Raw genomic sequence first — 72,089 nt, 5'->3', positions numbered from 1 at the left:
AACAAAACACTGTTGTATCATCTGCAAATAATACTAACTTTAAGTGCTGTGGTGACCTATGCTGTGATAAAGGCTTAGTTTTATTACAACAGTATTTCTACACATTATTTTCTCTTTCTGTCAAAAAAAGGTCATTTTTAACACAGGAAGTAAACAAACTTGAATGGAAAAAAGTAAGCATATGAGTTACTGTAAGTGTGGACATGTAAAGGACAGAATGTTGTAGATTAATAATTACATTGCTGACACATGAAGGTTTAGGATTAAGTAGGCATAGCTATTTCCTCCTCTTTCTGGGGGGCATAATGAATTATGTGGCCGGGATGTTCCTCTTTGGAACTTGTCAAGCATGTCCAAAACAAATGTTCTTGACCAGATACAGTTTCTGGCCTACTTTCTATTATTGGTTTAGTTGCAATAATCATAATTTGGGACGAGTTCTGGACAACTCCAATCACTGGGTTTTGGCGCCTTGAACAAAAATCAAACCCATACAGTCTGTACTTTGGATACAAAATTAGACTATGCCACTATAACGGCTCATTATCTCTATCCAACATGATAACTCATTTTACACACCAATTCAGTACAACCCAAATTATTAGAGATCATTATTATTATCATTGATTTGACTCATTCTAGTATGGGAAATAAGTCTACCATTACTGTAGAAAAAGGAACAAATTAAAGAGGGTGAAGTCATCAGTTTTCTTACCGTAGTTCAAATGTCACACGTCTCCTGCTGATAGACCAACAATCACTTGTTTGTCTGCAGTGAGCCCATCTCATAATAAGAAGCTCCAAGTTAGTGAGGGGGTAAAGCTGCTAAACCTGTATACTAAACAATGGGAAACATGCTGATGAAATACGGTCTGGGTCACACACACGCATGCAACATTTTCCCTTTTGTTTCCTTGTGTTTGTGTGTGTGTGTGTGTGTGTGTGTGTGTGTGTGTGTGTGTGTGTGTGTGTGTGTGTGTGTGTGTGTGTGTGTGTGTGTGTGTTGTGTGTGTGTGTGTGTGTGTGTGTGTGTGTGTGTGTGTGTGTGTGTGTGTGTGTGTGTGTGTGTGTGTGTGTGTGTGTGTGTGTGTGTGTGTGTGTGTGTGTGTGTGTGCGTGTTCTGGCAATGCTTACTTAATAGGGACATCGCTCTATTTACACAGTCACCTTTAGGGGACCTCTGATGTTATGGGGACAAAAAAACAGGTTCACTAAAGGGAAACCTTTTTAAATGATAGTCAGATCCATTCTGAAGATGCCTAAGTGATTTTTAAGCGTTGGCCCATAAAACATGTTTACTGAAAAGTAAACATGTTTAACATCTAATTTGAACTTTTTTTTTTTTTTTTTTAAATGGTCCTCAGTAGTCACGTACAAATTTGTGTGAATTATGCAAAATTATTTGAATTTGGTCCCCATGAACTATATTAACTCTTTTTCCCCAAGGTCCCCAGTAAGAATGATCAGCACATTACTTTATCAATCCAGAGATTTAAAGACGTGTATGAGCTAACTGGGCAGTGGCCATTTTACCTCTTTTTTTTATGCCTCCACAACCTGTAGAAAGGGTGGTCCCCACTAGTGATGATCAAAAACTTGGCCCCCATTCCATATGATAACCAGTATATGTGTGTGTGTGTGTGTGTGCGTGTGTGTGTGTGTGTGTGTGTGTGTGTGTGTGTGTGTGTGTGTGTGTGTGTGTGTGTGTGTGTGTGTGTGTGTGTGTGTGTGTGTGTGTGTGTGTGTGTGTGTGTGTGTGTGTGTGTGTGTGTTCTTGTATTTCTATCCTTCTTTAGACATCAACAAGGAAAAGTACCTTCCATATGAGGACCGATGAACAAGTTAGGCCATAAATCATGGTCCCAATACGGAAAACCATTGCATCTAATGAAGTTTGTCTCATTTGCACCCCTGGTGGTGAAATCTTTCCAAATTAGGGTGGTCCCAAAAAGGAGAGATTTTTCAAATTGACTGTGTGTCGGTTTTAAAAGTGCTCCCCATCAGGTCAACATATGAAATAACAAGTGTGTGTCAGAAATTGAGATGCGTCCCCTTTGGCTAAAATTAATTTAAATAAATAAATAAATGTGTATATAGAGACATACTGTAATAACTTGAAGTAAATACTGAAGATTAAAAACAAATACAAACAAAAAATTTAAAAAAAAAAGTAGTTTGTATATATTATTAATGTTGTAAATACAAACCTTTATATATCTAGAAAGGGTGGTCCTAAAGAGGTAGGCATTTTTCATAGGCTTCAAGAAGGTAACAAATACAATAATGTGTGTGTGTGTGTGTGTGTGTGTGTGTGTGTGTGTGTGTGTGTGTGTGTGTGTGTGTGTGTGTGTGTGTGTGTGTGTGTGTGTGTGTGTGTGTGTGTGTGTGTGTGTGTGTGTGTGTGTGTGTGTGTGTGTGTGCGTGTGTTTTTGTGTTTGTGTGTGTAAGATTGCCCTTGCCTTATCTTCATTATTAATTTTTATATTGACATTATTAAAGCTGGTAAAAGGCAAAGATCAAACAACATGAGTTGTAGCATTGTAAATGTTAGTGCTCAAGATTTAGCAAAAAAAAATGTGTAGTGTTGTTCGGGCTGTCTTTGATTTTCAAATTAATTTGATTCGATAGATTTTGTCTATTATCGACAATCAGTCAACTTGATTGCATATTTTTAAGAGATATGTCGTAGTGTATATTGGCTGGTCACTAGGCGTCAGTAGCGTCACTTGCCCTAATTGTTACTTATAAAAGGAATACAGTCTTTCAAGGATTTTATTTGCGACTTTTTCCAACTTAAATAAAAAGGCTCAACGACAGTTTGTGAGGTCTGCCCTGGCGCAGGCACCAAGAAGATATCAAACTTTCAGCTGAAAGATCCTTACAAAGTGGAGAGTTAATCTGTGTTTTGGCGCCACCTCGTGATCACAAGAGTCCATTAAGTTCTGCTCGTGACGCAGAGAACGATCCAGAGACGTTTGTCACTGGATACTTTCTAATGTACAGTACAGGCCAAAAGTTTGGACACACCTTCTCATTCAATGCGTTTTCTTTATTTTCATGACTATTTACATTGTAGATTGTCACTGAAGGCATCAAAACTATGAATGAACACGTGGAGTTATGTACTTAACAAAAAAAGGTGAAATAACTGAGAACACGTTTTACATTCTAGTTTCTTCAAAATAGCCACCCTTTGCTCTGATTACTGCTTTGCACACTCTTGGCATTCTCTCGATGAGCTTCAAGAGGTAATCACCTGAAATGGTTTTCACTTCGCAGGTGTGCTTGAAGCTCAACTACATGACTCCACTTGTGTTCATTCATAGTTTTGATGCCTTCAGTGACAATCTACAATGTAAATAGTCATGAAAATAAAGAAAATGCATTGAATGAGAAGGTGTGTCCAAACTTTTGACCTGTACTGTATGTAAGTAAAATGCAACTATAATGATTATTTATTACTATTACGCATAGTGTATGTAACGGAGGCCGGCCATCCATGACAACCATAAGATCAGAGCTGGTCACCAGGATGACAGCTTGGGCTTTTAGCTCAACCTCTCAGTTTCAAGTCCTGGGTCCAGTTGGGTTACACTAGCTTGTAGGGCTGCAAGTTTTGACAAATGTCGACAACAAAATGTGTCGCCTGTGTGATGCCTTCACAATGTGGGATGTATATGTTTTTTGTCGATCACTTTTTATTGACCAAGGTTATAGCCGTTTTCCATCCATGTTAGTGTAAAGACAGAAATGAAGAGCGGAACTAATGTGTAGTGAAGTAGTTACCCGTAGGTCCCTTTTTAGGTGTGGGTATTTCCTCCCTTCCCCTCAGAGGAAACTTGGGAAGCTTCAAGGATTGTGCGTGTCTTCACTCTTCTTAAACATTGCCTGTGTTTTCCAGGTTAGTAATGTTGTGAAATATCTCAAATGTAAACGTTTGATAATTAAACACCCTTCAATTCAAATGTAATATGGTTCAGCAACAGAGATTGATGTTTTAGTGCCGTTAGACTTTAATACTACAGTGTGTTAGCATCTAGCTAGTAGGGATGGGCGGTACCACACTTTTAGGATTCGATACGATACCGATATTTTTTCTTGCATTTTCATCGATACAGATACCGATACCATTAATTTCTTATTGGCAATTTTTGTCAGTCAAAAATATTATTACTATTGTTATTATTTAAGACAAATCACAAGACAAATACAGACCATTTATACCACATTTATTATGGTCAATATATAATAAAAGTAAAATTAAAATAAATAACATAAATATGAAAAATAAATTAAATATTATATATAATAATAATTATATATTATATATAATAACAATTAGATATCAGGGCTTTCCAATTAACTGTCAAATCCGAATCGCAAGTAGCTGCAGTTATTTTTTAAAGTTTGTGATATAATTAGCAATTAATGAAATATGAAATTTTCTAATGTTTTCGAAATGTAAGAAATCATGTTACAGATTAAAACCAAAATCACATTCAATCATATATTTCAAGATTTTCTTGGAAAAAAATAAAACTGTAATGCAAAGATGAAGAATCTCCAAATGTTATCTCTTTCTTATCTTGTTTTAAATACTCGAGCAATTTTCAACTAACAGTAAATTCCCCTGTGTGGAAATTATTTGAATTTAGGATAATCATTTAAAAAAAATAATTCAGTAAACATTACTAAAAAAACAAAAAAAACAATGCCTGTTTTAAGTCAACAATTGGACAACACTGGATATAATTTCCCCCTTCACCTGAAGTGTCTGTTATTAGTAGATTGTGATCAGAATATTTATAGACTTTATCACTACACTGTCAAAGGTCGGACGCTAACTGTCTGTAGGCTACCTGGATACACTTGGCTTTTTTGCGGACTTTCGTGCAGGGTCTTCTGCCGGGCTGCGGGTGGCGGTGCAGGTTCTTTCACAGCAGCGTGAGCCTGTCTTTTTACCAGCTCACTGTGGCTCTCGGGATGTGTGGTCTTCATATGTTTAAATAAATTGCTGGTGTTGCTGCTGTGTGGCACTTGTTTGTCACACAGTTCGCACCGTGCCGTGGCTTTGTCTACTGGTGAAAAATAACACCACACCACGCTTCGTTTTTTGTCTGCCATTATCGCGTCTCTGGCTTTTCCATTCCTCCGGATCCCGCATCCGTGGCCGTGCTGACCTCCTGGCCTGGCTGCATCGCTGTCGGCTGGCTGTGTGTGTGTTGCACGTTGACGACGCTCATTCGCTGTCTCCTGTGACGTGACTGGGCCAGCTCTATACTCTGCCAGGTACAGGGGTGTCCAAGCACATAGTAAGTTAAGTAAGTAATCAAAAACATCTGAAAGTGATGCTTGCACCCCCCACACGCCGTTTTTTGGTTTATATCATACTTTTTTCAGAAAAGTGATGCCAAATGAGTAGCGTGTGAGTATCGATATATCGATACCACAGGATCGATACGCACATCCCTACAACACACACACAGCCAGCCGACAGCGATGCAGCCAGGCCAGGAGGTCAGCACGGCCACGGATGCGGGAGCCGGAGGAATGGAAAAGCCAGAGACGCGATAATGGCAGACAAAAAACGAAGCGTGGTGTGGTGTTATTTTTCACCAGTAGACAAAGCCACGGCACGGTGCGAACTGTGTGACAAACAAGTGCCACACAGCAGCAACACCAGCAATTTATTTAAACATATGAAGACCACACATCCCGAGAGCCACAGTGAGCTGGTAAAAAGACAGGCTCACGCTGCTGTGAAAGAACCTGCACCGCCACCCGCAGCCCGGCAGAAGACCCTGCACGAAAGTCTGCAAAAAAGCCAAGTGTATCCAGGTAGCCTACAGACAGTTAGCGTCCAACCTTTGACAGTGTAGTGATAAAGTCTATCAATATTCCGATCACAATCTACTAATAACAGACACTTCAGGTGAAGGGGGAAATTATATCCAGTGTTGTCCAATTGTTGACTTAAAACAGGCATTGTTTTTTTTGTTTTTTTAGTAATGTTTACTGAATTATTTCTTTTAAATGATTATCCTAAATTCAAATAATTTCCACACAGGGGAATTAACTGTTAGTTGAAAATTGCTTGAGTATTTAAAACAAGATAAGAAAGAGATAACATTTGGAGATTCTTCATCTTTGCATTACAGTTTTATTTTTTTCCAAGAAAATCTTGAAATATATGATTGAATGTGATTTTGGTTTTAATCTGTAACATGATTTCTTACATTTCGAAAACATTAGCCTGTTTCATATTTCATTAATTGCTAATTATATCACAAACTTTAAAAAATAACTGCAGCTTCTTGTGATTTGGATTTGACAGTTAATTGGAAAGCCCTGATATCTAATTGTTATTATAAATAATATATAATTATTATTATATATAATATTTAATTTATTTTTCATATTTATGTTATTTATTTTAATTTTACTTTTATTATATAATCACCATAATAAATGTGGTATAAATGGTCTGTATTTGTCTTGTGATTTGTCTTAAATAATAACAATAGTAATAATATTTTTGACTGACAAAAATTGCCAATAAGAAATTAATGGTATCGGTATCGGTATCGATGAAATTGCAAGGAAAAAGTATCGGTATCATATCGAATCCTAAAAGTGTGGTACCGCCCATCCCTAGTGTGTTGCACGTTGACGACGCTCATTCGCTGTCTCCTGTGACGTGATTGGGCCAGCTCTATACTCTGCCAGGTACAGGGGTGTCCCAGCACATAGTAAGTAATCAAAAACATCTGAAAGTGATGCTTGCACCCCCCACAAGCCGTTTTTTGGTTTATATCGATACTTTTTTCAGAAAAGTGATGCCAAATGAGTAGTGTGTGAGTATCGATATATCGATACCACAGGCTCGATACGCACATCCCTACTAGCTAGCTCTATAGAAGAGCTAGCATAGACGCATAGGCGTGGGTCAGTTGAGAGCAGTTGCCAACCAAAGAGCACTGCAGTGTGTATATATAGTTTTGTGTTTTAGAGAAATACTCTTCTATCTCTATCTCACACAAGGTCATATTATTCTCTGTGTAAATATATTATTGTTGTTTCTTATATTTGTAAATAGATAATGAACTGAGTGTTGTGGATACATTTTGTTTGACTCCAAGTATACTTCCCAAGGACATTTCATGTCTAAATGATACTTCCCCATGTGTAAAAGAGTCTATTACTCAAGATGTTTCTGTAACAACACCATATAGAAATGTGAATATACAGTAGTATATACCATTATAATAGCTATTGTGCTATGTAGAAGATGTGTTTTGAGAATGTAATATTGAATTTAGAGAATAATAATTATATTGTTATTGTGGATTATAGGAAATATATATAATGTGTAATAAAGAGAGGAAACTTGGGAAGCTTCAAAGATTGTTCGTGTCTTCACTCTCCTTAAACATTGCCTCTGTTTTCCAGGGGTTAGACTATAAACACAACATTTTCTTTACTGAACTCACACGCCTGTGAGACCTGTTACACCGACAATTATATTGGTCAACAATTTTTCCATCCTGAAAGTGGGTGTTGTGTATTGAGCTGTATGTTTTGTCTGCATGGTTACACCCAGTGACCACCAGGGGGAGTGCCAGGTGGATTCATATATGTTGGGTTGAACTTCCGTTCGGTGTGTGGCAATAAAGCTGTCTAACGTCTACACCAGCTCCCGACTCGGCTCTCGTGATTACATAGATAAGGTGAAATATGAGTATGACTGTTAGTGTTACATACTAACAGTCAGTATACAACAATTGGCGACGAGCACGGATGCGCCTGCCGACGGATTAAGAGGCGGGTGGCGGCGAATCCGCGGAGTTTATCGACGGCTAGCGTTAGCTTAGCTTTGTTAGCATTAGCTCCGCATAGCAGCGGGGGTACGACTCACGTCGGGACGACCTGCGAGCATGGCGGGCATCCTGGGACAGATGGACGCCTTTGATGAGTCGACGGAGCAGTGGTCGACATACGTGGAGAGGTTTGAGCACTTCGTGGCAGCTAATGGACTGAATGAGGGGAGGAAGCTGCCGGTGTTTTTCAGCGTGATGGGACCGGCGACGTACGGTCTACTGCGCAGCCTCATCGCCCCAGAGAAGCCGGGCACGAAAACGTATAATGAGGTTGTGACATTGTTGCAAGCACATTTCTCCCCAAAGCCCATAGTGATAGCGGAGAGATATAGATTTCATAAGAGAGATCAGGGGGAGGGGGAAACTATTACACAGTATGTAACAGATCTAAAAAAATTATCAGAGCACTGTGAATTTGGAGCTTACCTGCAGGATGCACTAAGAGACAGGTTAGTGTGTGGGTTGAACAGTGAGTCGATTAAAAAGAGGCTGTTAACAGAGAAGGATTTAACATACCAAAGAGCAGTTGAGCTAGCAGTTTCAATAGAAACAGTGGCACGTGAATCTCAACAGCTTAGTAGCTCACAGAAGGTGAATGCACTCGTTGTGGTAGAGTAAATCACAAAATTGAGGAATGTTTTTACAAGGACCAGTCCTGCCACAATTGTGGAAAAAGGGGGCACATAGCTCGTATGTGCAGGGAGGATAAAGGGGGACCGAAGACAACAATTTTTTTTGTGGTTAAAAAGGGACAGAAAACGAAAGGAAAATTCAAAAAGAGGGCCGATCAGGTAGAGGCGGAGACTAAGCCCAGCGACCCAGAGACAACAGATTCAGATGGGGTGGGAGGCTTACATGTAGTGGAGGTAGAAAAAAGCGTTAAACATGATAGCGCTGCGTCAGCGATTATCTGGGTTAGACCCAAAGTGGAGGGACAAACTATAGAAATGGAGTTAGACACAGGTGCGGCAGTGTCGATCATTTCAGAAAAACTATACAATGCTAAATTTAGCCAGTTACGCCTCCGTACCACCAACCTACTGTTGAGATCATATACAGGGCAGGTTATGACACCCTTGGGGGTAATAAAAGTAGACGTGCGTCTCAACAAACAACGGGCACGTCTCCCCCTGTATGTGGTTAAGGGTGACGCTCTCTCTCCTTTTGGACGAGAATGGTTGCGAAAAGTAAAGTTAGATTGGACAATGATTAAAACTATTCGAGCTACACATCCCATACAGGAAGACCGCACAATGGCGACAGTACTAGACAGCCATGCCAGGGTGTTCCAAGAAGGTCTAGGTACACTAAAGGGCTTTGAGGTGGCGTTAACCCTCAAGCCGGTGCATCAACCGAAGTTCTTCCAAGCACGGGCGGTGCCGTATGCACTTCGGCCGAAGGTGGAGGAGGAATTAGAGCGTTTGGAACAGGGGGGGGTACTGTCTCCAGTACAGTTTAGTGAATGGGCTACTCCAATTGTACCCATTGTAAAAAAAAATGGGAAAGTACGTATATGCGGAGATTTTAAAGTGACCTTGAATCCCGCGCTTTGTGTTGAACACTACCCCATTCCGAGGATAGAAGATCTTTTCGCATCGCTAGCAGGGGGGCAGCGTTTCAGCAAATTAGATCTGGCGAACGCATATTTACAGGTGCCGGTTCAGGAAAGCTCCCGTAAATATCTGACCATTACCACGCAGAAGGGAATGTTTTGCTATAACCGTCTTCCCTTCGGGATCACCTCTGCGTCGTCAATCTTTCAGCGAGTCATGGACCAAGTGTTGCAGGGCCTCCCCAACGTCCATTGTTTCCTGGACGACATTTTGGTGACTGGGGAGAACGATGCAGATCACCTAAAAAACTTAGATGCAGTGTTGGGCCGATTGGGAAAATTCGGTTTGCGAGTACAGAAGGAGAAATGTGAATTCTTCAAGAGTTCATTAGAATATTTGGGGCATGTCATTGATAAAAAAGGGCTACATAAGTCCCCAGAGAAGCTTAAGGCCATAGCGGAGGCCCCAGCCCCCATTAATGTGAGTCAGCTCCGTTCTTTTTTGGGCCTGATAAACTATTATGGGCGTTTTGTTAAAAACATGGCAACCATGCTCAGCCCGTTACATGAGCTGTTGCACACCGGAGTGGCATGGAAGTGGTCACCAGAGTGTGAGAAAGCCTTTAAGGCAGCAAAAGACCATTTGCAATCACAACAGGTGCTAACGCATTATGACCCCAGGTTGCCCCTGCGGATAGCGTTTGACGCGTCGCCGTATGGGGTGGGCGCGGTACTTTCGCACGTGATGCCCGGTGGTGAGGAGAGACCCATAGCCTTTGCCTCTAGGACACTGAGCAAGGCAGAGCAAAATTATGCTAAGATTGAAAGGGAGGCGCTGGGAATTATTTTTGGGGTACGTAAATTCCACGCCTATTTGTACGGGTGCCATTTTACACTACTCACAGATCACAGACCGCTGACAAGTATATTGAGTCCCAGTAAGGCGACGCCACCTATGGCGGCCGCACGACTGCAGCGGTGGGCGTTAGTGTTAGCGGCACACAACTACACAATCCAATACAGGAAAGCAGCAGATCATGGGAATGCAGATGGTCTCTCACGGTTGCCACTGCAGGTAGCGCATGGGGAAAAGCCAGACGCAGTAGATAGGGTGACAGTACATCACCTTGAGACACTCCCAGTGGACAGTGAAGATATTAGGAAGGGAACTAAATATGACCCAGTGCTCTCTAGGGTAGTAGGTATGGTAGTGTCAGGCCAGTTTGTTGGAACAGTTGGGCAGAATGACGCGTTGGCACCCTTCTACATGCGACGAGACGAACTGACGGTGATCCAGGGGTGTTTGCTATGGGGCAGTAGAGTGGTGGTGCCTCCAGCGTTGAGACCGCAGCTTCTGAAGGAACTACATGCACCCAGGCATGGTCAAGATGAAGGCCATTGCACGGAGCCATGTCTGGTGGCCGGGGTTAGACGCCCAGATTGAACAGCAGGCCAGGACATGCTCTACGTGTCAACGGAACCAAAAGAACCCGGCGCTCTCCCCACTGCACACCTGGCCGTGGCCGGGATCTCCATGGCAATGGATCCATGTGGACTTTGCGGGGCCGTTCGAAGGACACATGTTCTTGGTGGTGGTAGATGCGTACTCTAAGTGGCCGGAAGTACAGGTGATGAAAACGACGACGACGGAGAAGACTGTACAGGCCCTGAGGAATATGTTTGCCCGCAACGGAGTACCAGAGACACTGGTTAGTGACAATGGGCCACAATTCACAGCGGCAGAGTTCGGGGCATTTCTCCGGGCAAACGGAGTGAAGCACAAAAGGTCAGCGCCGTTTCACCCCGCCACGAACGGTCAAGCAGAGCGTTTTGTGCAGACGTTGAAGCGTTCATTGAAAGCGTCTAGGGGAACATTCACGCTGCAACATCGAGTGGAGGCATTTTTACTCAGCTACAGGAATGCGCCTCACATGACGACGAGTGAGTCTCCGGCTATGCTCTTCCTGCGCCGTCGGCTCCGCTCTCGTGATTACATAGATAAGGTGAAATATGATAATCAGTATACAACAGTGGGTAACTCGCAAAAGCATCGCCATGTGTAGATCATTTGGTAAAATTACTGTTTTGTTGTTGTAGTTTTCGAACACACCACTAGGGTGTGCCCAATAGGAAATCAGTTATTACCACTCTCTCATGTACTGTATGTACAATTGCTGTCCTCCAAAGTCTTAATTAAAGCCAAGTTTTTCATGCAGCTCGGCATGGTTCTTCCTACGGGTAACCACAAACAACAACAACATGTAAAGTGTGAGGATATGTTCTCTTATTCTTGTTAATAACATGAATACCTTGCTCATTTTGAAAAGCGGACTTAGTTTTTATGGCAGTACATCTGTGGTACTCCAGCATTTGAAGCGGAGACATGATGTCGGACATTTGGAGGGACACAGCCTCGGTAAGCGTACTGTTAGCTTCTACCTTGCTAACTAGCTAACAAGAGTGAGGTGAAGTTGTGTGAAAAAAACTTTAACTTTCACTTTAGCCAAAATCAGCCAGCTAAACTTTGTCTACATAAATTCAAGTACTTTTTAAAGCAGCGTCAATTTGCAGTGCTGTCAAAAAAGACACTTTAACAAACGCGAATCGTGCACGCACACAGAGAGACAGACAGGCACCAATGCGGAGGTATCTTTAGATTAAACATACCATCTATTAAATAGTCAACATTTTAATAATTAATCAAAGATATAATTATACACATTGAGTCCATTAGAGTGCTAAAACAGCCAAGAGTTAATCAATAGTCACTATATCAATGTGCAGCCTTTTAAACATCACAAAAATGCTTTTCTTTGTGAGGAAGTCAGTTTGTGTTTTATTGTTTGTTTTCATTGCTGCTATTGTAACTGTTTGTTGAATACGTAAACAAGGTTAATTGTTGTTTTAGCATTTTGCCTTTCCTTTATTTTAAATGGACAACATTTTAATAGTCATTTACATTTTTGTAACAGCTGAATGAGCAGTACAGTTAGAGTAGGCTGACCATACGTCCTCTTTTCCCCGGACATGTCCTCTTTTGCGGGGGTGTCCGGGCGGGGTTTCTTAAATGCCTCAAATGTCCGGCATTTTGAATTAGGGTTGCCTGTATTTTCAATGTACGTTCAGGGTTAAGTTAAGAAGGGGTTAAAAAAACAAAACTGAAGGTGCGTGCACGTAGCAACATTCGTGAGGGAGGGGCAGAGACACAGAGCGAGAGAGATAGTGAGTGGAGAGAGACATGAAAACAAGAAATGCCCAACATAAAGGCAACTTCACGGATGATTTGCGGGAAAAGTATTCGTGTTTTCGTCCTGGCCGTGACACATGGGAAGCAGAATGCACTGTGTGCAAAGCAGGAACGTATGTATCTGTGGCAAATAAAGATCTACAAGCCCATATCGACATTACAAAGCACAAAACAGCTGTGCAGGGCGAGAGCTCGTCTGCTGTTTTTTGTTTAAATTTAATTAACTTGTTTTGAGGCATTATTTATGTTCACATTATATACAAGAGGTTATTTTGAATATTTCTACCTCTGCACTTTTTTTTCCAAAACTGTGAATGTTACAGAATATAAGTGTGACTTATTTTGTTATACTGTCAAGCAGTGTTGGCGTTAACGCACTTTTTGTGTCTTTTTAACGCATTGAAATCAGGACGCAAATTATTAATTTAAAACATTTTTTTTTTACCATTTGTGGCCCACAGCTGTTTTAAAGGCCCACGGCACATTCTAAAAATACTATTAAAATTAACAAAAACATAACAAAAGTGAAATAAAAAAGCTTAAAGGTGAAATGTAATTTAGAAAAAGTTGCAATGTTGACTAATAAAACAAAGCTGTTTTTTTTCTTTCAAACGGTCATTGCTCAAAACATAATATTGAATCAAAATCAGTGTTATTATGAATTATTGACTTATCAAAGGTTCCGATTACTTCACATCAAATACTCCACTTTGAAAAATATTTTTGGTGGAAGATTTTGCATATTTTGTGTGTTTGCCATAAAAAAAACATAGTTTTGTTTGACAAAGAAGGGCGGAAAACAAACAAACAAAAACAACAACATAAAAAAAACTAAAACATTTTGAAATGAGGAATAGATCCGAAGTTGATGTAGACTCCAGAGATTTAAGTGTTAAATATAAAATGTATGTATGCCGTGGCACACCATTATCATCATTTCATGACCCAAGCAAAACACTTTTTACACTTTTATACTGAAATAAATACACCTACAACTTATTAAATAAAAACATAGAAAAAACTAGCAGCAGTGGTAAAGTTTAGATCCATGACGGAAAAAAGAAAGTGAATGAATGTTTATAACTGAATACATTTACATATGTATACACATTTGTTTTCTTTTGTATTATCTTTTTTAATGAATTAAGTAACGTTTATGACAACCTTATTCCAAAACACAATATAGAATGTGAGATACAACAGGATAATGCATACATGTGTCATTTGTTTTCAAAACGCTTACAAAAAAGTGGGACCCAAAAAATTTACTGTGGGACCCCATTTGTATGAATTGATGGGGTCCCTGGGACCCCATTTTGAAAATTCCTAGCGCCAACTCTGCTGTCAACAGAGGAGAAAAAATGCATTATTTAAAAAAATATATTATTTATAAAGCAAGTTGGAGTATCATTGGTAAATTTTCACTTAGCCCAGCCTTGGCGTGCTGCCCGCCTTGGCACGCATGTATGTGTCCTCTTTTTGGGATTTCAGAATATGGTCAGCCTAAGTTAGAGTATGAATAAATAATTATAAAATGAATGAGTCATTTTGTTGTTCGTAATCACATGCCTAAAATAACTTAAGCTGCATTTAGAAGTTGATGGAAAAAATGTTATCCATTAAATATGCCTACACTTTATTATCCAACTAGTCGACTAATTGTTGACTAGTCGACTATCAAAATAATCGTTAGTTGCAGCCTGTGGTGTACAGTAGCTGCTAGCCTAGCATGTTTACCTCTAGTAAAATAGAATAAAAGAAAAGACCGACCCTGTGCGCTTATTGGACGACATTTATATGTTACCTGGCTTTGCACAAGTCAACACGATTGTATCTGAGATTTTAGATGCGAGACATTCACAAAGGACTCGACTCTTTTCAAGTGAACGATGAAAACCGACGATTGCAAGTTGTGAGCCATTCGTTTGTGAGCCGTGTTTTTATGCGCATGGCAAATTTAGTGTCTGCAGTTGCCCACTCTGCTCATGCGTTCCACCCAACAAGCAACTGGACTAGAAAATGAGTCAGAGTTCAAGGAAAATTAGCATTTGCATTAACTTTTTAATATAAAAATATATGTATATTGAAAAAAAATACTGAAATATATACTTTTAAATCATTTGTAATTGTATATATTTTTAATTGGATTTTTTTTTTTTCCCGTTTATTCTAAAGGGAAGTGTAAGCGTACACACACCAGGTATACTGTATGGTAGCATACGTTTTTATTGTGTCCTCGTTTTTGTATCTATACTTTTTATACCCATTAATGCATTTTGTCTTGCTTACTATTTGTGTATCTTTTTATATTGTGTTAAAATGCTACACACTTTTTTAGGTGAAGGAAAATTCAAACGAATGATATCACTGCCAAAGCATAGAAATATGGCACCACCTTATGAAATGTTTAAAATTAAAACAAAACAAAATAATTATATATTTTTGCCAATATTTCAGAATGATTCCAACCAGTAGTGTAATATTTGTTTAAATTAAATTATTCTGATATCCATCTTATCGTAGAACTTCTACTAGTGATTGTTTCTTTAATTTAAAAAAATGTTTAAACAATTAACAGCATTTACATTTGTTTAATTGAAAACTATATTTTTTACATTTGAAAAAGTATTGAGATCTATGTATATTTTTGTATTACACTTTTTTTCTTATTTTATAAACATTTTTCTAATTGGATTCCCTTTTTTTGGGTTTATTATAATAATAATATAATATTATAATCATTTTGTACTCACATCTTTATTATGTCATAAATTTTATTGTAGATTATTTATACTTTTTTGTATTCATTAACGAAGTGGCTGGGGAGAGGAATGTCTGGGCTTCCTTGCTCAGGCTGCTGCCCCCGCGACCCGACCTCGGATAAGCGGAAGAAGATGGACGGATGGGTGGATGGATGGATGGATGGATGGATGGTATTCATTAATGCATTTTATTCTTGCTTATTATTTGTGTATTTTCTATTTTGTTAAAATGCTACACGTTTTATTTAGGTGAGGGAAAGTTCAAACTGGTGATATCACTGCCAAAGCATAGAAATGTTCACGATTAAAACACAGCAAAAAATGTAATTAGAGCCAATATTTCATAATTATTCCCTCCATTAGTGTAATATTTGTCAACATTATTTGTTTCTGTTATACATCTTATTGTAGGGGATTGTTTCTTTGAGTAAGAAAAATAAAAATAAAAAAACTACCCTATTTTCCGCACTGTTGAGCGCACCGAAATAAAGCTGCACCCACTAAACTTTAATAGAAAATATTTTTCCATATATTAGCCGCACCGGACTATAAGCAGCAGATACAAACATTCATAAATGTTTATTTACATACCTGAATTGTTTCCAAACAATTTTTGTAACACGGCAGTAAAAGGGCTGATCAAACAAAACAGAAGTCATGGTCATGGACCCACTAACTGAGAAAGCTAGCTCTCCAATCAGCTAAACAGACTCAATAAATCCACAGTGACGTTTTGGTGAGTTTACTGAGAAATTTGTGAAACTGAGACAATACAAAAAGAATGCCGTTGTAAATTAATACTAAAACAGACCCTTGTAAACGTGTTAGCATATTAGCTAATGCTAAGTGTTGATTACATTACGATAGCATGCAAAAATATGCATGAAAACACTACTATCAAACGTGACCGTTTGTATGTATGAATTGTTTTAGTTCTATTGTAAAATTTACAAACATTGCTTGGACTTACGAATGAATAAACCATAAGAGTAGAAACGCTATTGATGACTAGTTGACAGAACGGCACAGAACACTTCTGGTTCAAGGCACAAAATGTTTAGTTTGTTGAATACAAAACATTATGGCCGTTAGATTAGCCGCACCTTTGTATAAGCCGCGGAGTTCAAAGCTTGGGAGAAAAGTAACATCTTACAACCCGGAAGATACAGTAACTATAATAACAAACCAGTCTTTTGAACGGCTCTTTAAAAGGAAAGGCTCCCCAAGATCCAGCTCCTTTCAAAAGAGCCATAAATCCCATGTCTTGTAACTAGTTCTGTTGTGTATCAGAGAAGGGAAGGAGGCGACAACCAGGGCAGGACTGCGGTTTACAAGGTTTATTTGAAACCTTTGATGAATACGTGGCATGTGTATGCTACTCAAAGTGAGTGAGTGTTGACTATGTGTAAAATTAATGATGTAAATGTTACCAAGGGTTGTTGTCTGTAAATGTTGGTTGTATCTTTCGTCGTTATCTAAGGGGGCAAGGCGAAGAGGCAGTTCGTGGACAGGCAAGTGGTCGTGGGCAAGAGCAGGGCAGCGTGGTCTGGGTCCGAGCAGGGAGGTCGTGGATCGAGGAGGGCAGTCAGCAAACCGGATGGGTTTCGAGTGACAAGGCACGATCACGGAGGACAGGGGAGTCACTGTGGAAAGACAAACGGGCATGAACCAGGGGGAAACACGGAGAGAGAGCAAAACAAGGACAAGGAAATCACTAGGAAAAGAATGCCAGACGTGATGCTTACTGGAAGGTTAGCGACGTTCTGGCAAAGGTTCCTCGGGTCCGCTGGTCTTTATGCCGCTCCCCCTCGTCCAGGTGCGCTGATCAGTGATTGCTTGCAGGCTTGTTGCGGTGTGGGCGTGTTGTGCTCAGCGCGAGCAGAGGCGTGTCTGAGTGTGCTGCCAGCAGAGGGGTTAGCAGAGTTGCCTGCAGCTCCAAGTGCAGAGGAAACGTGGGTTCGACTCCGCGTCATGACAAGTTCTCCAGCGAGTCTCGTATTTATTCCAGACAAATTGTCAAGGAGTTAGGTGTGACCCCAAGATGCAGATACCCGAGACGAAAGCGTGCGGGAAAAACAGTTATTGAAGTGTCTTTAGCAGTAGCGAAGTCAGGCGGCTCCAACAGCAAACGCTATGAAAAACTATTGAAAAAAACCCACATGTATTCTGAGAAGAAAAATGATAAGAAAGGAAGTACAGTCGTCCCGATCCACATCGCAAATGTTTATTATAACATTGTTGGCCTAAATTAAGCATTTTCAAGCATACAGTAGGGAAGGGAATCAAATGGCCTCATTCCTGTGTGGATCTAGTGTGAGAGGAAGGTGGGGGGGTTAATCATTTTGCAATGTAGTCTGCTGAAAATGATGGAAAGCGCCACTTTAGATGGTAATGGAGGTTGAGGTCAAAGTTGGAACTGCCACAAAACACATTTCAAGATATTCAACACTCTACTGCCGTATAAAGTGGATAATGCACCCTCCCAATTTAACACGTTTCACGTGTTGGGTAAACCGCGACGAATGGGGCCATATGAACCCCCTTCCTACCGAGCTACAAACATCAATATCACAGTAGCATTAGCCTCTTGAGGAGACCAAACCAATCAGAACGTGCTGTTCAGTATCAGGGTCACTGATCGGCTCAGCGTCAGGCAGCATCACGACAGGGGATGAAGAGTGATAGGTAATTTCATGTCATGTCACAATGTTGACAAAACATTTTCAAAAGGCCTGAAACAGGTTTTTTATGCTCTAGCCGTGACATTTTTAGATACTTGGAGAAAATGTGTTTATATTGAAAAAACGAAGAAATCTATCTAAGTGTGACCATGTTCCAATAAGAAGAAATTGCGAATAAATACACTTGACTCCTTGGGATGGGCTCCAGCGTAACCATGACCCTAATGATTACAAGCATCACAAGTGACGGGTGGATGATTTGTTTGTTTCAGGTGGACACTTGGATCACTAGGGAGATGCGCAACGCTCCAATAGGTCTCCGCCCCGGCTGGCTCTTCGACGAGCAGAAGAGTCTGTCCAGTGGCACGCTGATGTCCATGGTGCTCAGTGGCCGTGGCTTTCGGCGTCATCAGCCTGTTCACCATACTGTTCACCATCCTGTCCATCACCGGCACCATCTATGTCACCGACAACCTCCTGGTGGCTGGAAGCTGGACATCAATGAGTCAATCACTATTTCTGTGGTAGTAGGGCTGTCCATGGACTTTGCCGTGCATTACGGCGTGGCCTACAGTGCTGGACCGCGGAGGAAAGGTCGTTTACCTCCCTTAGCCAGACAGGGTCTGCCATCGCCATGGCCGCCCTCACCACTTTCATTGCCGGCGCTGCAATGGTGCCCTCATCCGTGGTTGCCTTCGTCCGGCTGGGCACCTTCTTGATGGTGATCATGTGCACCAGCTGGGCTTTCGCCACCTTCTTCTTCCAGTGCCAGTGCCACCCACTGCCTGGGACCGCAGGGCAGCTGTGGACAGATCCCGCTGCCCAAAAATCTGCAGTGTCAGGCTTTTTTTGAGGGCACAAACTACAGCTGCACTATTAATCGATTTTGCACTTTTTTGTGCATTCTAATTTTTGTAATATACGACAAGTGCGCAATGCAGCTAATTGGAGTCATCTATCGCTCCAATATGGCCCCCTAAAAATATCCAAAAACCGCCAACAATACTCCATTGAACTCTTATAACCTGAATATTGACCTAGTAATATTAAAATTGTTATTATAAGCGCTATTGCAGACAAACTACCTTTAATGGCGCCGTGATCACAGAAAGCTAACTGGCTATATTGGCATGACTGTGAGCTGCTGCTGCACCGCCTCAGAGTTGGTGAAAGTTAATTATTGATCATAAATCGCACATCTCACCTGGATAGTAGAAGAATGTGGCCATAAATCGAGAAGTTGGTCAACTTTGACATTCAACCTTTACCGCAAGAAAGACACGAAAAACCGCTCGTTTGAGGCCAACTATTTGTTTTTATCTGTGGGTGGATTATGATTAATTCTTCATCTAAACGGGAATATATGAACAGCATATCAGTCGGCATCCCAATTAGAGCAGACATTGTACAGTAGGTTATTGTTTTATTATGTTCATAGTCTGTGTATCTTGTTGATCACCTAGCAATACTGCTACATTTTGTTTAGTGTTTCACTAAAGCTTATTAATCTGTTATCACACAGATTCTAAAACATGTATCTTATCCTCAGTTAGCACGCTAATATAGAAAATGTTAGCATACTTCCATGATGGAGCTAAGTATCAAAATCATTATTTTTAGGTTCAAACAAATTATCTAAAATGCTGGCATAAAGGATATCATGCTAACATTAGATAAGTTAACATACTTCTAAGATGGTCTTAGTATCAAAAGCCATGATTTGTATGTACAAACATACAAAATTAGTTAAAATGCTAGCATAAAATGTTGACATGCTGATATGTTAACATACTTCTAAGATGGTGCCATGTATCAAAAACCATGATTTAGAGGTTTAAACGAACAAAATTAGAAACAATGCTAGCTTAAAATGATAACATGCTAACATTAGCATTAGCAGAATATGTGTAATTTATTAATGCTGAAATTCTGACAACTGACGTTTCAGCATTAAGGATAGTTTACGCCATTTACGCAAGCGTTCTTCTTCTCTTCCTCTTTGGGCTTGCCGTTTAACCATCAAACAAACGCCATGGGAACATCGCCCCCTGGAGTTACAAATTCCAATGGGTAACAGATTTCGGTACAACACCGGAAAACACAATCGGTCCACGCATGCATGAGGCATACAACTTGTTTTACGGCAATTATTTTTGTGCACGCCATCACTGGTTTTCTATTTTGTAATCTTTATTTAAATATGAAAAGATTAAATACAAAACAAACGTTTCTTAAAAATACATTTATTTTGAAACCGTACAGAAACCTGAGTAATGTGCTCAGCAGCCTTAAATGGAAAATAAACATATTTTTTTCACTACTTTATTTACATCAATTCACAATTCTGACCATTTAAAATTCTACTTTTTGTCAGGCCGCAGATATAGATTTAAGTTACAGTAAGTGTCTTGTTTTTTTTAAATCAACATTTGAAGAAATAAATTCAAATATATATCAAACAAACCTTTAACGATGGGAGTCAGTGGCGCCCTCGTGCGTCATTAATTGCAATGACATAAGAGTAAAAGTTATTGAAAATGTGGCGATAATACTCTGTTCTTTAATCTACCCTTTGTGCATGATTACACTCGTGTTCCCTTTTACTCCAGAGTAAGCTATTTTTTAAACCAAACATTCATTAAACATTCAAATATCACAGAACATGGCGTCGCAAGGGTCGGTCGTAAAAAAAAATGCAAGTCCAGGAAATGACGTTGTCTTCGCGCATGCGTGGACCGATCGTGTCTTTCGGTATCAGAGCTGTGCATAGAGTATGGCCAACCCGGTTTTTAGAGTTGGTCCCCAACACCGCACCCTGTAGTCACGTGAAATAATTTTGACCAATCAGAGAGAGCATGGCCAGACGATTTCCTAAATGATTGGGCAAAAGCCTCTCAGGTGCCATTTTGGGGACAGTTGTCACGCTGTCACGCCAAATGTCTTCCCCCTACAAACCCCCCCGCCCCCATTTACTTCCGGGGCTGCGTCCAATAAAATCACAAAGTTGCCGGGGGTCCTTAACCGGCACGCGACTGTCCTGTTTCGCGCCTGTACAAAAAAAACAATAATCGATTTCTTCAGATTCCAGCAGCTGTCAAAGACGAAGTATCCTTCCAGCGACGGGCAGTCAAAGCCGAAGTGCTATCGATCGCTGTCAATGACGTAAGAGGAAACATGACCACGGAAGTAAATGGGGGAGGAGGATTTGTAGGGGAAAGAAATTTGGCGTGACAGGACCAACCCTGAACCAACCATTACTTTCTACACACGGCTCTGGTATCTATGAGTGACGGCCATCTTCTGGTGACACTTGTCATTACATCCCCCTTCTAACAAGTTAGAACGTAACTCAATGAGTTACATGTTAACTAAATTATTACTGTACTAAAGAACTATCACAAATTAAAACATAATATATGTTCCCCATAGAGCAATACATGTTGTTTGACACAGAATAAACATTTGAACACAAGTATCAAATGTGGGTTTTCTAAACCTGGTAGACCTCTGTGTTATGGTCTCTGTGGGAGGAGGAACAGGCTCTACATGTTGCATCTCAGTGTGTGTGCCTGTGTGTGTGTAATCAGATCTGCTTGTCCATCCATCCATTTTCCTCCGCTTATCAGAGGTCGAGTCGCGGGGGCAGAAGCCTAAGCAGAGAAGCCCAGACTTCCCTCTCCCCAGCCACTTCGTCCAGCTCCTCCCAGGGGATCCCGAGGCGTTCCCAGGCCAGCCGGGATACACAGTCTTCCCAACGTGTCCTGGATCTTCCCCTTGGCCTTCTGCCGGTCGGACGTGCCCCAAACACCTCCCTTGGGTGTGTGTTTTAATTAGTTTGTCCGTATTTCGATTTATGTGCGTGTAAAAAAAAATGTGTGTCCGTGTATTTAGACTTGTGTGAAGTAGGAACCTTGATGGTCTGGCTTTTGTGACACGTGTGCCGTGTAAGACTTGTGTGACCTGGCAGCCATCTGAGCATGTAAAAAGTCCTGTCCGTCCGCAGCTTCACCTTTCCTTTACCTCTACTCACCACTAGTCTTGCACCCACTCATGTTATTCAGTGTCGAAGCCACCACATGAGACTCTCAGTGACAAGAACCTAAGTGATAACCTAACTTGTTCATAGGTAACGTTATTGAGAACTCATTTGAAGAAGACACAACGTTCGTGTGCCATTACTGTCATATTACTGTCATATTGAGTGAAAAACTATTTTTTGTGTTAACAAAGCTTACAAAAGCACATGTCTCTAGTAAAACTCACAAATATACATTAATACAGGCATTATTAGACATATTGCATGTTTGGTTTTATCTTTTTACGCAATATGACAGTAATGTTCTTAGAATCCTGAGATAATGTGTTTGAAGCAATAAAAAAGTATTTTAAGCATAACTCCTAAAGCAAACATGCAATATGTCTAATAATAATAATAATGTATCTTTGTGAGTTTTACTAGATACATGTGCCTTTGTAAGGTTTGCAAAAACAAAAATGTGTTTTTTACTCAATATGACAGTAATGTTCTTAGAATGCTAAGATAATGCGATTAAAGCAATAAAACATTTCTTCAAGCATAACTTTTCAACCAAACATGCAATATGTTTAATAATGCATATATTAATGTATATCTGTAAGATTTACTAGAGACATGTGCTTCTGTAAGGTTTGTAAACACAAAAATTAGTTTTTTACTCAATATGGCAGCACAGTGGCACAGGGTTAGTGCATGTGCCTCACAATACTAGGGTCCTGAGTTCAATCCCGAGCTCGGGCTCTTTCTGTGTGTAGTTTGCATATTCTCCCAGTGACTGTGTGGGTTCCCTCCGGGTACTCCGGCTTCCTCCCACCTCCAAAAACATGCACCTGGAGATAGGTTTATTGGCTACACTAAATTGGCCCTTGTGTGTGGATGTGAGTGTGAATGTTGTCTGTCTATCTGTGTTGGCCCTGCGATGAGGTGGTGACTTGTCCAGGGTGTACCCCGCCTACCGCCCGAATGCAGCTGAGATAGGCTCCAGCACCCCCCGCTACCCCAAAAGGGACAAGCGGTAGAAAATGGATGGATGGACTCAATTTGACAGTAATGACATTCCTCCCATCCGGGAGATCGCAAAAAAAGTCACTGCCTGACCAGGGCTCAGAAAATCTGTAGAGACTCTTCTCACCCCCAACAAGGACTGGTTTCACTGCTGGACTCTAGAAAGAGGTTCCACAGCCTCCGAAGCAGAACCTCCAGGTTCTGTAACAGCTTCTTCTCTCAGGCCATAAGACTCTTGAACGCATCCTAATAATCCCCGCAATTCCCCCAAAAAACGGGTTAACTCGCTAGACTATAAAGACAATATAACATACATCCGTAAACGTGGATGCATATGAAAAAGTGCTATATATTTATCTGTACAATAAATCTATTTATATCTGCACCTTATTGATGTTTTATCCTGCACTACAACAAGCTAATGCAACATTTCCTTATCTGTACTGTAAAGTTCAAATTTGAATGACAATAAAGGAAGTCTAAGTCTAATGTTCTTAGAAGTCTGAGATAATGCGATTGAAGCAAGAAAACATTTCTTCAAGCATAACTCCTTAACCAAACATGCAATATGTATCATAATGCCTGTAATAATGTATATTTGTGAGTTGTACTAGAGACATTTGCTTTTTTAAGGTATATATATATATATATATATATATATATATATATATACACACAGTCATGGCCAAATATAGTGGCACCCCTGCATTTCTGTCAGATAATGCACCACTTCTCCCAGAAAATTGTTGAAATTACAAATGCTTTGGTATTCACATGTTTATTTCTTTTGTTTGCATTGGAACAACACAACACCACCATTTTTGTGTGCTTTTTGAAGTATGCTTTGGGTCGTTGTCCTGCTGGAAAACCCATTACCTCAGACGGAGACCTCGCTTTCTGACACTGGGCCCTATATTATGCTCCAAAATTATTTGGTAGTCCTCAGATTTCATGATGCCATGCACACAGTCAAGGCATCCGGTACCAGAAGCAGCAAAGCAACCCCAAAACATCAGTGAACCTCCACCATGTTTGACTGCAGGGATAGTGTTATTTTCTTTGAAGGCCTCATTTTGTTTTTTGTAAACAGTGTGATGATGTGCTTTACCAAAAAGCTCCACTTTAGTCTCATATGTCGACAGGACGTTCTCCCAGAAGGATTTTGGCTTCCTCAGGTAGGTTTTTGCAAACTCCTTTCTTGCTTTTTTATGTCTCTGTGTCAGCAGCGGGGTCCTCCTGGTTCTCCTACCATAGGGTACCGTTTCATTGAGATGGCGACATATAATGCGAGCTGACACTGTTGTACCCTGTGTCTGCAGGTCAGCTTGAATATGTTTGGAAGTGGATTGAGGTTCTTTATCCACAATTCTAACAATCCTTCGTCGCAGTCTTTCATAAATGTTTCTCTTCCGTCCACGTCCAGGGAGGTTAGCTACAGTGCCATGGGCTTTAAACTTCTTGATGACATTGCGGACAGTAGACACAGGAACATTTAGATCTCTGGAGATGGACTGGTAGCCTTGAGATTGTACATGTTTTTCCACAATCTTGGTTCTTAAATCTTCTAAAAGTTATTTGCTCTTCTTTCTTTTGTCCATGCTCAGTGTGGTACACACAACACAAAGGTTGAGTCAACTTTTCTCCATTTTAACTGGCTGCAAGTGTGATTTCTATATTGCCAGCACCTGTTACTACAGGTGAGTTTAATTACAAATGAAAGGCGCATCACATGCTTCGATACAACTTAAAATTCTCAGGTTATTTGCTAAACATTATTCATTCCAAGGTATAGTAGCACACTAATTTAATTGTATTATTACCCTAGGGATTTTATTATTTTTATTTTATTATTGTTTTTTAGGGGGGGTTCATGTATGTATGTGTGTGTGTATGTTTGTATACATATATGCATATCCTTGGCTTTATGTTTTCATAACACTTTAATGTATTTGTGTATGTGGGTGTGTGTGTGTATGTATGTATGAATATATATACTATTTTTTTTCTCCACTGACTGTTAAGTTAAGTCTGATTGAAATGTGTCTTCTTGTTGTCTTCTTCCCCCTGTTGTTTGTGATGTTTTGTGGACATTTGCATTCACACCAAAGAGGAAAAGAACCATCCGGATTGTTATAGGCGCAAAGTTGAAAAGTCAGCATCTGTGATGGTATAGGGGTGTATTAGTGCCCAAGACATGGGTAAGTTACACATCTGTGAAGGCGCCATTAATGCTGAAAGGTACGTACAGGTTTTGGAGCAACATATGTTGCCATCCAAGCAACATTACCATGGACGCCCCTGCTTATTTCTGCAAGACAATGCCAAGCCACGTATTACATCAACATGGCTTCATAGTAAAAGAGTGCGGGTATTAGACTGGCCTGCCTGTAGTCCAGACCTGTCTCCCATTGAAAATGTGTGGCGCATTATGAAGCCTAAAATACCACAACGGAGACCCCCGGACTGTGAACCATTCTTGGTTGTGCTGTACATCAAGCAAGAATGGGAAATAATTCCACCTGAGAAGCTTAAAAAATGTGTCTCCTCAGGTCCCAAACGTTTACTGAGTGTTGTTAAAAGGAAAGGCCATGTAACACAGTGGTGAACATGCCCTTTCCCAACTACTTTGGCACGTGTTGCAGCCATGAAATTCTAACTTTATTATTTGCAAAAAAAAAAAAAAAGTTTATGAGTTTGAACATCAAATATCTTGTCTTTGTAGTGCATTCAATTGAATATGGGTTGAAAAGGATTTGCAAATCATTGTATTCTGTTTATATTTACATCTAACACAATTTCCCAACTCATATGGAAACGGGGTTTGTATATATATATATATATATATATATATATATATATATATATATATATATATATATATATATATATATATATATATATATATATATATATATATTACTGAAAAGTGACTTTGTGAAGGCAAATAAATGCCAATAATAACCGAAATAGCCAAGTCCAAAAATGTGACAATATAAATATATAGTAATGGAAACAAATTTATTAAATATTAAAGCATTTCAAAAAATGCTTTTCAGTAGCCGATGTTTAAATAAAACAAGCAAAAAAATATTAAATGTGCAGTGATTAAATAGCAACATTCGTGGCTTGAGTCAGATGTCAACAATTACAACTATTATTTTTCCTTGAACTCAACCAGTTGAAAATATGCTTAATAAACCTATCTAGCTACTGACATTTGAATAAAATTTTACCGAAAGTATTTTTTAAAATGCTGCTTTGAGTCCCAAGCGGAGTTTAGCCAGGAGACTGAGATGATCAGATGGGAATGTGTGGTTGGGAAGGCCGTCCATGGACCATAAGGCCTCTTCAGATAGCAGCGAGAGAAAACCAACTAACTTCAGACCTTCACTCCCAATCTTGCCAGCAGCTAACAAAGCAAATAATGAAACATATTGTGGCATATCTAAGATACTTTGAAGTTATAATGAATTTGCCTGTAAATACCTGCTTGATCTGAGGTTAAGATGCGTTCAGGTGAATAGAAGATGTGGTCCACAGTGGCTCCACCTTCAGAGTGCAGAGTTGTAACTTCTGAGTGGTCATGGTGACGGAAGCTGTGGTTGTAGACAGATTCCAGGTCTAACTGGTGTCTTATGATGGGTCCAAATCTGTGACACACACACATCATTATTGTAAGTGCAGTCCAGTGTGCAAATCAAATAAATCAATAAATAAAGCAAATAAGCGCCAGGTAAAAATTTGTTTTTGTTTCACTTGTTAATTCAAACGCAGAACATATCTGCACCTTTAATTTATGTTTGGTGTCCAATGTTTTTATTGGCCCTATTCTAAAAATATAATTCACATGTAACAAGTTATATATTGTTACAATGGTTCTCAAATGGGGGTACTAATAACACTGGAGGTATTTGAAGGCACTCAAGGGTACTGTCTGTCTTACACAGAAAGGGCAGACATTCTGCCCGAGTTAGGTAAAGGCCCGGGATCTAAATGACGATATGTTATCACTGTTGAACTCTGACGACGGTGGGCTGGTTTCCCCGCACATCTTTCAGCACCTCCAGTGCACGCAGGGCTGACTAACTCTGCATGTCTGGCCGCCAGCAACTATGGCGAAAATATTAGAGCCATGGTCAGCCAGCTAACAGTGCCACCTGGCGACCATCTCAAGAGTTTACGACAGACTTCAGCATGTGGCTGATTAGTCTGTCCGTAGGGACATTTCTACTGGCCGTCTCTGAGGAGTAGCGCTGCCAAGCTTTTTTTAATGTGACCCAATCCCTTTTGCTCCTAGGTGTTCAGGCGTCGGTGAAGTTGATTGGCCTGGCCTACGGAAGGATGTCAAGAAGTGTGCAACTGCATATGTGACTTGTCAGCTTGCCAATAGCCATGAGCACACTAAGACCCCCTTTGAACTCTTACCAATACCTGCCAGGCGGTTTGATCACATTCACATGGACCAGTTGGTCTTTTCCCCCCCATTGCAGGGCTTTATGCACCTGCTCACACTGGTTGATCTGACCACCAGATGGCCAGAGGCCGTTCCCCTGTCCTCCAAAGATGTGGCCAATGTGTTTTTGTGGGCCTGGGTTATGCGTTTATGTACGCAGTCAGATATCACCTTAGACAGGGGACCCATGTTTCCGCACTCTGGTCAGCTTGCACAACAAGTTAACTAACCTTTGAAAATATGGCTGCTTTGTACTCGAAATATCTGCAGACAATAACAAAGAAAACAAATATTCAAAACATATAGGGTGAGAAACAACTACAACCATGTTGTAATGTCTGCAGTGTATAACCGTACCTGGGGTGTTGTCAGTGACACCTGGGATTACTTGTAAACCACGTGGACGTACAAGTGAGACTGGACTGGAGCGCAGTTTCAAGAGGAAGCTGTGGCTGTACAGAAGTTTCCCTCCAGGACACATTTAAGAAAATAATAAAGCAGAGAAGTATAACAATTAGTGACAACTAACTGCTGATTGCTAATGCTCGCTTTTTAAATACTGACCTGCAACTGTACTATAGCCCTCATCCACCTCACTGGCAGTGACATACTGGCAGTTATCGGATATTCCCAGAGAGCTGGGCCACAGTGGAGCAAACAGTGTGTGGCATGAAGTTTTTTGTGAAACATTCTGCTGACCTGATACCTGTTGTGTATCGGAAAAAGGTAAGCGGAAACTAACTATGAGCAGATATTCTCAGCCCAGACACATAATAGAGTACACAAGCACAGTCTAAAGAAATCGAATTCAAGAGCTGTACGATTCCGCAAAAATACGGATGACTATTTTCTTTTTTTCGAATTGAGATTGCGATTTTCTGAGACTTTTTTCCAGACACACAAATACCAACACCATGTTCAGGGCTTTTCTTTTTTATAGAAATCAAACTGCTTTTTAATTATCATCTTTGTTAGACTCTTTGTCTCTTTCTGCTTTAAAGAAACGTTGTTTCTGATGTTCTTCATGGGAAGTATTGGAAGGATCATTGACACGGGGACTAAAAAAAATTAATATAATGAATAGAAATAGAAAATAATATATAAAGTCGAAAAAATCGCATGCTCAGTCACTCCACATGCACTACATTTGTGCATGTGAAAAAGAAAGGTCAATTAATTAACAGCTACTCCCGCAAGCTTATGAATGATAATACAAAACATGTAATCATTAGTTAAGTACATTTTGTAATAGCAGAATTTCTGATAAAGCCCTTGTATTTCGATCTTGTTAGACAATGCAGAAACTGAATTGAGAGTACATAATGCAATAAAAAAAAAAAAAAGAGTTACAGGCTCACCCTCCATGCAGCTATACCATGAAAGTAGAGCTCCCCGTTGGTGATGAGCTGGTAAAGAGGCGTGTGTGGGACAGAGTTGAAGTCCCCACACATGATAACATTACAGTGTTCACCTTTGGCCTTCCATGACTTGACCACACTGTCGATCTCTGCCAACATTATAGCAAGTTGGGCCAGCTTAATGTCTCCCCTCTTCGGATTAAAGAGCAGGTGTGTGTTGGCCACACAGAGCAGCGAGCCCTTCGCACTGACTTTGGATCCCTGGTAAACAATAGGTCGAAGCAGCAAAACAATGCCTACATTGTGCCGATCCAAAAGCTCAGTTTCAGGCCGGAAGAACTCCAGCAAGGTGACAGACACCTCGGAAAAGCGTGTACTGCGATAGCAAGTAGCACAGCCATCTGTCTTGTTCCCGGTTCGCCGCTTGTATATGCAGTTGTAGCCTAGCAAAGCATCATGGGACCGTTTTAAGTCTGTATCTCATTCTCAGTATTCCCAAACATGTGTGCTTCAAGAACCCTTACCCATCGGAGTGAGGGCTGGATACAGCAGTGTGTCATAGTGGTTCTCCTGAACCTCTTGGAGACAAATAATCTGCATGAAGAGCAACTTCATTAAAAAAAAAATTATATTTAACATTTTAGAGAATACTCACTGGATTACACCACCACAAAAACAACAATTTTATATTATTAACAGGTAACTTCATAAATTCTTATAACTATACCAATACATTTTCTTCGTTTTTGTCTAAATCAGGGGTGTCCTAATTTCTTCAAATGAGGGCCACATCCTGAAAAATCACAGTATGTGGGAGGTCACGTTCATGTTTTTATATGCAGAGGTACCAACATTTTTGTTTCCCTGATTCAAAAAGTCAGACAAAGATCAAATTATATGTAAACTAAATAATTGTTTGCAATAAAAAAATATGTAAATCCAATTAATTATTTGCATATACCCAAAAATATTACACCATTTTTCTTATAGAGAATAATTGTTTTACATACAGGCATAAAAAAAACAGTGAAATACATATTATTGACAAATTAAATGGCAAAATAAACAGTTAGCATCACTTAAATTTATTGAAGCCTTGTTGGCAAACATGGCGATTAGCGGTGACGTGAGAGGGAAGAGCAATGCAGACCCTGAAGCCTTAAACCCTGTACTTTCTTGAACCCTCGCTTTTTATCCTCATTCCTCTTTACGTGCTTTTTATTGTTTTGTTTCCCGGCATCTCCTCAGCCCAGCTTTGTAGTTTTCTGCCTACAGCCATGCCACCTTTTTATTTTCAAATTTTGCTAGCTGTTACTCATATTACTTGTTTATCTGTACCATCGTCTTTAGTTTACCTAGAGGCACGACCTTCGTACTTAGCTACAAATCATTACTTTTCTAGTTCATTAGTGTTTTTCATCTTCTTATAGTTATAGGACTGCAACAATTTGATTCGAAAAAAGCTTTCATTTCTAATCTGTCGCTTCGATTAGTTGTTTAATAAATGTCCATCCATCAATTTTCTACAGCTTGTCCCTTTCGGGGTCGCGGGGATGCTGGAGCCTATCCCAGCTGCAGTCGGGCGGAAGGCGAGGTACACTCTGGACAAGTCGCCACCTCATCGCAGGGTCAACACAGAAAGACAGACAACATTCACACTCACATTCACACACTAGGGCCAATTTAGTGTTGCCATCCAACCTGTCTTTGAACGAATAAAAATGTATAAAATCCGGACCACATGAAGCGCCTAAAACTTTAAATATGTAGATATAGTTTCTGCACGGGGTCTGTAATAGAGCACACATGAGAACGGTGGTGTGTGGGTGCCATGAACTATGGCGGCATACAGAAAAGTTTTTGTTTTTTTTAATGCACACAAAGTGTAATTTTAATTGTAATGAAGTGCATTTATTAGACAAAAATAATTAACCTTATGTCAAGCAGATTTTTTTAATTTGAAGTACTAAAATACATTTCTTATTACGGTTAGAGTGACCAAAATTATCACAATGTCATTATTTTAGAATTGTTGTGCAGCTGAGATGGGCTCCAGCACCCCCCGCGACCCCAAAAGGGACAAGCGGTAGAAAATGAATGAATGGATGAATGTGCTTAAAATGGACTACAAAATAAAATATTTTAACCAAGGTTAAGTTAAAAAATGTATTAGATATACACACAATATACTTTCTTGGCAGAAGTAACATTAAACATTGTTCTTCATAGAATTTTTATTTGCGTGTTTAAATGTTTATGCTCTTCCATTTTAATTTGTAAAGATTTAAAAACATATATATATATTTTTTTTAAACCATAAGCAAAACAAGTGTTGTGCGCTTCACTTCCGATTTAAGTGAGGTCATGCGAGTTCACTTCCTGTTGGAAGACACCTGCGTCTATGTTATATTCCTCTGAGGATTGATCGATCACTCTGTGCTAGGAGAGCAGAGCCTGTAGGGTCCATCCATCCATCCATTTTCTACCGCTTATTCCCTTTTGGGGTCGCGGGGGGCGCCTGTAGGGTCAATGAGCACAATTGAATAGTTTAGTTGCTCTGATAGCAATGTGTTTATACAAGTTGAGATTGGGGTATGTTGCTTCTTAATAGGGAAAGAAGTTAATGTCTAGTATTCATGTTAGCATTTAACGTTGCTAGGGAGCCTGCGTTAGTCGGTCCGTGAGTTTATCAAAGTGCAGTTATCAATCACGGTTTTTCAGTCATTTTAATTTAAATCGGTTATACTAACCTTTGCAAGTTTTACCGCAGTTTATCATTTATACTGTTTATGGTTACATCCCGAGTGAGTATTACCCTGTTAGTCGATTAATCATAAAAACTATTTAATTTCTATTCGATTACTAAAATGATCGAGAGCTGCAGTCCTAAAATCATTAGTAAGATTACTAATTCAACGTTAATGTACTGGAAAAGGTGGGCCTCAAGGTAAAAAAAAAAAAAAAGTTAAGGACCTCTGATCTAGACCACAAAGATGTGTGTTGAATATAGATTATAATCATCATTAGTCCGCTTTAATTAGATACTCCACACAGGGCAAATTTGCCTTCTTTTCTTCCTCTTCTCCACTCAGATTTCACAGCTTGCTCCCCTTTACCACTACTTTATTGCCATTGGTCAGGGGTCTCGTTAAGAAGCGGCATAAAAGTTAAACAACGTATAACTTAAAAACACATCAAGCTCATGATATGACATTCCCACACCATATAGTACATTTTAACACGTACATTAGTTTGAAAAGTTAGAAATGTAGGATAAGACTTATTTTGGTCTAAGTGTAACTTGACTCACATCTGGGGCCCATCTGCATATTTCTTCTAAAAGAAGGCTCCAGCGGTAGTTCCAGTCCAGTACTTCTAGACGGCAGTGTTTGTACAGCTGAATGTTGGCCATCAGAAGGTCCTGGGCCAAAATGTTGTAGGACATGACAGTGAAGTCCATGGTGGGCCTTGTGAAAGAAGTTGTGGGGTAATCACTTTTCATCTCCTGCCATACTCTCCACATTACTGTAAAATACCAACATACATGTAACTGCAGCTCAATACTAACTTTATTAGTAACACTGTTCAAAAATGGTTCGATAGAGTAAGATGCCACATAAATGATTACCTTCAAATGACTCTTTTGGCTCCAATGAAGGGTAATAGCTCAGAGCAGGAAAACGCCAGAGTGGGCAATGGACTTCATCTTCTAAATTATGACCTATAGGAAAATGCCATCCTGCTTGCTTATCACGGTGATGAATTTGAGCAAGAGCTGGAACGGATGTCAACGCCAGGTTAGAATTTGTTCCACCGTCCAGCTTGTCATCAGCAGCAGGGGCAAGATATTCATCCCAGCACTCTCTTTCCGGTATGCTACTTTCAGACTTGTCTAATTTGTGCACCCTCATCGGCTGCTCTGTAGGACGGGCAGCATATTGCATGTCAGATTCTTCAATGCATTGTTGCCTCAGTGGACAATGTGTCTTCCTGACATGTCCTTGGGTTGCATCCGATGCATTCTGTTGCACCGCTGACGGAGTCTCCTTTTCTGCAGACTGGGCCACACTCACTGTGTTCAAAGCTGGCTGGTTCTTTGTGTCTTTCGGCATGACCGATATCGGCTGTTCTGCATCTGGAGTATTGTCTACCTCTGAGGAACATTGTTCGCTTAACCTTTCCTCGTTTTGTCCCTTAGACTCACCCCTTTGGCCAAGCCAAAGGTGCAGCAGGTTTTTATTAAACTTGGTGAACATCCTGGTTGTGACAGCAGCACCATCAAACGCTGTCCTGCCATTGACAGCACAGGGTCGACCCTTCTTTGCAGACTCTGAAAGACAAAATAGTAGGGGTGTGACGATGCACCTATTTCATGAGACGAGACAATACAAATTAGGTTCCTGAGAATCAGACGAGCTTTCAACATTAATTCTAAGAGGGGGCGCCATGTAGGATTGGGACAATTGCAGGGCTCCTGGGTAGCAGATTTTGAGTGTGCGTATGTGTATGTGACGGTGGTTGTCATGCGGCCCAGAATGTCTGACAATGCCTCTGCATTTATGAAAACTGCTATGACAAGAAAACACTTTTTAATTTGGCTGGGTCAGAAAAACAACAGGTGCAATTTCAAGTGTTTTGTAACTTTGCATGAATGACCAAAAAAATTTGCTTTTTTTTTTTTTATTTTATTTTTTTATAATGTCCTGCCCAGCTTCTCGGGCAAATCATATAGCAGATGTAGATGCCCATGTCGGCTGTTCAGATTTACTTTACAAAAGAGAAGTGTAGGATACTTCTCTTGTTGCCTTACTTGTATTTTGACTTTATTAAATGTATTTATATTATCATTTGGTGCAGCCGGGCCGGAGCAGGAGGGGATAGAAAGACAGAAAAAGGAAGACAGAGGGGGGAATTGTGGGGACAAGAGGGGGATTAGACAGAGAGACAAAAACAACAACAGCAAACACAACAACAACAACAACAGAGCAACATCAGCAAATACGACATGTACAAATATGATGGTAAAAGTAATAGCAAATAAGCAGTTAGCGAAAATTTAAAAAAAAAAAAAATACAGAAATGACAATGAGCATTATTACACTAAAAATGGAGCAATATGAATACCAATAGAAATAGTGCTATTGATAATAAACAATACCAGTACTTTACCTTTATTATCAACAATACAATTGTTCAAATGCAACAATACATATACGTAATGATAACTTGAGATACGAAAGAATGCAGAAAAATGGAGGGGAAGAAAGAGAAGCAACCTTAACCTTGTAGATTGTTATAGTAACAATAGGTTAAGCTTTGTCAGTGTGCCATGTGTTGTACCCAGTTTACCCTAGGGCAACAACGTTAATATATGTTTGATGAAACGTGATTATGTGCATGAGTGTATGTGTGCATATGTACTTGTATATGTACAGTATGTGTATGTGTGCTTGTACAGTGAATGTATATGTACAGTATGTGTATATGTGTGTACAGCGAATGTATATGTACAGTATGTGTATACAGTATGTGTGTTTGAACAGTGAATGTATATGTACAGTATGTGTAAATGTGTGTTTGTACAGTGAATGTATATGTACAGTATATGTATGTGTGTGTTTGTACAGTGAATGTATGTGTAGTATGTGTATGTGTGTGTTTGTACAGTGAATGTATATGTACAGTATGTGTATATGTATGTTTTTACAGTGAATGTATATGTACAGTATGTGTATACAGTATGTTTGTATAATGAATGTGCGTGTGGATGTACGAACTTTGAGTGTGTAAATATGTACTGTATTTATTTGTATATGTATGTGGGAGCGTAGGTACCTATGTATGTCTGTATGTATGTGTGTGAGTATATGTGAATTTGCATGTACAATACATTTGACTCCCAGTGTGTGCGGGAGCCAGAGTACGGCCCCAGCCTCCCCGAGAACCCATCCCACAAACAGTAGGTGTGGTGCCCAGGGAACCAGGGGCCACCGCCCCCACGCAGCCAAGCCGGACAGCGACAGGAACCCCAGAGCCTGGCCCACCGCGCCGCCCACAAGGGCCAGCAGCAGGCCGCAGACAGACGCACCCGGCAGAGGACAAGGCACGAGAAAAACAGGGGGCAGCCAGACCCCAAGCCAGCGAGAGACCACACCCCACACGGACAGAAAGGCGGGACTCCCCGCCCGAGGGGCCCGGAGACCCCCCACAACCGGACGGGAAGACCGCCCCCGCCCCACCGGCAACAGGGCCCCCACGAGCCCCCCCCCACCCCCGGAGAGCGCGGCGAGGCCAGCCCACGGCCACCCCACCCAAGCCGGCCGCCACAGGACCACCCAGCACGGGGCCACAGGAACCACCCACCCCACCCGCAGGGACCCCAACGATGGAGATGGAACTACCAGCAACCGCCCCGCCGAGTCCCCCCCCTGAGGTAGGGGAATAAATAAATAAAATAAATAAATACATAATAATAATAATAATAATAATATAAATAAAATATTTATTTTTTTTTTTTAAAAAAAAGGAAAAAAATTAAATAAATAATTAAATCTATTTATAAAATAAATAAATAAATAAATAAATAAATAAAGAATTAAAAGAAGATCACAGACATGCTGACACACAAGGTCGCTACCCCAACAACTGGCCGACTCGCAGCACCTCGGAATACCCTGCAGCACCAAGCCACCACAGTAGACGCAGGGACCAGACCCAGCAGGCCCCAACCAAGACGGGCACCCGGAAGGGATGGACGGCGGGACCCAGGAGCTCCAGACACGCAGTCCGGATGCAGTAGCCTGAGGCGCCGACCCCCACCCGACAGGCAGGCCCAGAACGTACCCCCAGAAATATACATACATATATATATACATACACATAAACATACACATGTACACATACACACACATACACATGCATACACATACATACATACACACACACATACACATACATATACACAGTTTGTCAGCCCCGACAACCACCACGCGCGCGCGCTGCCACCAGTCACAACATCAGCCACCCCCCTGCACCAGACCCAGCAGCCACGGGCGCCCACACCACAAACAAACGGCAGCAGAAACAGCAGCCACAACACCCCCAGACAGCCAGCACCACCCAATCAAATCAAAGCGATCAAAAAAAAAACCGCGACCGGCAACCACACGCCAACAGGATCACAGATACCAGCCAGCGCCAGCCCGCCAGCAAGCCCAAACGCCAACACGCAAACAAGAAACACCAACACCCCCCCCCCCCCGCCAAAAGACCCCACCACCCCAACCCAAACCCGCACAAACACACCACCGCCCAAACAACCGAGACACAGTATCCAGACCAGACACGGGCGCCGCGCCGCCACCAGATCAAGTCGCCAACAGAGACCCCACAGCGCAAGGTCGGGCCACACGGGCACGGACCCCACCCAACAGGAAGCGAGACCCGTGCGACGCCACACACAAATAAATAATAAGATTAAACAAAAATAACAATAATTTTAAAAAAAATAATAATAATAATAAAATGAAATACAAATTAAATTAAAAATAACAAATACAAATAATTAAATAAAATAAAGTAAGTAAAAAATAAAAATTATTTTTTTTTAAATAAAATACAAAATAAATAAATAAATATATATATATACCTACATATACATACATATACACATACACATACATATATATATATCTACATACATACATACATATACACATAAAAAAAAAATAATAATAATAAATTAATAAAAGCCTGGCAGGCCACCAGAACGCAGTCCCCGGAATCCGCGCCGGCCGACGAGGCAATGAGGGGTGCGCCGAACCCCAACCCCCCCACATGCATGTGTACAAGGCCCCCAGAGTGTCTACTGTGTAGTTAAAATTAGGAGGTCAGCCATTACAGCCGACCTCCAGTCCCTATTGATGCGTGTACTGTACTGAAAAATTAGCTTTTAACTCTTGAACTTAGCAAAAAATATAACAAGAAAAACCTTGACTAGCTTATGTTACCGTTAGTGGTTTCACAGAACATATTGGTTTTAAAACTGTCTATATTTTTCACAATTACTAAATTAGTGAAATATTTTTTTTACCAGCCCGAATGAAATGATTGGTGTTTACGGCGGTCACTGTCTCGCCAACACATAAGTGCAGAAAACGCAAACACACATACAAAAGCAGTCCGAGAGAAGCAACTAACAATTTACAGTCATATTGTTATGATAGATTATACATGCTATGATAGCTAATGCAAGCTATCCAAATCGGTATAGTTAGCAAACAACACCCAAAGATAATGTGCATGCTTGTGTTACCCAAGTATGTAATTATACACCATTACGTCATAGAAGCCGGAAGAGGGAGGGATAGAACGCTTAAAATAGACTGGAAAGCTAGTCATGAGTGTATATGTTACACACAGCCCCTTCAACAAACACAATTAATTGCAGTATAGATAATATGTAGGGCAGCACGGTGGCAGAGGGGTTAGTGCGTCTGCCTCACAAAAAAACGAAGGTCCTGAGTAGTCGTGAGTTCAATCCCGGCCTCGGGATCTTTCTGTGTGGAGTTTGCATGTCCTCCCCGTGACTGCGTGGGTTCCCTCCGGGTACTCCGGCTTCCTCCCACCTCCAAAAACATGCATCTGGGGATAGGTTGATTGGCAACACTAAATTGGCCCTAGTGTGTGAATGTTGCCTGTCTATCTCTGTTGGCCCTGCGATGAGGTGGCGACTTGTCCAGGGTGTACCCCGCCTTCCGCCCGATTGTAGCTGAGATAGGCTCCAGCGCCCCCCGCGACCCCGAAGGGAATAAGCGGTAGAAAATGGATGGATGGATGGATAATATGTATTGGAATTGTTTTGGTGTAAATTTTGCACTACTATCACATTTATAACCCGTTTTTGAGTCTGTCTGCAAACTGTGGAGGCGTTCCCAGATTGCGATTAAAATCTTTCATGCCCCATCCTCTCCAAAAGTATCAAAATGTATATTTTGTAAAATTTCTAAAATATCTCTCTTTGCAGCATCTCCCAAGCTCTATTAGGTTGGATGGGAAGCGCTGGTTTTCCTCCAGGATGTCTCTGTACATTGCTGCATTCATCTTTCCCTCTATCCTTACTATTCTCCCAGTTCCTGCCGCTGAAAAACATCCCCACAGCATGATGGTGCCACCTTTGCTGTAGGGGTGGTATTAGCATGGTGATGAACTGTGTCTGGTTTCCTCAAAACATGATGCCTAGCATTCACGTCAAAGAGTTTGATCTTTTTCTACTCAAACCGGGGACTTTTCTTTCTCATGGTCTGAGAGTATGCATGTTGGCAAACTTTTTCCAAAGAAATGGCTTCTGTCTGGTCACTGTACCATACAGGCCTGAGTGGTGGATTGCTGCAGGGATGGTTGTCCTTCCTAGAAGAATGCTTTAGCTCTGACAGTGAGACCATCGGGTTCTTCGTCACCTCCCTGACAAGACTAAAATTAATGCAGCAATGTACAGAGACAGTCTGGATGAAAACCAACGCTTCCCATCCAACCTGATGGCGCTTGAGAGGTGCTGCAAAGAGGATGGGCAAAGAGCAATGGGCGAAACTGCCCAAAGATTTTGTGCCAAGCTTGTGGCATCATACTCAAAAAGACTTGCGGCTGGAATTTGTCCTGGGTGTAACCCTCCTTCCGCCATAGTGCAAATGGGATAGCCCCCGCTCCCCCCAAGAGGGACAAGCGGAAAAAAAATGGATGGATGGATGGATGGATGGATGGATGGATGGATGGTGCACCAACAAAGTATTGAGCAAAGGCTGTGAATACCATCCATCCACCCATCCATTTTCTACCGCTTGTCTCTTTCGGGATCGCGGGGGGTGCTGGAGCCTATCTCAGCTGCATTCGGGCGGAAGGCAGGGTACACCCTGGACAAGTCGCCACCTCATCGCAGGGCCAACACAGATAGACAGACAACATTCACACTCACACACTAGGGCCAATTTAGTGTTGCCAATCAACCTATCCCCAGGTGCATGTCTTTGGAGGTGGGAGGAAGCCGGAGTACCCGGAGGGAACCCCCGCAGTCACGGGGAGAACATGCAAACTCCACACAGAAAGATCCCGAGCCCGGGATTGAACTCAGGACCTTCGTATTGTGAGGCACATACAGTGACCCCTGTACAACCGTGCTGCCCAGGCTGTGAATACATGTAATTTATTTTTTGTTTTTCAATAAATTTGCTTTTACATTGTCCAATACTGTGCGGGGAAGACAAACATTTTGGTATAATGCTGTGACATAACAAAATGTGGAAAAAGTAAAGCGCTGTGAATACTTTCCAGATACACTGTATGTTTACAAGTGTAAAAGCGATTAATTAATTTGAATCCTTTTAGTCTTTGTAATTTTGTCCGAAACACAACAACACCTTTACCACGAGCTGGTCTTGTGACGTCAATGCCAGAGCTCTGATAACAGGTGCAAACTAACAAGCTAGCATGCTCCCATCGCCAAAATAGTGTGTTGGCCACTCGGTTGCTTCTACGGACAAAGCATTCGTGCATTTGTGCGAAGGAACTCGTCTCGCCATTATTTGTGATACAGCAAATAACTTGAACTCGCCCAAGTGACAAGCTGTCTAGTCAGCAGTGAGTTCAAAGTAAGCTAACGCTAGCAACTCCGCTTGACACAGCTGTGAGTACATTATATTCCTGGTCCCAAGGAACAAAACGTTGACACCCAAACATGCAAATGTTCTTACCAGAGAGTTGTTTATTAAGCAGGTACCGGGATAGCGGGAAGAGAGCGTAAAATAACAGGCAGCCAATCATGCTGCCGTTTTTGGAAGTGCGCATGCGCAATGTGAGGTGTGGAGCAGGGAGATAACTGTTGTGCTCTCAGTTGTGCATTTTATTTTGCCTAAATCGGACAATAAAACTCATTGCAGTCATTGCAGCAATTATTATCAATCAATCCCATGTTTTCTTTCATTCTGAACTACTCAGCAGAATGGCTGAATTATTTAGTACCCCGCTAAAGGATATAATTACTTACACGGAAGCACAGTGTAGGCATTTCATTTCACGATACTGACTCATAGTAAAGAATATGGTTCAATCTTGAACTGTAAAGTAGTTTAAGTCAACAAAAGCTGGCAACAATGTCCTCGTTGTCTTTTGAATCACTCTGTTTAGAGGATAATAAGCCATCAACAATACTGAGGCAAGACTTGGAAAATGAGCTGCACACAGACTTGGAGTTGGATGGTAAGTGCATTCGTCTATTAATGGATCAGCTTTTAAAAGACATCTCATTGCTTTCAGTCGGAGGTTTTCACGGTGTCAGACAGACACCATGAAACTTTAGGGGAGGCACAGCAGCTTGAGAATAACAAAGAAACACTATTTTTTCCAAACCTGCTAAGCTGAATTCAGCAACATAAAATGCTAAATGAATTGATTTTTGGTGACTACTGTGAGAGCGAGTAAATAGTCTGCGGTAAGCAGAATTTGCCATAAACTGTGCTCTGAAAAATCACGTTTTAAGGGAGAGAGGCATCAACTGTACTATACAGTATTCTCCTTTGGAGAGGCAAACTTTTAAAAACCCCTAGTCTACCTATACACCAGGGCTATTCAAATGGCAGCCAAGGGGCCAAATCAGGCCCGGGAATGACACCATACCGGCCCCCTGAGTTCAGTTCAAAACTTGGTAGACAAAAATCTTTGCAGCAAATTCCTTAAACACTAGAGCGTTCCTGTTGTATAGAGAAACTTGGACCACTGTAAACACATCAGCAGATCCTTTCATTGACAATTTAACCTTGCTAGCAATCATAGAGCACTGGGGTCCTAACATGTGATTTACATAACAGAGGTGCTCCTCAAGGCACAGCTTTAAGTCCTCTCCTTTGTTCGTAAAGATATTTATGTAACTAAGGTGTTGCTTTAGCTTGTTTATTTCAGTCATTTGTTCAACTTTATTAGTTATACTAGTGGTGTTTCTCCAGATTCCATTTTAGGTTTTAGCTTTTTTCCTCATTTGGGCTATTCAACTGGTGGCCTGTGAATTCAGTGAAAAGAACTTGTGAGAGAGTCACATTTTTGTAGCAGATTCTTAAAAACGCTTTCAAAGATGATCTTTGACTAGCTTTTTTGCAGAAGGTCTTTAAAAACAGTATTGCGCTCCCGTAACTCTTGATGAAATAAAAAGACCAAAATCAAATGTCCACTGTAGAGGACGCTGTTTCTACGTAATATACAAAGTAGGACATTTAGTAAAGGGAGAGGTCTTTAGCCTTCTGGAAATGTGGGACCCAAAATAAATTTAGTTGAATATCTATACACTGATGTACATATTATGTTCATGCAAATGTTATTTCAATGCATTATACTACTTTGCTGGAGTATCTGCTCACATTTAATGTTGTTTTAAACTGTTGTAGAAATGAACAGGTACAATGAGACATCTGTAGCTGATATCTACCAGAAAGCCTGCAAGTTGGTGGGCGTCGTGCCAGTTTCATATATCATTCAGAACCTTAATTCTCCAACCATGAAACTCAGCCATCAAAGCCTCGGACCATTGGGGTGCAAGGCACTCAGTATTGCATTAGTGGTGAGTTGCAAAAAGCGAGTTTAACACTAAAACTTATTAATGAAAACTATTTTGTGTTCAGAGTGACCTGCATATCAACACCCTTGAACTGTCCGACAACGACATACGAGCAGAGGGAGCCAAGCACCTGGCAGAGATGCTGAGGGCTAATTTCACCATTCAGCATTTGGTATGAAGCACATACGTAGTCAGAGAACATTGATAGCTACATAGCAACATAGATAAATACAATAATACATGCAGAAAACGGTCAAAAGATGACATGTTCTGCATATCAGTATTCTCGTCTCTATTCCTATAATCATAAATGTGTTTGCATGTGTACATATAATGCAGGACTTGTGCAACAATCACCTTCATTCGACTGGAGCTGAGTATATGTGTAGAATGTTGATGGATAGCACTTCACTAAAATCCATCAAACTTTCAGGTAATGTATATGTCAACAACATTAAGCCGTACTGATGGAAACCATGTTTTAGTCATTACATTTATTTTTTGGTCCAACAGGAAATGGATTTATAGATGATGATGCAAAATATTTTGCAGACGCCTTGACTGTAAGTTATTAAAACCCTTAAGGGGTCATTTACCTATACTTACTGATTTGGCTCAAATAACAACAAAATGTCAGCTTTGCAAAAGCTGCTGTAAAATACTATATATTAAGCTGAAATAAGCTCCAGCAACCCCCCCACCCCCACCCCCCACCCCCACCCCCACCCCGCGGCCCCAAAAAAGACAAGCGGTAGAAAATGGATGGATGGAATATGTTTCTACTTTATACGGGTCAGAAAGTTTACATAATTCCAAAAAGTTTTTTGTTGGAAAATAAACATTGTAATAAATGCATCCTCAATTCATTATTTTCAGCAATTGTTTCTATTCAAATTCAAAATACTTTATTTGTTCCCAAGGGGCAATTCAAGGCACGTACAGCAGCAAATATAGCAGCAAATATAGCAGTAAATAGCATACCGGTAATAAACAGTGTAAACTTGTTACAGCAGTAAACACGGACAATAAAAACAGAAACACGGCACAAATATTAAATGATTACACACAAAATAAGCTAATGTTAAAAATGCTAAAATACTTAATTAAAAAAAACAGTACTCCTGGAAGAAAGGAGGATGAAATAAGCAATATATACAAATCATGAAACTATTTACTGAAGTACTAAAAAATTACAGTGCTAAGAAAAGTATAGTAATATATAGGGTAAGGTGCAAAATGTCAAAGCTATTACAATTTTTAAAAAGTCACAAAGAAGTGCAGTGATGTTAGTGGTGCTTAGATGTGCATAATGGGTGCTGAGAGTTTCAGAGCAACACGGCTTTGGTACAAAAGTTGATCTCCTCTGAGTTCTGCAAGCTGGGTTGCGAAGCTGGCGGCTGGATGGTTGCCACTCAACCTTCGATATGATATGACCTGATAGCCTACATGTAAGGTGACCTTAAACTGACAACTGAGATCTAGAGGGCTCCCAATTGTTTTAGAGCAGAGACCGCCACCAGAACACTTTCTATTAAAGTTACCATAAAAAAAAGCTCAACTCGTCACAATTTATAGCAGCAAAAATAAATCCATAAATACTTTAGGTGGAGATTTGCTGTATTAAAAAATGGAAAAAAAAAATTTCAAGTGGTTTTGAATAGGAAATATTTTTGTCAGTGGTTAAAAAAAAAATTATTGTGTGTAGCTTTTTTAAGGAAAAGAGATGACAATTCATAGCATTATGTTAAAATGCTAAACATAAAATGCAGATTGACCTATAGTACATTCTCAAACTTTGAAACTTGAAAAATGTTCCTAGGATCTCCAAAAGGTTTGTGAGCAGTCTTTATCTAATCATCAAACTGTCTTTGTGCTGCTATATTTTTAACATTTAGATCAATTTGGGGATTAAAGAGTTAGACCTGAGTCACAATAGATTTTGTGGAAGAGGAGGAGAGCATCTCGGATTCCTCTTGGGTATGGGAAAAACCACACACGTAATGCTCTGGCAAAAGTATTAGGCACTTTAGTAAACACAAGGTCCATGTCTGTTCACTGACATTAACAGCAAACAACGATAGTCTGGAGGTGCTGAACCTTTGTTGGAATCAACTCCGAATGAAAGGAGCTGTTGCTCTTTGCGCTGGACTCAAGGTGACTTATATCACACATTCTCCTTGTTCTTTTAAAGGTAATGCTGAATGGAACTCATGTCTCAATGTATTGTTCTTCATATTAAGGTAAATTTGATGGTAAAGCACCTTGACCTGTCATGGAATGGTTTTGGGAATGAGGGGGCCCTGGCTATGGGCGAAGCTCTGAAATTCAACAACACTCTGGTGCACCTCAACCTCAGCAACAACCGTATCACCAATGAGGGCGTCAGCATGCTTTGCAAGGGTCTTGAGTACAATGGCACTCTCCAAATTCTGCTGGTGGGTAAAGAGACTGAGACGAAGATTAATCAACATTGTTAGTGTAGTGATAATCGGTTTATATGCAGTTCTGTCTTATGGAAAATAATGTGCTTAATGGCTCCTGCAGCTCGCTTACAATTCATTAACAGTTGAGGGAGCACTGGCCCTGGTCAACATGGTGAAGAACACGCATAAAACTGCATTGGAAGAGATTAATATACAGGTATGTGTGAGTGTCACATCATGTCTGTTGACCAGAACAATCAGAGTAAAAAATAACCAATTGGCTTGGTCTGGTTTTCCCACATAATCAGTTTTCAGCTGGTTTTCCCTTTTATCCAAACAGAATGTTTTAGTCAATGAGAACTTTTTGCATCTGCTGGATGTGACTTGTGAGGAGCATCCTGGTCTGAATGTACAGTACGGAGGGGTGGGAGGATTTATTGCTAAGAAACCAGTAAAACGCATTGACCCAATGAAAGTCATTCAGGTTGGTCATATTTCCAAATGAAAATGTGTATGTTTCATATGTGTAGTCCAGAGGTGTCCAAACCTTTTCCACAGAGTGCATACTGAGAAATGAAAGAAGGTGGGAGCCACTGTGATATACTTTTTACATTAAATATGCTGAAACCAATTGAATGTGCATTATTTCTTTTACACACTAAGCTGTTAATAAACATTATCTTAGCTTTTGTGTTATTGTTGACAAAGCATTTAGTTGTAAGTGTTAGATCTAATATACCTCGTTAATAATGAGTTAATTAATAATGAATACACTTTGGACACCCTTGGTCTAGTCTTTAATCAAACACTTTATTTATTGCACATTATATGTCGTTGGTTGTGCCTCTTTATTGATTGGACTCACATCTACTAATCTCACATTTACTGAAGGACTATCTGGATCAACACAAGCTACGTCTCTGGGATTTCTTCCGAAACATTGACAAAGATGCCACCATGCGAGTCCCTGTGGCTGATTTCAGGAACGCAGTGCAGGTTTGAACAATGAGTGAGCTTTGCAGAGAGAACTTGTGTTACAACACCTTTGTCACTTTAAAAAAAGGTAATCTTTAAATAGTTGTCAATATCTTTTTTGGTCTAAACACTTGTTTTAAAAACAGTCACATTTAATTAGTTTAAACATGCCATTATTGGTCTTGTTCTTGTCTCTGTCTATTTGGTCTTAATCTTACTCATATTTTGTGGTCTTCATCTTGTTTTGTTCTCAACTCCTCAAAGTCTTGACCTTGACTTGTTTTATGAGGTCTTGACTACAAGTCTACAACATTAACATGTCGACTGCTCTATTTTACAATATAAAAACACACAAAATATTTAACTGACATGCAAGACATGCACCTGGGGATAGGTTGATTGGCAACACTAAATTGGCCCTAGTGTGTGAATGTGAGTGTGAATGTTGTCTGTCTATCTGTGTACCCCGCCTTCCACCCGAGTGCAGCTGGTACTCCAGCACCCCCCGCAACCCCGAAAGGAACAAACGGTAGATGGATAGATAGAAATATAACTTTTGATGGGGGTAAAAAGAACATGATTTGACTCTGAATTACTTTTAACTCTATGACAGCAATCAAGTGTTCCCTTGGATCGATTCCAGATTGAGGAGCTTATTCAGAGGCTGGATCGTGATAGGACGGGAATGGTAGACTACAGGTGCGTATGTCCATATTGTTTGATTACATTCCAATATACGCCCTAGCCATTGCTTCTTTGACTTTACTTTTTGATAAAAGTAAACATTGTGAGTGACTTTAATCCTCTTGTCAAATATTGGTTTCTTTGTTTAACTGAGGTTGTAATTCTGTCAAGCTACGCATGTTGATTTACATTGTGGGAAACTGAGCGGCCTTGATGATTATTTTTGTCTACCACATTATTTAAACCCTTTATTGTGTCGTATTTGTGACCTATTTGTATTGTCTAGATCCACCTAAAATGTTACTCTGTGCTAGAAATTTCTAAAGCAGAAAGTTGGAGATGTTCATAAAAACTAAGAGGGTTTCTTCAACGATTTGATTCTGAGGAGTCTGATTCGACTAACAACCTTGCAGTTGAATTGTCGAACACCCCTTTTCTCCGTGGGAAAGAAGCACTGCCGAGTCATTTCATTTGACTTGCCAAAGGGTGGCTTCCCAAATTTAACACATATTCATACTCACCACTTTCAAGCTCACACAATCATTGATAGCATGTTCCCAAGGCTAACTAGTTGTCATCTGTTGAACGTAACTATCTCTACAACCTCATATATGGCGATACAGGGATAAACTTTTCACTCATGTTGCTGCTGTATGCTTAAAATCGCTGTATTTGGCCCACAGCCTGTTGGCACATTTTCACTTTGGCCCTTGTAGGGCAAAAAGGTTGGGCAACCATGCTCTCGATAGTCAAGTTTGCCAGAACCGAAGTTGATCACGGTAGGGCCGATCCAATGTGTTTATTCATTTTGGAGTATTTTAGCCTTTTTCTTTAAGGTATAAAAATACCCAAATGAGATCTTTTTATCTGTTGGGATCAACTGTGCTGTGCTCTAAAACTTGAAAATCCTTTGTTCAAGACGGCTCCAGTAAAAACAGTACTTGTGGCTTCTGTGCAGGGGACTGGCAGATACAAGGAAGCAGATGATGAGGAATCACCGTCAACAGCTGCGTAAGGTTGCATCCCGTCAGAAGAAAGAGAAGCATAAGAGTGATCGTATCCTGAAGACCTTCCAGATTGCCGTAGAGGCAGTGACGCCACACGGCTCAGTAGTCATATCTCCAGGTGACCCCAGAGAAGAGCCAACCGGGCCCTATCGCTTCTCTGCAACCCCTCTCAGCTCTTGGCACCACTTTATGTCCAACAGTGAACATACTTCAGTCTCCAACCCCAGAAGGAACCATGTCCACCTGCCCACGCCAACTGGCTCAAGGCTTCACCATTTCACCAAATCTCCCATTTTGCGCTCTCACTCCCAACCCAACTTTCTGGCTGCTTCCCCTCTCTCTGCTCAAGGCAAGTTCACCTCTGCACAGGCTGTACACTCCAACCCAGAGATGCGCCATAGCAAGATTAGGCCTGCTTTGGACCACCTAACCAAGTCTAGAGCTGCTCTTGACAATGAGCAAATAGAAATTGAAGTTACGAATAAAAAAGGGAGGAAAACAAAAGCAAAGAAGTTTGTAGAGAAATATTCAAATAATCCAACAATGAACTGACCATGAACACAAACATTGTTTACATTGTTCTCTTTTAGTATTTCTCACAAGAAGAATATATGTGAAATGCAACAATGTTCTGTAAAATAAGGTGCTACATTGTGTTATTGAGTTTATTTACCTTATGATTCCCTTACTGTAGATCTGTAGAGTAGTTTTATTATTTTTATCTTTTGAAGAAAAGCTGTCATTGGTAGCGTAGTAGCTCACACATCTCCTGACTTTGTATGAGAGTGATAAAGACACTTTTGAATGAATACTGGATCTTCATTCACGGCTCTAATGATGAGCCCTGTGTCGGCTTTGTGAAATCCTATTTCTCTTCAGGAATAAATAAAGTTACTATTTTTCTATTGCTTTGCCTTCTTACAGTGCCTTTTAAAGAAAAACGTTTTTAGTTTATTTCAGTCCACATTTTAAAACTATGCAATGGGAACCCAAGCAGGTGTTGGTTACACCCAACCGTTGGTACATTGAATGGTGATGCATGTCCGTAGATTAATTTTCTGTTTGCTGAAGATAAGATTAACATTTGACATGTCCAAGTTAACAATATTGTGAACAAGAACATATGTGAATCCTGCAAGATGTTTCAAAAATGGGCTATATAAGACCAGAAGGATCCATTGTTGGTGTAAACACCTACAGTACATGACTGGCAGAATGATTGACACACTTTATTTCTTTGCTCTGCTGAGTTCCACTCCGGCCTGTGGGGTATGTGTATGAATTAAATAATTATATTGATTATTATTTTGCATCTTTAAGCACATATAATGTAACACAATGTTTCTTTGTTTCAGGGTTTGAGCCAGTGGAGTGAACTCAGTGCTGAGATGATGGCAGGAAGCGGTGGTGCAGACTTCTGCTCCTGTGATGCTTTCTTGCCGAGTTCTACCTTTCCTCTAAAAGATCTGGTGATGGTGGAGCAGACAGCTGAGCAGATCTACCACAAATTGGAGATGGAAATGGGAAAGGTAATCAGTTACAAGTGAAGTATGTACAGAACAATGCTAATGATTGTACTTGATTTCAGATGGAGGACTATGAGATTAAGGTGACACAATACGCAGAGAGGATAATCGAGTTGACAACGGAAATCGAGATACTGGATAAGAAACCAGATACCAACAATGATGCCACCTTAGAGGACCTGGAGATAAGGATTAAACAAGTGGAGGCCCTTATTAAGGAATTGCAGCTTTCGTTTAAAAGTTCCACCACTGTCTTTGAGTCACTTCATCAAGAGGTAAGTCCTCAAATGTGGTTGAACCTGCACAACAGATTGGTGAGCTATGTCACTGTGACTTGTAAACTGCCACTGTCTTTTCTCGCAAGTGACTACACAGAACAACTTGTTGGATATAGAGAACATATAAACCCTTAGCAGTATTTATGAAATCAAAAATATTGAAATTCAATGATTTGGTGCGTTTGCAAACAGCTAAAATGATGCACAAAGAAAATTATAACCTGCTACACCCAAGACAGTACAACAATTGTTTATCAACAGAAAGAGAAATATAACCTTGGAGAAACATGTAACTTCAAACATTTGCATGCATGTACAACACATAAAACCTTTAATATATCAGTATGTGAAATGAAATTATGGAATGGATTAGACAAAGAAATCTAACAATGTACTTATTTGAAGCAGTTTGAAAGGCTGTTCAAACAAAAAGTACAATGAAATAGAATTATGATAAACGTCTTGAACTTGTTGAAAAATATATTATTCATGTCAATATGTAAATCCTGACTGATTTAACTAGTTATTACTGTATACATTGATACATTCATTTATGTAAATTGTATTGCAAATTGAGAACAGGAAGTGTACATATTTGTTAGTAGTTGCCAGTGTTGGGTTTGTTACTGAAAACCAGTAACTAGTTACAGTTACTAGTTACTTTATTTCAAAAGTAACTCAGTTACTAACTCAGTTGCTTACACCAAAAAGTAATGCGTTACTGTGAAAAGTAACTATTTAGTTATTTCTTTTTTTTTTTAAAGCTCCCATTAATGCCCTTTTAGCCTTCATTTCAGTACTGTTATTGCACTGGACAATAATACAATCTGTTGATCAACTTGACATGCATTTGCATCACTGAACTCTGCTAAGCAATGTGGTCTACATACAACACACAAAGACAAAGATGTTTCAAAGGGCCAATTTATTTCAGGGCAGAACAAATTGACAAAACTATTTTAAATAGCTGCAACATAACATACATAAGTAACAAACAGCATAATAACAACATGTCACAACATAGCTGTAAACCTGGCTTCACCCAAGGAAGGAACACATGACATACACAAAGCCTAACCAGGCATTTTTTTCTCTCAAGGAATTCTGAAATAAAATCATGTCTTCAGGAGATCAACACTGTACTGAGCCCAGAACACTCTACGCATTTCCCCAGTTTTAGTTTAGAGATAAGGAAAGATTGGCCTGGCGCACTAGGATCCCTCTTTATGTTTGTGAACTTTATAGTCCATACATTTAGAGCAGTGGTTCTTAACCTTGTTGGAGGTACCGAACCCCACCAGTTTCATATGCGCATTCACTGAACACTTCTGTAGTGAAAAATAAAATGTGTTTTTTTTTCAAATTCAAGACAAAGTTATATGTTTTTGGTAACACTTTAGTATGGGGAACATATTCTAAGTAACAAAGACTTAATTTAAAGTTATTTGGACACTAGGGGAACATATTCTAAGTAATAAAGACTTAATTTAGAGTTATTTGGTTAGGGTTAGGGTCAGGGTTAGAGGGTTAGGGTTATAATAAGGCCATGCCGAATAAGGCATTAAAAAGTACTTAATAATGACTACCGTAATTTCCGGACTATAAGCCGCTAATTTTTCCCCTCGTTCTGGTCCCTGCGGCTTATACAAGGGTGCGGCTTATTTACGGCCTGTTCTTCTCCGACACCGACGAAGAAGATTTCGGTGGTTTTAGTACGCAGGAGGAAGACGGTGACACAATGATTAAAGACTGACTTTTCATATACCGGTAGGCTGGTTATTTTGATAACGTACAGGCGAGCCCTTTGTATTACTTTGCACCGTTGTATTATTTGTACTCTGCACGAATGCTGTTCGCCATGTCAAAGATGTGAAAGTTTGATTGAATGATTGAAAGATTTATTGTTAATAAATGGGACGCTTTGCGTTCCCAAACAGTCATCTCTGTCCCGACAATCCCCTCCGTGGTAGCAGGAACCCCTATATACTAGGGTAATTACACATCAAAACCCTGCGGCTTATAGTCGGGTGCGGCTTATATATGGAGCAATCTGTATTTTCCCCTAAATTTAGCTGGTGCGGCTTATAGTCAGGTGCGGCTTATAGTCCGGAAATTACTGTAGTTAAGAGCCAATATGTTACTATTTTTCATGTTAATAAGCAACTAATTAATGGTGAATATGTTCCCCATACTAAAGTGTTACCATGTTTTTTTACTGGTGCATAAAATGAACCGTGCATGAACATCACCTTGTTCAAAGAACAAAACCAACACAGTGCATAAACTCACAACAAATTACACACCTGCACATCAGTCAGATGTTGCCGTATCCGTAATACGCCGATAAGGAGAAGTTTGTATTTACACGATGAGTCTGGTGTGTTTTTGACCTCCGCCGAACCCCTGAGGCCGACTCACCGAACCCCTAGGGTTCGATCGAATCCAGGTTAAGAACCACTAAATTAGAGTGATGTGATAATCAAACACTCTAGAAGTCTAGAATGAAAGAGTATATAAGATAATTGACAGAGTGTGTGTACCTTCAGTGCTTAATGATTAGCAGAGGCAGAGTTTGGAGAGTTTTCTTTAGCTCGCTTTCCATGTTTTTGTTCTCACTGTCCAGGTACGTGAAAATGTTTTCTGTGCCATTTGTGTTTGACGCCGGTATCATGCTAATTAGCTGCCTGAAAGCGGGTGACTCCACTGTAGAAATAGCCTGCATGTCTTCTACCACATACGCTGCAATGGCTCTATCAACGTTGTCCTGGCTAACAGTGCCTCCGTTAAAATCCTTAGGTGGAGGTGGAGGTGGAGGTGAAGTGGCATCGGAGTCTGTGTCTCTCTTTACTAGCTTTGTCGAAGCATGTTGCTTTTGTAGCTGTTTCAGAAGATTTTAATTGCTGTTTTGGGCAGTAGATGGGATCTTTGATCCACGACACAACTTACATTTAACTAAAATGTTATTTTCTTTGTGCTCGACAAAAGAAAAGTAGTGAGAATATCTCCATGTTCAGAAACTCGACTGCGGCTCCGCCATGATGTCTTGTTAGTAAACACCGACATCCCCCCGCCCCCTCTCCCCACACCCACACCCAGACACACACAGAGTGCGCCTCTTCTCTTCTCCCCGTTGTGACACAAGAAGATTCAGAAGGACGATACTGCAACTCTCCAATAAAACACACTCAGATCTTCTGTTTCTAGCCGATACTACATAAAAAATAACGTAAAATAACGCAGTAACGCATCATGTAGTAACGGTAACTGAGTTACTGAATATAAAAAATAACACGTTAGACTACTAGTTACCGCCGAAAATAACGGCGTTACAGCGTTACTTTGTAACGCGTCGCTGTAACGCCGTTATTTTCGGCGGTAACTAGTAGTCTAACGTGTTATTTAGTCCCAACACTGGTAGTTGCTATGAAGTGAAAATGAGATAAGATTAAATAAGCTCGGCATTGGGAGAGTGGTCGTGCCAACCACTCGAGGGTTCCTGGTTCAATCCCCGGCTTCTACCACCCAAGTCACGTCCGTTGTGTCCTTGAGCAAGACCCGCCATCAGTATGGGAATGTGTGTGTGAATGTGGAAATAGTGTCAAAGCGCTTTGAGTGCCTTGAAGGTAGAAAAGCGCTATACAAGCATAACCCATTCTTCCTACTCCTTTTCGAACATTTAAAGAGAAATATTTTGAAATATGTGATTTATCATGCTGAAATTGTATACATGTTCGAAATAGACTTGAACCAACTAACCAACATAATTTCCTGGCCACAGCTGACATCAGAGAAAAGTGTATACATTTTATTTGAGCGTTGGTTCATTTGGATGAGACCCAGCATACCCCTCCCAAAACTGGCTGCTCTAAATATCTGTATAGGGGGATTTTAAATATACTAATAGCATATCATAGATGCTATGAAGACACCTAGGAGCTATTTTAATCTGTGAAAAAACAAATATGTCATATGTCTCCCTAATTTCTCAGATCACAGTAATAGTGGAGACCCTAGATCAGATGGAGAAGACCCATGACAGGAACTTGGTACTCTTGACACGTCGAGAGTACATTAAAATCCAAATGGAGCTAGAGGAATGCGAGAGACGTCATCTGGAGCTCTTTAACCCTAACATTGGTTCGGTCTTCAACACATTTAATTCTCTGTGTGTCTGAAAGTATGTAACAAGATGTTCTTCTCTCTTGCTAAAGGTTCCTGCGCACATACAGGTATCATCAAGGTCAGCAAGCCTATTGTGAGTCAACTTAATGCTCATCTGTCAAGCGGCTACATATATGGAGGCTGGGGCAAAGATTCACAGCCTATTCGTGATAGGGAGTCTATGTACTGGTTTTCTGGGGACTCCAGTGCATACATCAATAACATTAGGTTCTACACAAATTACAAAAATCTAGTTCTTAGAACCCCTTTCCTGCATCACACAATGCCCAATGAATGGCGTGGTATTGGTAGCAATTATATAGTACGTGACAACACACTGTATTATCAGAACTACATTCCATTTGGATTGGCTAAATACAATTTTACCAGTGCGAGATATGAATCCAGGGTGATTCCTGGGGCAAGCAAAACCTTCTCCTACGCCAAATTAAGCTATCAGATCTTTGACTTTGCCGCTGATGAAACTGGCCTTTGGGTGGCATACGCAACAGATGAGTCCAATGGGAAGATGGTTGTCGCTAAAATAAACGAAGATTCTTTTGGGATTGTGGAGCAATGGCAGACTAGTCTTTATAAACCGAGCATCAACAACGTCTTCATGGTGTGTGGTGTTCTTTATGCTGTCAGGACAGTTGATATTCAGAATGAGGAAATATTTTTCATGTTCGACACTAAAACCAGACAAGAGAAACAGGTCAGTATTCTCTTTGAACGTTTCCAGGATAAGTATTCCAACCTGGATTACAATCCAACTGATCAGAAGCTCTACATGTACAATGACGGCTACTACGTTAAGTACCATTTGTGGTTTAACCATACAACTGAGGCCACAGCAAAACCACCCATGGTGCTAAACAAAACAGATCCCAATCTGAAAATGTAATGTAATTTTCAAAACAGTGATTTGTGTTTCTCTAATCTGTTTAAATGCTAATAAATTCCCTCATGCATGAAAACAATCCTGTGTGCATTTTTTTTTCATACATCCGGGGACTCCTTTATCTTTCTCGCCCAAAATTGAGCAACAAATGTGTGCTTGATAAAGGTCTCAAAAAAGCATAATTTTAACTAGTCCGCAAAACTCCAAACTTTATACTACGCATCCTCTCCATTTTTTTTGGCTTTAATTTAAAATCAATGTATTGAAGCGGAGACTATTCCTCACCAGGTTCAAGCGGAGATGCGGAGGAGGGGACCGGGCTGCCAAGCTGGCGTTGAGCGTCAGGCCATGTTTATTGGAGGTTGGTGTGAGTGGAAGTTTGCTGTCTCTCGGGCAGGACAGACAGTCTTTGCGGGGTCTGGCAGGATGAGCATGTGTCAGACACCTTGGTCTACCTGGACGGATTCTTGCTCATCCGCGCCGACCGGAGACTGGCCGGGGGCTGGTGGGCATCAGTCGATGACGTCTGCGCCCCGACGGGTCTACATGCATGAGGATCCCCTGCTGGCCCCACTATGGACTGGACTCTCACATTATTAACCGTATCCACTCGACATAAATTGCACCGGTCACCCAGGGGGGATCCCCACATCTGTGGTCCCTTCCAAGGTTTCTCGTTGTTCCCATTGGGTTTTTTCTTGCCCTGATGTGGGATCTGAGCCGAGGATGTTGTTGTGGCTTGTGCAACCCTTTGAGACATTTGTGATTAAGGGCTATAAGTAAACTTTGATTGATTGATGCTTGTACAACTACATACATTGTCAAGCTAGCTATGTACAAACAAAATATGAAATGTAGGCTAATACTTTACAGATACTGTAATATGATTGTTCATGTTTTTCAGTCAGTAAAAATTAGTGTCCTATCGCATTGTTCAAGGTTCAAGGGTTTTATTCGTCACATGCAGAATACACCACAGTGAAATGCTTTTTTCCATGCTCTTCAGATATTGCGTACAGTGGGATCCAAACACTAGTTGCTGAATCTAATACACTAAATACAACAATTTCAATAGCTCTGATGTACATTAATTACAAGACATTAAGTTGCACAATAAGTCCAAGTAGTTATGGTAAAAGTATCAGTACAAGTAAAAGTACAGTAATCACATACAGTACCAGTGCAATGTCAAATAGTATAACAGTATATACAGTATAGGAAGTAATAAATATTAAGGTTTCTACAGTTATTTTGGCAGTTGAGTAGTGACAGTAGTATGAACAAAGGTAATGGAACAGTATGACTTCTTTATGTGTTGTGTTGTGCATTACAATTTCAAAAGCTATTCAGCTGCTCACGCAAGATATTTTGAAAAAACTATCACAGAGAGAAATGTTCTGGATCTACACACTCAATACTATGACACCAAATGGACTCAATGATGACTATAGCCTAAAATGTTTTTTAACATAATTGTTCCTTCTGTGTCATTGTAGTCATCCAGTATCCAGTCCAGTGCCATCTAGTGTATGCTAGTCCTAACAACATTGTTTTGCAGAAGCTCCACCTGAAAATTGGTCCCAGCATCAGCAAGGAAGAAGACATGTGATTGGTTCCCCAGTAATTGGATCCAATTCCCAGTTGTGAACTCTGAGTGTGTGTGTATGTATAAATTGACACTGAAATTGTATGTACTCTTAAACGCTCTGACGAAGGCCACGTGCCGAAACGCGTAAGCGTTCCTCTTTTTTGATGTGAGCAGTAAATCAAGTGAAATGTGAGTATTTTGTCCTACTAGTCTTAATTTTGGGATGTGCTACCTTTTCAAACATTTTTGAAACATTTACTGTAATAAATATTAAGGTTTCTACAGTTATTTTGGCAGTTGAGTAGTGACAGTAGTATGAACAAAGGTAATGGAACAGTATGACTTCTTTATGTGTTGTGTTGTGCATTACAATTTCAAAAGCTATTCAGCTGCTCACGCAGAAGCTAGCTTTCATTTTACTAATGCCGTAGCTAGGGATGATACTCGAAACCGGTTTTCCCGGTTGTTCGATAAGAAAAGAACCGAGTCCTCGGACTCGAATCCCTTTTTGAGAACCGGTACCCGTTATCGAGACCACTATAGTAAAGAAAAAGAGTTGGTTCCTTATTCGAATCCCTCGGAACGAATCCCATCCCGACCAGAAATGCCCCTTGAGACATCACAAGAATTTACGTCATGTAGCTCAGTCATTAGGCGCAGATAGGGAAAGCAGGAAAAACAATGGAATAAGAAAGTTCAAAACAAAAGGTATAATCCATTGAATAACTTTACTGAGAGATTTAAACAGGGTACAAACACATGACGAACACTTTTACGACCAACCGGAAACAGCAACCAGGCTAGCAACGCACCTCCTTTACGGCAGCTGTCACAACGTTCTTAAAGCAACCGCAGCACATACATATATATATACAACATATATGACATCTCCCTTTTTTAACTTTTGTTTTTCTTTCCTTGTAAACAAAACTAAATCACACTGTATATGTGTTGTCTGTCTAATTATAAATAATGCAGACGAGGCGTGTTGGCTGAGTTCTTGACGTTTACTTTCACAGGTGACGACATCCAACAACACTTTTCGGGGCTACCGCGCATGCTCGTCACTCCCGTTGCATGCTGGGTAGTGTAGTTGTTATATTCTCATAACATCACATCTTTCCCCCTAAAAAGAAAGATTTTAACTCAATAAAGTGTATTTCTTTTTTTAGCTTTAACTTTTTATTTTTTACCATTGTAACCACATTTGCAAACAACTTTTCTCTTCATAGAATTTTCTTTCAATAAAGAAATAAAGTGCAAAAATGTCAAAGCATCATAACAAACAGTTATGTCAAATAGCAGCAGAAGTGCACTTTTTGGAGAGCTGTATTATTTTCAGTTTTCTGCCCAAGGGACTGATTTTATTTAACACTATAGTATTATTTATACACATATAGTGATCACAGAGACAGCTTGTTTTTGTGTTACTGTATATATTTGTTTTTCTGAAAAATCCCACTTAATATACTTTGGGTAACAACAGTCAATATTTATTTTTTTTATTTTATTTTTTTAGCGGGGTAACAGTCAATATTTATTTATTTATTAGATTTTTTTATATATATAATAAAAGTGAGCTTTTGTTAAACCAAATATTGTGTGTTTTTTTCCATATACAACAACCTATCTGGACTCGATAAGAGAATCGATAAGAGAATCGATAAGGAATCGGTTCGATAAGAGGATTCGATAATAGGCTCGAACTCGATAATTTCTTATCAAACATCATCCCTAGCCGTAGCATGCTGTCACCAGAATCAGAATCAGAATAGTTTTTATTGCCATTGTTTGACAACGGGTTCTCAAACTAGGAATTTTTCTTGGTGCAATCGTGCAACATAAAAACACATATAACACAGATTTGGTAATAAAAACAGCTGTAACTGAGCTATCAGATCTTGTTATTGTTCATGTGCCTGAATGCCGAAGGGAAAAAACTGTTCAGGTGGCGGGAGGTGTGGGTCTGGATGGACCGTAGTCTCCTGCCTGAGGGGAGAGGGGAGAATAGTTTGTGTCCAGGGTGAGAAGAGTCAGCTGTGATCCGACCCACATGCCTCCTGGTCCTGGAGGAGAACAGGTCCTGGAGGGATGGGAGCTTGCAGCCAATCACCTTCTTATCCTTATGCTTATCCTAGACTGTGGCGCCGGGGAACCACACGGTGATGGAGGAGGTGAGGATGGACTCGATGATGGCTGAGTAAAACTGCACCAGCATCTCGGTCGGCACCTTAAGTTTCCTCAGCTGCCGCAGGAAGTACATCCTCTGCTGGGCCTTCTTGATGAGGGAGCTGATGGTCGGCTCCCACTTGAGGTCCTGGGTGATGGTGGTGCCCAAGAAACGGAAGGAGTCCACAATGGAGACGGGGGTGGGAGAGTCAATCAGGGTGAGTGGGGATGGTGGGGCTGTGACTTTCCTAAAGTCCATGATCATCTCCACTGTTTTCTGGGCGTTCAGCTCCAGGTTGTTGAGGCTGCACCAGGACGCCAGCCGGTCCAGCTCTCTCCTGTAGGCGGACTCATCGACATCCGAGATGAGCCCGATGAGGGTGGTGTCATCCGCAAACTTGAGCAGCTTTACGGACTGGTGACTGGAGGTGCAGAAGTTTGTATACAGGGAGAAGAGCCATGGGGGAAGTACTCTTCTCTCTTTGGCTGTCCATCGATTACGATGATGACGTTGCTCCGGTAATGGGTTATTGAGGGGGGTTTCGTATATGCCATTGCATGTGGCTGTGCAGGCCAATGCGCGACCCGCATGGTTTGCCACATGTGGGGCAGATGTAGTCCACGCTTGAGAGGGGGGCCCCTGCAGCGCGCTGATGTCGCTGTAAACGTTGTTGTTTTCTCCTCTCAGTGGTCTGCTCCTGGAGATGAGCAATGCCGGCGTGACTGCAGTTGCGCCAGGTGTGGCGATCAGCAGCCAAGACTTCCAGTGCGGAAGGCTGGATAGCACAGCGCTTCAGGAGGGTTTTTATGTGGTCCTTGTAGCGTTTCCGCTGACCCCCAGGAGACCTACAGCCTTCCTGGAGTTGGCCGTAGAGGATCTCTCGGGGGAGCCTCTGGGCGGGCATGCGGATTACATGCCCCACCCAGCGCAGATGTCTTTGCGCAAGGAACACTTGTATGCTGGGTGTTTGGGTCCGGTCATAAATATCCACATGTGGGACTCTGTCCTCCCAGGTCAGACCCAGGATCCGTTGCAGGCAGCGGATGTGGTATCTCTCCAGGATTCTGACGTGCCTTTGGTAAGGGGTTGTAGTGGATTGTCCGAAGCTTAAGCAGGCAACAAAAGTAGTTTAGTACAACAAATTTATTTACCCATTATCCGAAGTGCAGGTTGAATTGAGTTGGTCGTGCAGACAAACCACAAGTTACTCCGGAGCCAACAAGACACACACAAGCCAAAATCACCCCCGAGTTCCGGTCTTCTCCCATTTTTTATATGTCTGTTGTGCGTCATCGTTCCTTATCAAATGCGTCAATGTCTTGTTTTGCTTTTCCTATCTGTTCCATAACAACTCGAATTCTGTAGACAGTCAACACATTCTATAGACAGGTTGGCACGACTTAATATTCACTTTTGTCCCACAACTGGTCCATTCAATGGCACAAAAATACAAGAGTATTGAAAATGAGCGGACATTCTTAAAAGACAAGAAATATAGGTCAAAAGGTCAGAAATTCTACTACATACCCGCCTTCCAGGGTCTTAAGACCCTGGACCAAAACAATTTCTGATATAGACCACTAACTTAAATCTCTACCGCAGATAGAGGCAAAAACCTCAATGTTTTTATACGAGGCAAAAATTCCGTCTATGACCCTCCTTCAGAGCGATCGCTGTTACCAGCCTGCAGTAAAACCATCTCACAGAACACAATTAGTGGCCTACCCTTTGATTTAGTAAGGGGATAACAAATACTTTGATCATGGACATCATTGAACATAAATAGATGAATGTATATAGACTTATGACTGTAAGACATTTGCAAAAATATGTTTCCCGGCATTTGCAATGAATGTAGTTACCAATATTGTTAATTATCAATTGATTTTGAACACACAACTGAATTTCGTATGAGTCCATGTTCGATTAGTGCTCGTATAGATGGCTCGGTGGTGCCTCAGGCTGGTGGCCTGCCGACACCTCGTTGGGCTTTTGGCTGCCTTGGTGAAGAAAGAGATCCACTCAAACAGTCTGTCTCTCTTTGGGGTGTGGTTCAGTCCATTGGGCAGACTGTTCAGTGGCATGTGCGTGCTGGCCGAAATTGGGGAAAACTCAGGTAGAGTTGGAGCTGTGGGGGCTTTGGGGAAGGCTGGGGCAGAGTATGGGGCGTGGGGCTTTGGTCCAGGCCCTCGGCTTGCTTCAGGCCTCCTCGCTGCTTCGGCACTCCCGACACTTCTTTCCACAGCTGCTGGAGTCCCGGTGGACACATTGGCTGGCAACCTTAGTTGTTCTCGTCATCGCTGGCAAGGTGTTGTCTCTCCTCTCGGTTCCTTCCAGTCAGGTATCGGGTGTTGGTCCTGGATCGGCTTTGACCGTGCCCCTCTTAGCGAGTGCAAGGGAATCTGGAGTGGCTGCTTTCATCCTCAAATCTGCACAGAGGAACTGGCACACAAATTCTACATTTTGCAAACTTACCATTTTGGTCTCATGGTCTTTCCACCTTCCTAGGAAGCTGCTGGTCCTGAGAAGTGCTGATCTTGTGACTGAAGAAGATTAACCTGTTTTCTTAAAATAGGTGCCGTTGTTTGACCTAATCTTTTTGGGGAAACCATGTCGGGATATTAGATCATTCACAAAATATTTAATTACTGAATTGGCACCCTCATTTGAGGTTGGGGTTGCTTTCGCCAACCACTGCAATTGTCAATCTAAATCACTACGTTCCTTTATCCTTGTACCGGATTGATCATATCGATTAAATAAAACCTCAACACGCTCAAACTTGACCCAATCCAAACTCACCTCCCCCCTCTGTCCCTCTCACAGGGACAGTGTTAGTCGTAGTAATAGTAATAGTAGTAGTAGTATTAGTAGTTTCAGAAACATCCAAGAAAAAGAAAAGACAGCTGATAGTCAAGTGCAGCAAGAACAGAGGCGGAGGACAGGTCATGTTTGAGGTCACTGTTCGCTTTTGCAATAGTACTTTGATATTTTACAACACCTAGTGAATTATTGTGGCCTCAATAATTCACTAAATAGTTGTATTTAATTTAGTCTATCTATGATGGGACAATGCACAGAAACATTAAGTTCAGAAACAGATATGTTCTGTACCAGATTATATCTAAATAGCTACTTTCCATCTGTAGTCCCTGGCTACCTAAATTAAAGGGGATCCACAAATCAAGCAATAAAATTATGACACTAATTAATCATAATAAATATATACATTCATAATAATCAATAATTAATCAAAAATAATCATACTGCAGCATGTAATCAGATTAAGAGAAATCCTAAAATGCCCCTTCATGGACACATACTTACCATACAATACAACCACACCTTATTGACATCATCACACAAAGACAATACATGCTCTTGTTCACATCTGTCATCATTCATAACAACAACCAAGATTTTAACAGCCATACCTCAAAATTTACAACAAAAATGCTCTCATGGATAAATATAATACTCATTAAATTGATGTGTCAACATAATGCCCATCTTAGTTTTTTTTGATTGAGACTTTTATTAGTAGGTTGCACAGTGAAGTACATATTCCGTACAATTGACCACTAAATGGTAACACCCGAATAAGTTTTTCAACTTGTTTAAGTCGGGGTCCACTTAAATTGATTCATGATACAGATATATACTATCATATATACTATCATCATAATACAGTCATCACACAAGATAATCACATTGAATTATTTACATTATTTACAATCAGGAGTGTGGAGGGGGGGTGGGGGGGGTGGGGATATGGACATCAAGTAGTGGACATAGAGAGAGAGAGAGAGAGAGAGAGAGAGAGAGAGAGAGAGAGAGAGAGAGAGAGAGAGAGAGAGAGAGAGAGAGAGATCAGAAGGCATAAGAAAAAGAATCTGCATTTGATTGTTTACATTTGATTATTAGCAATCCGGGGAGGGTGTTAGTTTAGGGTTGTAGCTGCCTGGAGGTGAACTTTTATAGCGGTTTTGAAGGAGGATAGAGATGCCCTTTCTTTTATACCTGTTGGGAGCGCATTCCACATTGATGTGGCATAGAAAGAGAATGAGTTAAGACCTTTGTTAGTTCGGAATCTGGGTTTAACGTGGTTAGTGGAGCACCCCCTGGTGTTGTGGTTATGGCGGTCATTTACGTTAAGGAAGTAGTTTGACATGTACTTCGGTATCAGGGAGGTGTAGCGGATTTTATAGACTAGGCTCAGTGCAAGTTGTTTAACTCTGTCCTCCACCTTGAGCCAGCCCACTTTAGAGAAGTGGGTAGGAGTGAGGTGGGATCTGGGGTGGAGGTCTAGAAGTAACCTGACTAGCTTGTTCTGAGATGTTTGGAGTTTAGATTTGAGGGTTTTGGAGGTGCTAGGGTACCAGGAGGTGCATGCGTAATCGAAAAAGGGTTGAACGAGAGTTCCCGCCAGAATCCTCAAGGTGCTTTTGTTGACCAGAGAGGAAATTCTGTAGAGAAATCTCGTTCGTTGGTTAACCTTTTTGATTACCTTGGTTGCCATTTTATCACAGGAAAGGTTAGCCTCTAGAATGGAACCTAGGTAGGTGACCTCATCTTTCCTGGTGATGACACTGTCACCTACTTTTATGGTGAAGTGATTGACTCTCTTAAGTTTGATGTGGGACCCAAACAGGATGGATTCTGTTTTACCCAAGTGGATGGATAGCTTGTTGTCAGCGAGCCAGGTGCAAGTTCTACAGAGCTCAGCACTGAGGATTTTCTCCACCTGTGACTTGTCCCTGTCTGATACCAGCAGGGCAGAGTCATCCGCAAACAAAAACAATTCACAGTCACATGCCGATGACATGTCGTTTATGTATATTAGGAACAGTAAAGGTCCCAATATACTGCCTTGGGGGACTCCACAGCTCACAGAGAGGGGGGGGGACACGGTGCCGTTCACCTCTACCACCTGCTCCCTCCCCTCCAAGTAAGACTGCATCCAGCTCCAAGAGGTTTTGTTAAATCCGATTGCTCTGAGCTTATCCAACAGTATAGCGTGGTTAACGGTGTCAAAGGCCTTCTGAAGGTCCAGCATGACCATGCCGCAGTATTTGCCCGCGTCCACCTCATGTTTGATGTGGTCGGTCAGATAGAGAAGGCATGTGTCAGTGGAGTGGTTAGTTCTGAAGCCGGATTGGAATTTGTACATGAGTTTATTAGTGGCAAGGTAACTATCGATCTGTTCATAAACTATTTTCTCCATTACTTTCGAAATGGAGCTGAGAATAGAAACAGGTCGGTAGTTGCCAGGTTCCAATTTGCTTCCTTTTTTAAAGAGGGGAGTGACCGTCTGAGCAGCCTTGATTGCTCCAAAGCCACTTTTTTTTTTATTTCAAATTTTCTATTCCTTTTGTTATAACGTGGAGAAGGCTAATTGGTCTGTACATGTTCTGGTCTTCTTTATTTCCTGCTTTATGGATTTAATCATAGTAGCAGTTTCTCGACGTGGTAGGGAAAGTGTTTTCCGTTATTGATTTATTTATCAATCGTTGTTATACGAGCAATAATACAATCCTTATATGTTTTTAGGAAGATAGTGTCCAACCCGTATATATATCTCTAGATCGTGAGTCTGATAATGCAGCGAAGATTTTGTTTAACTTTGTTTCATTTGTTACTTCTAAAATGAGTCCATCCTGAATAAATGACAATTATTTGCACTGATTTTGAGGGATTTTTATTCAGGGTTTGTACAGACTGATGAAATGTTCATTAAAATTATTACTTATGTCCAGACTGTCTGCGATAGTAGCGCCATTGATATTTAATGTTATAGTGTTGTTTCTTGTTTGCTCTCTTCCCGTCAGTTTGTATCTGGTTTTCCATAACTCTCTATTGTTCCCTTTTGCAGCTTTGATTAATTCTAAATGAAAGTCAGCCTTAGACTTCCGCATAAACATTGTTACCTTGTTCTTCCAAACTTTTAAAACATACGATCTGTATTTAGACCTGTTATAATTGCTCTTTTGAGAGCTGAGTCCCGATGTCTTTATTAGAATCCAAATTGTTTTATTAATCCAATGGTATTTTTATTTTAGCACTCTTCTTTCTGATTTTGTATTCGTGTATTTACAGATGTTCTCTTTAATTTTTGTCATCCAATTGTAATTCTAGTAGGGCTGCTTATCATTTGTATCATATAGAAGCCGTTTATAATATCCTTAAGTTTCTTTCTACGTGTTTTATTTAACCAGTCCAGATTAACGTCCCCCATGACGTTACTTCTTTCATACTATGCTGTTTGAGGATGTCTGAAAATGAATCAAGAAAAATGTCTTTAGCTGTGGTCGGTCGGTATACTACAATTACCTTGAAATACATTTCTGAGGAAAATGTTATTTTAATTTCAACATTCTCAAATTGATCTACTTTTAATGTTTTCCCTTTCATAAATCATAATTCCTCCCCCCTTTGTCACTCGATCTGTCTTTTCTGTAATCTTGTCCCCCGGGACATTAATTAGAACGAAAGGTGTTGTGGGTTTTAACCATGTCTCTGATAGACAAGGTAATCCGGATTAGAGTCTGACAGTAACTGCTGTATTTGTTCAGTATGTTTCCTGTGGTAGAAAGTTTAATAATGCGGACACGTTTGTTACTGAATACTTTCTACAGACTTCTGTCTCTCTGCGACTTTGTGTATGTAATAAGCAACTATACTTTTTTGATATGCTTAAATTTTATTTTATCTCAGCTGTTGTGTAGCTGCTAGCTCTTTGTAGCCTACAGCAGAAATGTCCAAATTGCAACCAATAGCTATGTTTTTAACAGACAACCGAAATAATTGAAAATGTGGTATTTGCGTATCGGTTCAATACGCAAATACAGAGAGCAAAGGAACAATGTGGGTCATTAGTTGTCCATCTTATACCATTCTAATTGTTGTAAGGATAGTTCACATGAGCGGCCATACCTTGAGTCCCACCATATATAAGAGTCAAAAGGCTCCTATTATGAGTCGTCCAATTGGTGATCATACACTTTGGCGGTTTGGGTGGCAGGACACACGGACGCACCTCAGTCAGCAAGTGCTAGGACAGTTGGAGCAGTCCCCGTCTTCCATTCGTTCCTGGGAGGCGTCCCTATTAGTTGTCCGCTGATGTCGTGCTGTCAGGCAACATCAGGAAGTTCCTTCTGTGCAGTATTGAATTGTCAGGGCACAGTTCGTAAGCAGGTCATTACAAGGTGTGTGCAGGTTGACCACAAAGGAATGCTTCAAAGATTGTGTTGAACATTGTCCGTTGACATTTATTTCCAGCAGGGGTCTGTTTGTATCCTGCTGTTCGTCCTGCTGTCACACCTGTATTTTTTGTGAGCATGTTCTGGCTACAACTTTGGAGCTTGTCTTGTTCAGAGAAGTTGGCAGTCCCCCGGCTGCACAACCTTTCCACCCTCGCTTGACCTAGCACAACCGTGGCTACCACCCAAGTCCGTCTGAATGGTTTTACGTTTTGTTGAGGTTTTTTCCTCCAGAATTTGGAACTCAAAACATGTACACCCATCGTTTTCATATCCTCTCGGTTAGTTCAATTTGCATATCACGTTTTAAAATTACAGTCTTAACTATCCCATTAATTGCTAATCAATAACCTTAATTCAAAGATTATACGTACTACTTCATGTGTATTTAAGTACCCTTTTAATTCACTTAAAGATTATGTATAAGTTAATTTAAACTATCATTTGTCTATCAGTAGGCGCGAGCAAGCTGTCATGCTTGCACTCTGACCTCCCACTGTGCGTGATACTCTCCAAAACAAAGGAATGTTTTTATTCACGTTTCTCCTTATCTTTCAGCTAAATCTTTTAATCTTTTAACTTTTAACGTCCGCACTGTGTTTATTTTTATTGTCTGCATTTTAATTTTGCTTTTATTTTCTTTCATTTCTCTTTGTTGCATGAAAAACGCCGCACAAACATATCCTTGCCCGTCTCCGACTGGTTATTCAACTTGGTCATAACAAACACACAAGGCCATGCACTAAGCGCCATGCCTAATCACACTTCTCCTCTTTTTTATTTTTTATTTTTTATTTTTAACTTTACATATCGGCTCTTATTCTAATTATTAATGTAGGCTGTTTTTTGTAATTATTATTCAACACTATTCACAGCAAAACAGTTGTAAAGTTATAGTTATTCGCATTATACTCTCAAAATCTGTAGCTAACTGAAAGCTGTTGAGATTTGGTTTGCCTCCTTTATCTCAGTGGCCTAGTTGTTAGAGTGTCCGCCCTGAGATCGGCAGGTCGCAAGCTCAAAACCCCGGTCGAGTCATACCAAAGACCACAAAAAACTTGGGAGCCAAATCACCAAACATGATTCCCGGGCGCATGGTATGGTGTACTGCAATGTCTAAATAAAACTATAAATTACTCCAAACTAAAATGTCAGACTGCACTTTAAAGTTACTTTTATTAAATTAATTTCCAAACTAACCACCACCACAGCAGACATCTTCCTCAATCCTATCCCAATACTCCCATAAATTAGAAAGGTGTTTCACAACAGTGGTTAAGTAGTTATTTTAAGTAATAGATCTCAATATGTAGAAATTAATAAGACTAAATTTGCCCTAGTGTGTGAATGTTGTCTGTCTATCTATGTGTTGGCCCTGTGATGAGGTGGCGACCTGTCCAGGGTGCAAAGTCAAATTGTGAAACAAAAATTAAAGTTGAATCAAGTGGAAATTGACAGAGTATATGAAATACATTCTTGAGAATAATAATTGATCATTAATATGTTGGAAGCCACATATTGAACATATTAAAGAAAAATATCCAAATCCATTGCTATTCGGTATAAAGTAAAACACATGCTGAATAAGCAATGTCTGCACATGTTATTTTATTCATTTATTTTTCCATATGTAATATTGTTTTGAAGTTTGGGGAAATGTTTATAGAATAAATATAGACCCAATACTTAAACTTAAAAGGCTCATTTCAATATTACACAAAGCATTATTGTTATGATCATATCAATCCATTTTTTAAGTCATAATGTGTTAAATGTTCAGATAATTTAATTTTAAAACAATTGCAATTATGTTTCCGAGTAAAGAACAACAGCCTTCCAGTTTGTATTCTTAGCTTGTTTACATTATGAGGAGACACTATCATTTACGGGGGGTATCGATTTTTGAAATAGGTCAAGTAAAATAAAATAAAAACACAAATGTATTTCAGTTTTAGGAGTTAAATGATGTACCATCCTCAGTGATGAGCTGAACACATGTAGTTTTTTGTTATGGTTTAAGAGACCCTTGAAAAGTAAAGTTTTTTAACATTATAAAATATAGTAACAATTACTTTCATCTTTTAACGTTGATGTTCCAGGTAATTTAATGTTCAGTAATTGTATATCATAGGCCAATATAAGCTTTGGCTTCCGCCTATTCTTTTTTCGGTCATTCTTTTTTCTTTTCTTTTCTGTGTGTAAATGTGTATGATTGTTAATATGTCTAATTTACTGTTAAACTGCTCACACAAATTGGTTGATGGTTGATTACATGACCAAAATAAACTTATTTCATCTATTCATTCATTATCTATCGCACTCATAGTATTATTCCATTTTGCATGTAATTATTCCTATTGATTTCTTCCCATTTCACTCAAGCAACTAAACAAACAAATAAACAAACTTGCAGCTAACCACAATCAACAGCATACTATTTACGAATCCAAAATAATCAGTCTTATAAAATAATTTTAGCTTTAGATATGATTTAGGGCAGTGGTTTTCAACCTTTTTTTTTCCAGTAAATTAAAGAAATAAAATACAGCATAATGTCATTATTTTCTGATTTATTAAATTGTATAACAGTGCACCATATTGCTCATTTGTTGTGGTCTTACTTGACTTATTTGGACAAACAAAAAAATAAGAATAACTAAAACGTTTTAAAAATTAAAATAGTGATTAAATTATAATAAAGATTTCTATACATATAATCAATCATCAACCTTCTTTGGATATTGCAATAGAGATCCATCTGGGCTCGTGAACTTAATTCTAAATATTTATTTTGTTGAAGAATTATTCTTCTATAATTATATTTATAAAGGATTTTGAATTGTCGCTATTTTAAAATATTTAAAATCTCAGGTACCCCTTGGCATACCTTCAAGTACCTCCCTTTTTTGTCCGAGCGGAAACACCATACCCTCCTTTGAGAACTACTGGTTTAGCCTATAAAAAATCCTTTGTCTCATACATCATTACACTGTACAATTCCTCTTTGGGGGGCTAGGATGACAGGGAATGCAAAACAATAACAGTGCAATACTTTTTTATATCATGGTCGTTAATGCCTAGTTTCTCTTTTAATAGAATCTATTTTGTTTCCATTTATACCCTTATTAGTTACTGTTTACTTTTTAGTTCTTCTTCCTGAGGGAACTCTCCTGAAGGAATCAATAACGTTTTATCTGTCTATCTATCTATCTATTACTAACCCGAGCACAATTCATGACGTCATGCTCATCTTGCAGACAGTTATTTCCATTTAGTTTTATTCTCTATTTGTAATTTTACATGCACCAATGTCACATAAAAATTTGCTTTCTTTGTTATTTATTTACATTATTATTTCTGGTTTACTTGCTGTCTGTTTACTTAAGTTCTCATATTTTGGTCTGTCTTCCTTCTGATTAGAATTTGTTTAACGCTTCTCTACGTTTTGTTTTGACAATGGCGCTGAGTGGCTCTTATCTGTACTTCTTCAGACTCTATGTTTCACAGATGCCCTTAGATGTATTAGAATATAAATTTAACTTTTATTTTATTGTGTGTTTATTCCTAAAAAAAAATTAAAATGTCAATGTATAATCAATTTATCTTTCTCAAATTTAAATTCAATATTATTAATTTATTTGTTGTAAAACTATTAATTCAAAGTTACAATGTGTCCTAATCTATGATGTTTGTGCGTGTGTGTTTGTCTCAACTTCCACACAGAAACTGGATGGATCAGATAAGCAACAAGGCTGTACCAAAAAAAAAGTATACTAGACATATAAATGAATGATGAATTAAACAATGTTTCAATGTCCCACAATCCGTATTTATTGATTGATATTTAAACGTGTAATTTTCCATATATCTATTATTTTACTGGACTTAGCAAGCACCTACTACTAGCACACTCTACAGACCGAGAATAACTGTTCAACCACAATTAGTAATGCCAAGCTAGATGCTAAACTAGCCTTACTATGCCTCAGTAAGCAAACTTTTGCTAACACAATGCTAACCTAGCTCAATGCTATCCTAGCTCAATGCTAACCTAGCTCAATGCTATGCTAACACAATGCTAACCTAGCTCAATGCTATCAGTGTCACTCCTCTTCGAACCAATGCCTCACGCAGCTGTCACTCACACAGCCTCGTCACACGCACACACTCTTATCTCAAAATGTCTCCCAGCTGAGACTATATGCGTCACACAGTCACTCACACACAGAGAATTTACCAGCACAGTTAAAAGTAAATGCAATAGACAACTACTTTTCTCATCCAGAAGCACAGCTGTATCATATCAGAACCTTAATAATAAGAACAACATTTATCATTCACTCTTAGATGGACAAATAGTCAAGTTTAAGGAGGGTATTCTGGGCTTCCCTGCTTAGGCTGCTGCCCCCGCGATCCAACCTCCGAGAGCGGAATAAGATAATTAAATGGATAGATCATACACTCATATGTTTTCTGTACATAAACTTTGTCTACTTTCTCACACGCACACACATTTTAGACAATTTCCAAACTTTTACAGATAGCGGGGCTGTGAGAAAAAGCGTGAAGGGGGGAGGTTGCGAGAGGGGGGGAGGAAAAGGAAGGGGGGAATTAAACCAGATAAGAAACCAGGTGCTACACAAAAGTTATTAAAATACGCAGATATATATATAAATTTAAAAAACACACACATTTTTATCCCACAAACCACGCCCCCCTGGTCCGGACCAATATAAACAACTAATGCACGCGTGCTTTTGTGGAATCGGCCGTCTCATTAACAAACACAGGTCCCATCATTACTCATATAACGGCGATTAACCCGTTCCATCGGAGCAGCTCCTGGTTTTACTCCCTGACCAATACACGGCAACAGCATAAAAGCACCATAGAGTCACTGATAATCACCCAATGCTCTACAGTCATCATGTTTTGGTCAGTTCCATACAGTTTCACCAAAGCTTCACCAAAGCTCCACCAAAGCTCTACCATATGCAGCCCGATCAATATCCATCTATACTGCAGCCAATTAAACAGAACGTCGTGACAAATACAGCTCAGTTGATCTCCTTTACCGGAGTCACCAAACGGTCACCCAAAATGAGGCTTTTCCAACGCTGCAGTTTCCACATAGAGAGATATGTCGCACATTCATAGACTTCATAAATTTGTATGGGCCAAATGTGCCACCAGTTAGCAAAACCCTGCCTTAAATTTAGCTGTATCCAACTCTGGCTAATTCTGATGCACTTGCAGAAAGAAGCATCCTCTGCCAGCAACGACAGAGGATGAAGAGGTTAAGAGAAATTTTTCGTCTCACATAGTCTATGCTTCTACACTCCAAACCACCAAAATTCTATCAACAATCCCCTGATGTTAAAAACAAGAAATCACAAGTTTTCAACAAACACACAGACAAATGATCACATATAAAACAACTCAATCCGACCATAATTTACCCCAGTCCAGGTTGTTTTTGGAGAACCTGACTAAACCTATCTTTTATCAAAAATAGATTCAGCAATTAGTCTTATCGATCTGGCTCTCTCCAGGCAGAAAATGTTTACACTTTAAGCAAAACGCTTACCTTGTATTAGATGCGCGCGTGCAGCACACTGTCTGCCTGACAGAGAGAGCGAGAGCGGCTGTCGACCTGTAGCTTCTAAACCATCCCGTTCGTGACGCCAATTTGTGTAGTGGATTGTCCGAAGCTTAAGCAGGCAACAAAAGTAGTTTAGTACAACAAATTTATTTACCCATTATCCGAAGTGCAGGTTGAATTGAGTTGGTCGTGCAGACAAACCACAAGTTACTCCGGAGCCAACAAGACACACACAAGCCAAAATCACCCCCGAGTTCCGGTCTTCTCCCATTTTTTATATGTCTGTTGTGCGTCATCGTTCCTTATCAAATGCGTCAATGTCTTGTTTTGCTTTTCCTATCTGTTCCATAACAACTCGAATTCTGTAGACAGTCAACACATTCTATAGACAGGTTGGCACGACTTAATATTCACTTTTGTCCCACAACTGGTCCATTCAATGGCACAAAAATACAAGAGTATTGAAAATGAGCGGACATTCTTAAAAGACAAGAAATATAGGTCAAAAGGTCAGAAATTCTACTACAGGGTCCAGGCTTCCGAACCGTATAGCAGTGTCGACAGACAAACTGCTTTGTAAACAGCTGCTTTGGTGGAAACTATCAGGTTTCTGTTCAGGAAGACTGGTTTTGAGCCTACCGAAGGCAGCAGACGCTAAACCAACACGGACCTGGATGTCATTATCGATGTTACAGGTGGGGGACAGGACACTTCCGAGGTAGGTGAAATGTGGAACGATGGTGAGCTGCTGACCATCAATGTTAAAGACAGGCACTTCTGACTGGTGGGTAGAGTGTTGCGCAATGATCTGTGTTTTTGAAATGTTGACCTTGAGTCCTAGGGCACTGTATGTGGATGAGACCACGTTAAGTGCACGTTGTAGAGATTCTGGCGTGTGGGCAAGGAGAGCACAATCGTCAGCATACTGAAGTTCTAGAATCTGTTGTTTTGTAATTTTAGTGAAGGCCTGGAGGCGCCGGATGTTGAAGAGACTGCCGTCCAGCCGGAACTGTATGTGGATGCCATCTGTGGTTCCCAGAGCTTTGTATGTGAGGAGGGTGACTGCTGAGAGAAATAGGTTGAATATGACAGGAGCTAGGACACATCCCTGCCTGACCCCGACTTTCACATTAAAAGAGGGGGATTGCTGGCCTCCAATGCGGACACAGGCTCGCATTCCATCGTGAAGTTGTCTCAGGATGTTGAGGAACTTTGGCGGAATCCCCAGCCTTCCCAGTAAGTCCCAGAGGAGATTCCGGTTTACAGTGTCAAATGCCTTGGACAGGTCGATGAAGGCGATGTACAGATCCTGGTGGTGTTCCCGGCACTTTTCTTGTACCTGCCTGGCTACAAAGATCATGTCAGTAGTACTGCGATCTCTTCTGAATCCACACTGTGATTCAGGCAGGATGTTCTCAGAGATGTGAGTAACTAAACGAGAGAGCATGACCCGGGCAAGAACTTTCCCAGCAACCGAGAGCAGGGAAATTCCTCTGCTGTTTCCACAGTCGGCTTTGTCACCTTTCCTCTTAAAGATGGTTATTATAACAGCATCTTTCCATTCCTGGGGGATGGCTTCAGAGGACCAGATGGAATCAATCAATTGGTGAAGCCGGCGGGTGAGGAGATAGCCACCAAACTTCAGCACCTCAGCTGGGATACCGTCAGGGCCTGGGCTTTTGTTGTTTTTTAGGCCCTTGATGGCTTTTAGGACCTCAGCAAAGGTAGGCGGGGAGTCCAGGTGGTCGACAGGGGGAGTGGTTGGGAAATTGGTGAAAATGTCCTGGTCAGAGGGATTTTCGGAGTTAAGGAGAGTGTTGAAATGTTCAGCCCATCTATTTAGGATCTGGGGTGTGTCTTTATAGAGGGTGACTCCGTCTGCCGATCTGACTGGGGTTATGTTTTTTCTCTGTGGACCATATATGGATTTGACGGCATCATAAAAT

General features: G+C 40.5%; 4 protein-coding genes and 1 pseudogene across 12 annotated transcripts in view; 3 read left to right on the top strand and 2 right to left on the bottom strand.

The window, feature by feature from the left end:
- Positions 1 to 774, bottom strand: part of LOC133646691 (mucin-2-like) — a 108,279-nt gene extending 107,505 nt beyond the window's left edge. For all 6 annotated transcript variants that reach the window (XM_062042345.1, XM_062042344.1, XM_062042346.1 and 3 more), the window contains exon 1: positions 716 to 774. The gene's annotated coding sequence lies outside the window, so the exon portion shown is untranslated. The remainder of the gene's footprint in view (positions 1 to 715) is intronic.
- An 8,278-nt stretch (positions 775 to 9,052) lies between these two features.
- LOC133645933 (uncharacterized protein K02A2.6-like) lies at positions 9,053 to 11,492 on the top strand (annotated as a pseudogene).
- A 14,667-nt stretch (positions 11,493 to 26,159) lies between these two features.
- angel1 (angel homolog 1 (Drosophila)) lies at positions 26,160 to 39,853 on the bottom strand. The gene is made up of 10 exons (XM_062042338.1): positions 39,717 to 39,853; positions 32,600 to 33,301; positions 32,282 to 32,496; positions 29,496 to 29,565; positions 28,972 to 29,414; positions 28,178 to 28,319; positions 27,971 to 28,081; positions 27,844 to 27,877; positions 26,647 to 26,810; positions 26,160 to 26,569 (listed from the first exon to the last, which is right to left on the bottom strand). Exons 1-10 carry the CDS (start codon positions 39,808 to 39,810, stop codon positions 26,406 to 26,408), a joined length of 2,139 nt encoding a protein of 712 aa, XP_061898322.1. The 5' UTR covers positions 39,811 to 39,853; the 3' UTR covers positions 26,160 to 26,405.
- Positions 39,454 to 47,506, top strand: LOC133646690 (leucine-rich repeat-containing protein 74A). Of its 4 annotated transcripts, XM_062042342.1 has the most exons (14): positions 39,454 to 40,221; positions 41,400 to 41,572; positions 41,634 to 41,741; positions 41,909 to 42,002; positions 42,083 to 42,132; positions 43,465 to 43,546; positions 43,638 to 43,723; positions 43,810 to 44,004; positions 44,114 to 44,209; positions 44,333 to 44,476; positions 44,884 to 44,988; positions 45,581 to 45,666; positions 46,610 to 46,776; positions 46,859 to 47,226. In XM_062042342.1, exons 1-14 carry the CDS (start codon positions 40,116 to 40,118, stop codon positions 47,086 to 47,088), a joined length of 1,722 nt encoding a protein of 573 aa, XP_061898326.1. In that variant the 5' UTR covers positions 39,454 to 40,115; the 3' UTR covers positions 47,089 to 47,226. The 4 variants fall into 4 exon arrangements, with proteins under 4 accessions (XP_061898326.1, XP_061898323.1, XP_061898325.1 ...); XM_062042339.1 differs by having other exon boundaries at positions 39,455 to 40,221; positions 46,610 to 47,506; XM_062042340.1 differs by lacking the exon at positions 39,454 to 40,221 and adding an exon at positions 40,327 to 40,453 and having other exon boundaries at positions 46,610 to 47,506.
- Positions 47,507 to 48,040: 534 nt separating this feature from the next.
- olfm4.1 (olfactomedin 4, tandem duplicate 1) lies at positions 48,041 to 54,078 on the top strand. The gene is made up of 5 exons (XM_062040860.1): positions 48,041 to 48,187; positions 48,247 to 48,459; positions 52,452 to 52,599; positions 52,674 to 53,523; positions 53,922 to 54,078. The coding sequence occupies exons 1-5, from the start codon at positions 48,047 to 48,049 to the stop codon at positions 54,076 to 54,078; spliced, it is 1,509 nt and encodes a 502-aa protein (XP_061896844.1). The 5' UTR covers positions 48,041 to 48,046.
- Positions 54,079 to 72,089: the final 18,011 nt, after the last annotated feature.

The sequence above is a fragment of the Entelurus aequoreus genome, linkage group LG03 (assembly GCF_033978785.1).
Source record: "Entelurus aequoreus isolate RoL-2023_Sb linkage group LG03, RoL_Eaeq_v1.1, whole genome shotgun sequence".
Classification (NCBI taxonomy): domain Eukaryota; kingdom Metazoa; phylum Chordata; class Actinopteri; order Syngnathiformes; family Syngnathidae; genus Entelurus; species Entelurus aequoreus.
The sequence above is the reverse complement of the archived record's forward strand: the minus strand, read 5'-3'. Positions and strand labels throughout refer to the sequence as shown.

What these genes read in the sequence shown, in the direction of transcription:
- LOC133646690 (XM_062042339.1), top strand. Translation starts at nt 40,116, where the DNA reads ATGTCCTCGTTGTCTTTTGAATCACTCTGTTTAGAGGATAATAAGCCA. An exon ending in CACAGACTTGGAGTTGGATG is followed by an intron (nt 40,222 to 41,399) that starts GTAAGTGCATTC and finishes AAACTGTTGTAG; the next exon opens with AAATGAACAGGTACAATGAG. An exon ending in TGGAAGAGATTAATATACAG is followed by an intron (nt 44,210 to 44,332) that starts GTATGTGTGAGT and finishes TTATCCAAACAG; the next exon opens with AATGTTTTAGTCAATGAGAA.
- angel1 (XM_062042338.1), bottom strand. Translation starts at nt 39,810, where the DNA reads ATGCGCACTTCCAAAAACGGCAGCATGATTGGCTGCCTGTTATTTTAC. An exon ending in GGGCTATAGTACAGTTGCAG is followed by an intron (nt 28,082 to 28,177) that starts GTCAGTATTTAA and finishes TGTGTCCTGGAG; the next exon opens with GGAAACTTCTGTACAGCCAC. An exon ending in CTTAACCTCAGATCAAGCAG is followed by an intron (nt 26,570 to 26,646) that starts GTATTTACAGGC and finishes TTGCTTTGTTAG; the next exon opens with CTGCTGGCAAGATTGGGAGT.
- olfm4.1 (XM_062040860.1), top strand. Translation starts at nt 48,047, where the DNA reads ATGATGGCAGGAAGCGGTGGTGCAGACTTCTGCTCCTGTGATGCTTTC. An exon ending in TTGAGTCACTTCATCAAGAG is followed by an intron (nt 48,460 to 52,451) that starts GTAAGTCCTCAA and finishes CTAATTTCTCAG; the next exon opens with ATCACAGTAATAGTGGAGAC. An exon ending in ACAGATCCCAATCTGAAAAT is followed by an intron (nt 53,524 to 53,921) that starts GTAATGTAATTT and finishes TCTCTCGGGCAG; the next exon opens with GACAGACAGTCTTTGCGGGG.